At 38.2% G+C, this 72,089-nt stretch overlaps 3 protein-coding genes across 9 annotated transcripts in view; all 3 read left to right on the plus strand.

The window, feature by feature from the left end:
- Positions 1–26,951: 26,951 nt before the first annotated feature.
- Positions 26,952–44,791, plus strand: EEF1E1 (eukaryotic translation elongation factor 1 epsilon 1). 5 transcript variants are annotated; one of them, XR_003254737.1, is made up of 4 exons: positions 26,952–27,239; positions 28,702–28,902; positions 29,539–29,713; positions 36,826–36,922. XR_003254737.1 is itself a non-coding variant. In XM_026072890.1 (4 exons), the coding sequence occupies exons 1-4, from the start codon at positions 27,027–27,029 to the stop codon at positions 44,251–44,253; spliced, it is 651 nt and encodes a 216-aa protein (XP_025928675.1). In that variant the 5' UTR covers positions 27,012–27,026; the 3' UTR covers positions 44,254–44,791. The 5 variants fall into 5 exon arrangements, 3 of the variants coding, with proteins under 3 accessions (XP_025928675.1, XP_025928676.1, XP_025928677.1); XR_003254736.1 differs by having other exon boundaries at positions 26,954–27,239; positions 29,536–29,713; XM_026072890.1 differs by lacking the exon at positions 29,539–29,713 and adding an exon at positions 44,113–44,791 and having other exon boundaries at positions 27,012–27,239; positions 36,826–36,921.
- Positions 44,792–52,967: 8,176 nt separating this feature from the next.
- Positions 52,968–72,089, plus strand: part of TXNDC5 (thioredoxin domain containing 5) — an 80,400-nt gene continuing 61,278 nt past the window's right edge. For 2 of the 3 annotated variants that reach the window (XM_026072846.1, XM_026072850.1), the window contains exons 1-4: positions 53,087–53,171; positions 60,660–60,789; positions 62,256–62,348; positions 62,489–62,547. The gene's annotated coding sequence lies outside the window, so the exon portion shown is untranslated. Of the gene's footprint in view, positions 53,010–53,086; positions 53,172–58,079; positions 58,163–60,659; positions 60,790–62,255; positions 62,349–62,488; positions 62,548–72,089 lie in introns of those variants that run through there. The other variant, XM_026072847.1, reaches the window with a different exon arrangement.
- The window catches only part of BLOC1S5 (biogenesis of lysosomal organelles complex 1 subunit 5), a 20,703-nt gene continuing 1,640 nt past the window's right edge, over positions 53,027–72,089 (plus strand). Inside the window, exons 1-5 of the mRNA XM_026072851.1 lie at positions 53,027–53,171; positions 58,080–58,162; positions 60,660–60,789; positions 62,489–62,547; positions 71,633–72,089. The exon at positions 71,633–72,089 is cut by the window's right edge and continues 1,640 nt beyond it. Coding sequence (XP_025928636.1) covers positions 53,060–53,171; positions 58,080–58,162; positions 60,660–60,789; positions 62,489–62,547; positions 71,633–71,812 — 564 coding nt within the window. The 5' untranslated portion in view covers positions 53,027–53,059 and the 3' untranslated portion in view covers positions 71,813–72,089. The remainder of the gene's footprint in view (positions 53,172–58,079; positions 58,163–60,659; positions 60,790–62,488; positions 62,548–71,632) is intronic.

Below are 72,089 nucleotides of genomic sequence, written 5' to 3' on the forward strand. Positions count from 1 at the left end.
AAAATCAATCCTGTTTCTGTAATGAAGAAAAACAAGTCATTTTCAAAAGGAAATATAATTATACATTCACAGTTTAGGTTGAAGAAACAGAAGGCAGCTTAATACAGTGCAGGCTTGCTCAGAGGGAATATCCACTAGCTGAGGCCAGCATAACGAGATTGGATTCCAGTTTAATGTGGTTGTGACTCAAATCCCTTTGGAGAGTTTGTTTGACAATCTGACAAAGTTATCTCAAGAAAAATAGGTTAAAAAACATAAACTTGACTTCAGTAACTGCATTTCCTCTTCAGCATGTAGAGTATTTTGCCTGGAGGCCCCTGCAGCCCGAAGTCCCATAGGTAATACCACTTTGTGCCTTTACATAAACCAAAATGTTTTAGCAGGCATTTTGCTCCAAGAAAAGCCTTGCCATATGATCTTAATATGGGAAAATAAGGTCTTTCTGATATCTCTGTATGAAAAAGAGAATATGAAAGAGATGAAGTGTAACTGTTGTTATTGCAAGGACATGGGTGCAACTCCAGTAATTTCTAACTACTGTTTTAGTTATGTTTCAGTAGGTGCTTAGTTTCCTCTTGATGCCTCTGAGAAATTCCTGTTTAATGTTGAATCCTTATCCTTAGTGTCAATGCAGAATGTACTAAGGGAAAGTGAATGTGCAGCACTATTCTCCTTCTGCAGATGGGAAACGGAGGCACAGAGAAATGTGCCATGTTGCCTTTGGGGCTAATTGCTTAGTCACTGGCAAAGTCAAGTCACTCCTACACTGTATCTTCAGGCATAGTCGCAGAGTGGCTATGGTAGTAGTCTGAGCCTTCAAGATATTACAACCTCTAACTATTCATTACATCCTTAGTTGTCATTTACCATCTTTCAGCTGGTGGTTACCAACCCACAGTTGAGCCACAGGAACAGATTATGTAAATCCTAATAGATTCAATGCTTAGTCAGCCAGGTTTTCTCAAATCACCTTCATCTCTGGTTTAGGTTAAGCTGGATGACTGAAACAGGATCATGCTGGCAGCTGTCATAAAATTAAGTGGTCATGAAGAGCTGGGAGAGGTAGCTTCTTAAATTTTTCCAGGTACCTTTGCAGTAGGAGATCTGACTACACCCTTATTTCCTGAACACCACTGCCTCTCATGTGATGGCAGGCTCATTCTGGGAGACCATACTCTTCTACAGCACTGGTAGCAATGTAATTTTTATGTTTCAGCCACAACAGCATCCTAGAAATTAACTATATGTACTCATTAACATAGGTACACAGAAACGTTATCTGACTAATGTTTTGCTGAGTAAAGAATGCTTTTATAGATTGAGATAGGTAACTTAAACTTTGCCCATCTACTCAACCACTCAGGTTATGATGAGGAAGGTTATACAGTACAATCACATCATGCCATCTGTGAATGTGTTACAATGATCTCAGTTTGGCTGAGTTTGGGAGAGTGTGTATGACCTAGTTATGTAGAGAAGCCAAAAGAGATGGTTAGACACTGTGGTTACTTCAGTTTTAGAGCAGCTAAACCCAGATCAGAAACTAGATGACCAGAAGTGCAAATCACTGACATTTATTTAAAAAATATTGTGGAACTTTAACTTATCAGAATACATGGCTTAACTGAGTATTAGTGACTATTCCACTCTATTAGCAGATCCCTGCTATATGCTTTAGAGATTTTCACCAGTCCCTTTTTGCACACTTACTGCTCCCTGAGCTCTGAAGTGACAGTTTTTTGATGTGATTATCAGACTGAACCCCTATCCTCTCCCACCTGTTGGGAAGTTAACTGAGCTTGATCCTTTCCTTACCAGTGTCATTTTTTTCCACCACCAGACCAGCCATCACCATGACCTCACCCCCAATCTGTGACCTCACATATGCTGTTAGGACATTCCACAGATGAAACTCTTCTTTTCTATAAGCCTCATCATCTTGCTTGTGCCTCAGGGTCAAACAGTTGGACTCATTAATGCCGATGACTGTATCTTGCTGTCTCTCCCATGAACTGTCTCCAAGGCAGAGCCTGGCCCAGTAGATCATATAGCAGCGGACAGATCCTGGAAAGACAACCCAAACTTGATGCGAGCAGTGCACTAAGATTCTGGGGAGAAGCATGTGTAGCATGGGATATTTTTGGAAACACCAAATGACAGGAGTGATTGACCACAACAGGCCCAGTAGACTGTCCTGTCTGCAGGGCATCTATCAATTGAGAGTTATGGAGAACACAAGTTTCATAAAGTCTACAAGACCACCTGAAGATGACCCCAGCACACTGTTACAGTGACCCAAGATGTTGCTAAACAATCAGGAGAGGCCACAGGACAGATGGAGGCAAAACATATTCTGTGGAGGGCCTTAACTTGGTTAGGAAAACTCATGCTACCAATGCTTGCTTTGACTTCCTGCATGTCACACTCACATCATGAGCTTTTCCTTCCAAACAGCATTTTGAACTTCAGCACTGTCTTTCTGACTTTTCAGCCCTGAACTGATTGGGATCTGAATGTTAAGAGTCAAGAGCTGCCACCCCCCAAATAAGTAAAGCCCCTTTCTCCTCGGTGTTCAGTGAGCATTACGGGTTAGGTGGGCGCCTTCCTGAGAAACAGCTGCAAGCAGGTTTTGGGGAACATCTGTCTTCCCAAGTTCTCCCCATACTGCTGATCTTGCCATATGTGTAGTAGATCCTTCTGCTTGTACTCAAAGCTCTTCTCACAGACCCAGATGCATCATGGAATGGGAGCCAGCAACTCCTTGGTATTACTGTACCTGGTGTCATCGGCATTCAAAAAAAGGCTTGGCAAAACAATCAGTTCTGCCTCCTGTTTCTCCTTCCCTGCTCATGCAGCCCAGGATGGCTGAGAAACACCATTCCCTGGCCATGACATCTGCATGTCTCTGCCACCAGCCTCTAGCAGGAAACAGGCCACCTTCAGTAGCATTGCCAGCAACGGGTCCATGTTGCCATCCTCTGTATCCTGGAAATTGCGATGCCCTGGCACTTGTTAACATGCAAACGGCATCTTACTGGTGACATGGTGCATTTTCTGCAGCTTTCCCTGTGGTAACAAGAGCCTTAGAAGCAGGAGCGAACCTTCCCCTGGGAGCTACCACAGTGCAAGAGGCCATCATCCCAAGCAGCACTGGAGAGATGAGAGTGATTGGCAGATGGGATTCATTGTACTCTGGGTTATTTCATGGCACCAGCTGATATAAGCACTATCTTTTGTGCTGTGAATAATTCAACAGGAATGCATGCCTGTCTGCACCAAATTTGTATTGCCAGGTGATCCAGTAATGCATAAACCCAGTCTTAGTGATCATCTGACCACAGCCTAAATGTTCAATGCTTGGATCTACCATTAATCTCACTGTGTGATTTTAGACAAGTCATTTCCCCTTCCCTGAGAATCAGTTTCCTGCAGCTGGAAAATGGGACGTAACAGGTTCTTGTAAACCCATATCTCTTGGAGGCTTACTGTCCCACTGCAGGATATAAGCAAATCCTTCTAGGAGAGAATGAATGTTTGCAAAGAAAAAAATAATAATAAAAAAGAAATGAGAGATGCAAGAGGGGAGAACTGCTAGGTTTTAAAGGTTGGTTGGAGGCAAACTGTCTCCAAAAAACAGGGAGCTTTATTTTTATTCAGAAAACAACTTCTAGAGAAATAAACTGCTAATCTAGCCACCCTCCAGGGGTATCTAGTCCAAGGGAACCCATTCTGTACTGTATTCTGGGGCATGCAGCTCATCAGTAGCATTTGTAAATACCAGTACTCAGAGAATCTTCTGCCTCTGGAATTAATTAGCCAAAAATTGAAATAACATTTGCAGTTTGGTTCATCTGCTAAATTTTCTGGGTTTTTTAATGGGTACTTTTTTCTCTTTATTACTGGATTGAAATACTTCTGTAAACAGCATTAGCTGATTTCACATGTTGTCAGCCTGTGAAATGCCACACTTTTAAAAAATAGATGTGCAGGAATAGTATGATGACATTTATTTTTGGCCAGCCAAATTATCTTTAAAAAATCTGAGAGATAATGGCATGATATGGATCAGAAGTCATTCTATAACCTACTTATTAGCTGTTCTAAAGATACAACTTTATATATAGTCATATAACGGTCATATAGTACCACTATCACTGCTGCCTTCAATGATTAATGTTTTTGCCCATGTTTTAGAAGAAAAGCAGTTTTAACTCAAAGCTGTAGAAGAAGCAATGAAGAAACATTATGGGCTGGATTCAACTGTGGACTTGAATGCTTCAAATTTGCCTAATGCCTGTTTTAAGCTCATACTCTTTCTTTTTTTTGCTCTGTTTCTTTTTCTCTTTTTTACTTTAATGTCTGTCTGTATTGCCCAAGACTGAGGCTTGCCACAAGTGAGTTAGGCCCCAGTTTAACAAACTGTTAAAATTAAGCATGTGATTATGTATGTGAGTAATCAATAAGCACAACTGCGGGGAGCATGCAATCAGGATGTGAATATACAGCTCCCTGAGTACATGCTTTGGCAGGGTGGAGAAGGGTGAGCTCTTCCGCATGCTGCTCATCCCAGAGCTGCTGTGAGCGGGCAAATATAAATTAAAGCAGCCATCCTTGTGCTGAACAGTGTTCTCTCTAATCCGACCTCYCCAGTTTGGATGTCATGCTTCGCCTATCATCATAGTGTCTGAGCACTTTTGAAAAGTTAAGTTGATCATTTTACACTAGATATTAAGACTTAAGATATTTAAACTTATGTTAACATCCATGGAATTCATTTATATTATTTTGGGCCATAAAAGGAGTGTATATTATTTTATAAACACAACTCAAGGTTACTGATGATTTCAAAAGAACCCAACCGTAAAATATGTGAAGAGAAAAATATTGTTCAAATAAATTAAGGTTAATTTATAATGTGTTTTAATCTTCTACTAAAAAATAAATAAATTAAGAACATTATCTTATGCCTACCACAGATTTAAAAATATTAAAAATGGAGAAACTCTTTTTACTCATAAAGATCTAACATCTTTTATTATTGTGTTGGATTATTTCTTAACTAGTATCACATTTGCTAGCATTTTATCCAGGAAGGGTTTAAATGTTTCAAAGAATAAAATTTAGAGTTTATAGTTATTCTCTGAGTGCTGAGATAATAGTGTTACTGGTGTTCCATAAAAATCACCAAATAAGTATTAAAAGGAAGAGGAAAGTTTTTTGCCATTTCCAATGAGAGACAGCCTGCCATGGTGCTATGTATGTGTCTGCATTTGAGTTACCATGTCAAGTTGTGAATTTTAGTATGAGCTTTAAGGTAAAATGAAAGGCCAAGTCTCTATCAAATTACTGAGCCAAAAAACACTCCCCCCCCCAAAAAAAATTTGGCTTTTATTTCTAAGTTATATTTAAAGCAGATATTTCTAGATAATAATTCTGACCCAATGTCCTGTTAAAGACTGATCTGCCAAAGATTTTTTTAAAAGCAGAGCTGGTGCTCTTTTTATTTCTTTATTATGATGAAAAATGTGAATCCTTTTCTTTTGTTTGTTTTCTTTTTCCCATACTTGTTTGCTTTGAAAAATAATGGGTAAAATCCTGCCCCACTTAAGCCCCTGGGAGATCTGCCAAGATATCACTCATCTAGTGCAGCTTTCACACCATAATAAAAGAAATATGTATATTGAACCTTAAATAAAAACATCCTCTTTCCAAATGCTGTTTAGTCACTGAAATTAAACAAACTCAAAAAATTCAAACCAGTTTGACTAAAAACCCTTTCTCTCCCAAACACTTAACATTTCTGCTCTTGACTCTCTTGATGTTATAATTTAAATAGTTTTTTCAGTTCTCATAGATAGGCAAGATAGAACTTGAACAGTGAACATAAAACCCTTGCTTTCCTCTTACCTCCTTTTAAAAATGCCTGTCAGACACTCTTTATACACCATAAAAAATGAAAAAGCAAACAATCCTATTAGTTTTACGGGTCATGATTAAGACTTCAATTAGTTGGCTTACCCAGTTAATTCAACTTTTAGCTAACGTTTCATTTTTGAGCAAGGGATATTGACTCATTCATTAAAGTTTCTAACAAATAGTGCTACTCAATTTTGGGGGGTAGAGGTTTTTCACTTTTTTTAAATTGTATTTTTAGGGGCTTTAAGGTTTTTTAATGTTTGCATATGCAAATAAATTATAGACTCTGCTTATTTAAATAATATCTACATGCAAGCACCAAATCATATTTTCTTTATCATCTGGTGGTTGGGCATTGGGTCAAGGCAAATTTAAGTTGTGACATTGTAATGGGAATTGTTGTGAAGTACAAAGTGCTCAATAAATGACAAAGACTTCTCTTCAGGAACAGCTGAAAAGCATTTATACTCAGGCATTTCTACAGCATAAAAAAGCAGACTGAGACAAATTTATTGCTGATATTTTTATTGATTAAACTTCATGTTAAATTTGAAGTAAGTGTATTCTATGGCATTGTAGACTCTGGAATCCCATGTCTAAACCAACTAACATGAGGATAAACTCACAGTGTGCATTAATCAGTTATTAGCTGTGGCACGTGCACAGTGACACAGCATAAGAAAATTTGGGAGAGGGAGGATTCTTTGCACTGGAAACAGGCTTGTAACATTGTATTACAAGACAAGCAAAATATCCTCCTATTAAATAAAATGAGTGATATGTAAGAACTAGTTAAGGAATAGCTGAAATATGAGCAAATGGGATGTAAATCTTTCTCCATCCCTTACATGCAAGGCTTTAAGAATGCAGATTCATGTCAGAACATAGCTAAATATTGTGCTATCATGTATGAGTTAAAAAAGAGATGTAGATAAAAGGAAGATGGCAAAACATAGCATTACCTACATTCAGCCAAATGAGACTGGATTTCAAAAGTTTTGGTCGCTTCTTTTATTAGCAGACATACATAAGTCTCCTACTGACACCTCCTTTTTTATTATATGAGTATGTGCACCCTTGCTCACAATGAGATAATACATTACTTACAATGCATCTATAGTCTAATCGTATTGCAGCTATAATGTATTTCGTTCCATGAGATCAGCTAGAGGAGGCCCACACTTCAGCCTAGTGCCTTCTATTAAAATGTGGCTCTGTACCACCTACGCTTGCCTTTCTCCTGTTCTGTTGGTGTCCTAAAAGCCTCATCTGTAGACAGCTAAAATACAACAATGGCAAAAGCAATTCCTCGGGCATTTCCACCTGCTCTTTCCCTTGGAGGAGGTGAGGCATGTCTGTTCTTTTGCATCAGAAAAGCAGATCTCCAAAGCTTGTCTCCATGCTGTGTAATTCTTATCCCACTCTTGCTCCTTTCTTTTACCCTCACTCGTAGCATTCACAAGTGACTTTCCAGCTCCCCCTTAAAAGGTATGTTGTATTGTCTCATGCTGTAACACTTCTTTACAACATTATTTATAACTATACACTGTGGTGTCATTTTTGTTTTCCTGCTTGTGTGTGGCCCCAGGGGAAAGGCAAATAACTCTCTGTGCTTTCCCTCCCCTCTGCATGGATGGCAACTCTGACTACTGGTGTCAAGCTCTGGCAAGAAGGAAGAATACACAAGCCCCTTTCAAAAGTTGAATGTAAACTTTTCCTGGTACATCTGAAAAGATCATTTAGAGTGGCTTCTCCTGGAAGGGCTGTCTGACCTCGGTAGGGCCCTTCTGAATTTGATTTGGCCATGGACTAAGCTTTGAATTAGGCTTTTCTGACTCTCCAGTAATTTAGTTCTCACCTTCTAGTGTCTCAGTTCTTTCTCTCTGAATCAGCCTGACTGATGAGGACAATGAAAGCCTTTTCCTACAGGTCCTCAGGATTCCCATCGGGCAGGAAATCTCCTGCAGATCAGGTGCTGGGCTTTGCAATGTTAGTGTAGCAGGCTTACCAAGCAGTCTGTGTCCTACAGTTCTGACCCACTCTTCATTTCAGAGGCATTCTGAATGTTTTCTCCCAAACCCTTCTCTCTCCCAATCTCCCAGAAGAAATTATTGTTATTTTGCAGCATCAATCCCCAGTGGCCATATACAACACTCCCTGTACTCTGTCTCATCCATCAGACTGGAAATCAGTTAAGTTAAGGATGTGTCATTTCCAATGAGTAAAAGACCTGAGTTTGGACCACCTGTACTATAAGGACAAAAGCTAGTGTTACCTACTAGTTCAGTTGCCTAGCCTAAATTTACTGCTTTTAATTGAACAGTGATAAATTAAGTTACACTGTATATCAAACACCCTCTTCTTTCCCAAGCATTCATCAGTCCTCCCTCAAACAACTTTGTATTTATAGGGATTTTAGCTATTCACCTACAGTCACCATGCAGGAAGGTATAAATGGGGAAAAACTGCAAGAAGAAAGACAAACTGATAGATTATTAGACAGACTGAATCAGTTTGTAGAGTTGACAATTATATTCATTAACTCAGTCAGCCTTCCGTTAATAGTGTGGGTTTGATTGCCGTCTTGCCTACAGGTAAATCTCCATCAAAATTACAACCATCAGTTAGTCCCCATTTTTATAAACTATGCATGCTGGAAAAAAATATGTTGCCATTTCCTTTCTTCCAGCAGTAACGTGCTGCTTTTCCAAAGCAATCGCTGGCAGAAGTTTCAGGCAGCGCAGAGCCACAGTGACCTCAGCCGGCCACCGGTGAGACAGCATCAGGCCAGGAAAGGATGAAACCCTTCACCAGAGTGTGCCAAGGACCACATCCACATTTCTGCCTTGAAGAGATTTGGATAAAGTGAGTAAGAGTGCTTGTTCTGATTTTCAGGGTGCATGCGGATGGTGGCTGGCCACCCACGTTAGACTTCTGCGAGCATTTTCTGGGCACTCCTGACAGGTTGAAGGCATTAACTATCCCCAGCTCCCAGCATGAGGGTGCTCAGCATGCAACCCACTGCACTGAGCCATGGTACTGCTTCCCCGCAGACTAGATGCCATAACCCATAACGGACCAAGATCTTCTCCAATCCCCTACTTCTGACCCATCTGAGAAATGGGGTTTAGGATGGCCGCATTGCCATTGCCACTGGGTAAGGATGTATCAGAGTAATTGGGCAGATATTAGCTGGTATGGATGAGAAGGATTTATTCCAGATTAATGTTAAAGTTAGGTGTTTTTACAGGCACTTGTAGAAGACTGTTTGAAATGGTGTTCCCAACATTTAGCAATAAAAGCAATATACATGTTATGCTGTTGACGCCCACATATTGGAAAGGGGTGTGATGGCTTGAAATAAATAATTTTCAGTAAATTCCCATATGAAATAAATTAATTTTATAAAAATTATCAAAAACATTGTGCATCATTTTCTTATGTTGTGGATTCTCAAGTTACAGTTTGGAGTAAGTATAGCCTCATGACAAAACAATGCTGTGATAAGTGTAAATATATGTATGTATTCCAAAGTGAAAAGCTATAATCACTGTCAACAAGCTCATTTTCATACTTCTGCCCACATTTTCTGCTAGTTTGTCAACTGGAGGAGGAGATCTTTACATTCACAAATAACAGAATTGTCATTTTCACCAGAAAACAGCATCTTAAGCTTCCCTCATTTTAAAAGGACATCAGCTGTTAATAAAGCCATGTAAACATGAGTGGATGAGTGAGTCTCAGTTTCATAGATAACAGACACCTATTTTTTCAGCTGATGAGCAATAAAAACAAGATCTCTTATTCCCCACCACAGCAAATAAATCCTGTATAACCCCAAAAGCTGTGGATTGTACACTCAGCTGACAAAAATGAGTTTTGTTCCATTCACATCCATGAAATGATGTAGATTTACACCTAACTGTAAGTCCAACTTTCTGTATGTTCAAGGGGAATGTCTCAGTAATCAGCAATCCTCATAAAATGTAACCCATCTCATGCTGGCCCATGTTCAGTGCCCTGAAACAGAAATCCTGTTGTTGGCAGCTGGAGGAGCGACGCTGTAAGAGAAGGTCCCTGAGCGGGCTGGTGACCAAGAGCAGTTCAGGTTAACAAGTGGGAAGAGCTGGCTGGGAACAGGGCACAGCCGGTGTCCACAGCACATTGATTGGGGTCTGCTCTGTGACAGAGGAGCTTCTATGGAGCCCTAACATCAGCTTCGAGCTGCTTCTCATTGCAGGAGGTTTTGAGGAGTGATGCTGTGTTCCTTTTTCAGAGGAAATGCTCTTAAACCTTAGGGTGACAGGCTGGTGTAGAGAGGGATCACTTTTGCTTTTTGTCTGATGCCGTGTATCTGACCATTTGTGTCTACACTACAAGCTCTAAACCTGAACCACATTTATTTTACACAACTGTAAGCAAATAGTACATGTTTTCTTCTTCCGCTTTGAAGTTAATGTGGAATCTATATAGACCCTCAGTGCGTTGGGGTTTTTTTTCTACTAACATCATCTGGAGAACTGGAAAGAAACCAGAGGTTGCTGATGTGTCAGAAAAATGTCATTTTTTAGTCAAATCCTACCCACTGCTATTGGGAGAATAGACATTTCCATTCTGGCTGCAGCCCGGAGTCAGTTTTATTTTGTGCGCTCTAATGTGTTTCAGACTAGCCAAGTTTTCTTTGTTGTTGTTTTCAGGGGCTGGATGTTGGGTTATTGGTTATGAGAGCCTGTACAATCATTGCAGTGGAAATAAAAAGCCCTGACACTAGAGCAGTGGAAATAACAATGTTGGTTTCCTTCCCACTAAGTGGAAATAACATGCTTTGTTCCACCAATTTGAGGTACAGAATACCTGACATGAGATGGTGTATAACATTTTGTATTTTTCTGGGAAAATGTCTCAGCTTCACTACCCTGTGCCGGAGCAGACCTGCACCAAAAATGGTCAGGTACAGGGTCTCTGATAATAGGCCAGATTTTCAGAGCTGAGGTAAATCAGAAAAGCACCAGGCTACATGATTTACATCAACTGAGAACAGGGCCTGAAAGGTTCATTTCACTGGCCAGCTGAAAGGCAGCTCTCGGGCATTGTGCCCACATGTGAAAGTTTTCTAAAAGAGTGACTCTAACCTCCGATAAATAAATACATAACAAGTGATAGGCACTTACAGTAACTGATCACATATAATAGCTGACAGGAGGAAATGGTCACTCTTGGTTTAATAAATCGCACAGCTTGCTAAACTAGAGAGCATTGTATATTTTTGATTTCAAGCTAAGCCGTCATACATTTGAATAGGAAAGGAATCACTCAGAAGTGGGCATGCTGTTCCATTCTTTATCTTACTATATTAAGGTAATAAGAAGCCAGTAAGTGGCCAGATTCACCTGTTTCTTCCCCTGGCCTCTTTACAATGCTGCACAGTCATAGGAGCATTGAAAAGGAACTGGATCTTTCCAGTAACCACTTGTAACATTGTTAGTATAGACTAGATTTTAAGGGACTGCAACCAGGTGTGTAGTTAAAACATAATCTGAGTTTTGGAGGGATCCTAGATGTGTATTTCTGTTATTGTTTCAAAATCTCCAGGTTAAACTTGAGACCAACGCAAGCAAGTACAACTGTTTACTTCAGTGGAGCAGAATCAGGACCGACTCTGTCTGGGAGAGACTGAACAGGCAGGCAGTGTATTTTTCAAAAATGCATATCAGAAGCATTTCTATGAGGAAATTTTTTTTTAAATGAGGAAAAAAAGACACATAACTGCTCTTCTCTTACTGAGATATTTCCTTTCCCTTTTCTCCACAAATATTTTTAAATTCTCATTTGGGAGGATTTCTACAAAGTCTTTATGCAAGACCTTAGCACTAACTTGTCTAATTTTCCTCCACCTTTTTTTGGCCATTTATAAGGAAGGAGAGTGTTATTCAGCATAGATGAACATCCGCAGAGGTCAAGAGGAACAGGAGCCTTCATTCAGACTCTGCAACTTGGTCCCGGCTTTGTGGCCAGACGCAGCTGTACGACGGACAGGGAGCAGCACTACTACTTGACTGCCGCTGTCTCACCAACTCTAAATATGAGCAGGGCACAGGGCAGTGCTGGCTGAGCAGGTGGGAGCGTCTCTGAGCCATCCTGCTCATTGGACTGGCCTCCTTTTAACAGCCCAGCAACAAATAATCTATTTAAAATCAATAAACATTGCCTTTATATAGCACCCTTCATTTCTCATGTTCTGATCACCTTACACCCTCCCTCGAAATAAACTGTTTTTCAGCCACAGTGTAGTTTTATCCAGTCTTCACTAAAAGCTGACTGTGATATTTGTTTGATATCTTCCCAGTGTTGATCTGAAAGAAGAGAGAAAGATGTACAAAGGGAAGATGAAACTGTACATGCACATATTTTTAACTGACTGTTACAGCTCCTGGATTAGATTCTCAACTGATGGAGTTACAGGGTAATTGCACTACTGTTAATGTAAATCTTCTGATTGACACCAGCTGAGAATCTAGTCACATCTCCTAAAATCAGACACTTCTTAAAGTGCTTTTTTAAAAGGCTATGACATCTGTAATATTTTATCTGTCAGATCATTCCAAGATGAAATACGAAAATAGCATCAGCTTTAACTCTGAACTTCCTAGCTTTTCTGAATTTAAGTTTATTCTTATTGTAATATCTTTTTTATGTCACAACTAGACTGCAGATCCGAAGGCTGACTGTGTCAAGGGAATTTGGTGTTTTACATTTAGAAGGAACATTTAATGAATTATGCTGCCCCCAGATAACCCCTATTTCATTTGTATATAATGCTCAGGGCTAAGGATTGTCTTCCTGATCCTTCTCAGATGTTATACAGCATGTTTCAAGAGTTGTCACATTAGACTGCTCCCATCCTTACTTCAGACCCAATCCTGCAAGTGCTGAGTACCTTAACTCCCACTAAGGACATAAAAATGGCACTAATACAACAATAATCTTAAATTTATCAAAGGCAGAAAGTTCAGAATGAAATCAAAGGCTTAACTTTTTTCTTTGTGTGGCTGGTGGGCTAAACATATTATGTAAACATGGCCTACTAGAAATTTAGTATTTAATGCTTTTTACATTAGTACCAAATTGCCAGATTTTAAATGAAAAGTACTCTAAACATTAGACTGCCTATAAATACCCTGTCCCCTCAATCCCTGGAGTTATTACTGATTCAAGCCTCTTTAGTTCCCACTAACTGGGCCTGTCAGTTTACAATTCCCCATCTTCAGGAGGTACAGATTCAAATTTAAGTTGATGTTGGACAGGCCTAAGAACAACTCACCAAATAATAGGTTGGTAAACGAAATACTATTAGTCTTAGGAGGAAACCACTTTATTACTTTACAGACACCCAAACTAAAACAATCATAGGACTAATGAGACATCAAGCTTCAGAGTTCAAGTTTGCTGGCTGTCAGGATCAGCAGTAAGATTTCTCCCCCCTCCCCTCTATCAAGACACTGGTATAATTGGCTCCGTGCATTACGGAAAGTGGCGCCTCTCCCTACGGCATGAGGCAAACGTTAGAAGCCTCTGGATACCAGACTTTATCTCTGACATGCTTGCATGCTTCACATCATACATCCTAATATTATGGTTGCATTTATTTTGTTTGGTTTTAAATGTGTAAATGATTTGCAGTCTATAAAAGCAAGTGCGTATTTGTATTTATGTGAGGTATCAGATCAGATGAAAAGTTTCTACTGTCAACAGTGAGGTTAAGTAGGCGGATGAAAGCCAGCATGTCGTAAGTCTAGCCTCAGAGACCTTTCTCTTGCCTTGTCACCCAAGCTCGCAAGCCCTTCAAGGGACTGGTCCCTCACCATGGCTGTCCATGGCAGCTAGTACAGTGAGTTCTCAACTGCAGTTACTCATCTCTGTAAAATGAAGTGATGAAAAATGAACTAAATTCCCTCTCAAAGCCATTTACCTTTTTAAGACAAAATGCAACATAATCATCTGTAACACTCAAAGTCACCCCAGGACTGTATTTGGCCTCTGATTTCTGTTTCACACAGACAAACAGATAAAGCAGCAGCCGGTGGAACGGTGATGGGCTTAAACACTGTTAGCCTGAGCTTTGGCTAGAATAAGTTGGCATAGCTTCAATGGTTACAGTATATATCATTGCTTACCGTGGAACTATGCTGATTTAATTATGCAAGGACCTGCCCTGTGTTTCCTCAAACAGTTCGAAGTACTTACTCTCTTCTGTTTTAGCATGATTTTGTTATCACATAAGTCCTAAAAGAAGAAAAGAAACAGCGATTTCAAAAGGCTCTGAATAATGCCACAAGAGTTCTCATTTGAATTAGTGGCAAAATTCTCTATGTCTAGAACAGAAGTAGGCTTGAGCCTGTAATGGTGCATTTTCTTAGGCTATCTTGTTCTGTGCAGTTCTGTGTGAGTCATTAAATACTTCCAGTTGATGTGGTAATTTTAAGAAGAAAACTCAATTCCAAGTATTAAAATAGGAAAGGAGTGTTTCCCTACAGAATTGGTGATTTTCTTCCACATGTTTTCCACTTATAGTCCTTCTTTGGTAGGCCTACAAAATAAGATTCTTTTGGCCAGCAGCACCTGTTGTTGCTCCAGGGCAGAAAGCATAGGACAGGACCAACATACACTCTGTTGCCCATACAGAGCCCAGATGTTACCCAATTCAGCAGAAGCAGGGCAATCTGTGGAATAAAAGTAGGCAAAATATTCTGAAGATTCACAGTTACTTTCTTCTATAAGCACTTTTTCATGTAGTTGCACATCAGACAAACCTAGTGCAACCTAGTGCATTGGAACCAAATGTTTGGCATCGGCATGAGCAGAGGGTGTAAAACAGCTCTGCCCAAAAAAGCCAGAAGAGCTGAGTGCCTCCACTGCAGTGTGGTGCTGCATGTGCTGAATGCCAAGCAGCAGCTCTTCAACACCAGCAATGAGCTGTGAGAGAACATGAAAGAAGCTGCAGAAGTTGAGCATGGAGGACATGAACCCTGAACATGAAGGAATTTACCCTGAATTGAATTGCGTGATCTAAACTGTCTGTATGTGTCCATTTCTGTCACAGTCAACAATGGGCATGTTTCTTCCATGTGATAAAGCATTTTCTTTGAACAAATTCATATGAGAAGGTTGTAGTTGATTCTCTTCGACTCCCATCTCCCCCCTCTCTCTGGCTTCCTCTTCGGCTGTGTGCTTCACCCCAAAAGCTGCCATAGCTTCAAAACTGACTGGTCTTTAGGTTTCTCCTTTTTGTTATTAATACTTACCTGAGCAGTGCTAAGGGGAGAAATTCATGGTGTTCATAAAACAATTTGTATTAGAGAAAGGTATTTTTTTGACACAAGCAAACTGGTTGCAAAAGATCTGCCTGGAGTTCTGAAATCCACCTTGACTAGGTCTAATCAAGTGCAGATGAAACATTGTCAGGAGAGTTTCAATACCAGTGAGGTTACTACAGCGCAGAACCTCAGTATTTGTTGTACAGTATGTTATCTTGAATTCAGCCTCCTGAATTGTTCCTACTGTTGTGTATATTCTCTTATACGTAGTCCAAGATTTGTATTCACAGAAGAGAGATGAACTTGTAACAGTCAGACACATAGCAACCTTGTCTGAGTACGCCCAATTTATTCCAAAACTGGTTTTGCCAATGACCAGAACATGAGCTCAGTTTGGAAGTATGAAGTGGTATTCACATTATTGTTAATTATTTTTTATCTGGAAAGAGTCCTGATAAATAGTAAAAATTAGTCATTTTGAGCATGTGAGCTATGATGATGAGAAGGCTGTTAGCCCAGCCTACACAAGCTTGAAACTTAACTATGTCTTCTGGATACTCTTAAGATGCCTGATTTTCTTCGATGATGCAAAGCATTTGAAGATACTCTGTTAGTTCTCTGTTGAATGTTCAATGAATTATTACACATTTTATACACTGACAACATGGTCTCRGAGTCACATAAATAATCTTTGAGATGTCTAAGCCTCTTTGTTCTCTTTACCTAAGCACTACATCTTTGTGGAAAGATGGTGCAGCACACTCCTAAGGCCTCAAAGGGCTATGCATTAAAACAGCTAGACCCACATGAAAATCTCAAGAAAAAAAGAGGTTCTTGCATTGTATGTGCTAGGCATTTAAGAAAATGCTCAGTAGGATCTGAAATGGTTTTTGCAATACCATTTATGGAGATAAGTCAACAACAACTATGTTGTAGCAGCCCACCTTTATTCAGACTAAGTCATGCTCTCTTTAATGCCATCAAGAATATGAGCACTGTGGAGTTCTCACTAACTAATACTGTTGCTCTGTCCAAAAGGAAGTTTTACTATGTTTTTGAATAATTGATCCTTGCAAAGTTTTTTCTGCTGAAGTACCCAAGAAGTTAGTGCAAGACTGTATGTATGCAAATATGTAAACTGTAAATATGCAAGCCACTAGCTATTCTGCCCTGATTCTCCATATGAATGTTTTTAATCATTAAGCATATGATAGCTTTTTCCACTCCACTCACAAAGATGCATTATTAAGACTTTAACACATTTTGAGAAGTTACCCCATCTGTGACACCTGCCCCTTCTCGTAGCTGGGGCAGCAAACCAGCACGTGGTTCTGCTCCTCAGCCTCCATTGATAGCAGCTCACCTTGTTAGCACAAATCAGCCCTCATTAGTATTTTCAGTGAATATGCCAGACTGTAAAGGGGGACAGCTGAGGTGTGGGCATGTGATCCTTTCTGTCACCTTTGTAAGAGGGGCTGTAATCTCTAGCAAAAGGGCAATACAGATATCGGGGGACAGTGACCCCTTAAACTGCCTCCACAAGCCCTAGCAGAGGCCACCTGAGAAAGCCCTGAGTGCTTACCACTGTCCCCAGGAAGAATAAGTGCAGACAGCTACTGTACCATCAGTTTTACCTTACCATACCTTACCACACACTAATATCCACATATAAACAGGCATTTGGCTGTCCTTTAGAGTCTGCTCACTTCACAGGTAGTTGCTAGTCAACTTTGAAACTGTGAGGAGTAAGGAGGAAGAATTTGCATCAGATGCCCCTGTTATTTACAAAAACTACACCTGGACCCTGACCATATTAAAAAGATAAACAGAAAATCTCACTGACATTAGGAAACCAAGACTTTTTGGATCAGGCTGAGCTGTGTTTGCTGCAACCTATTATGATATATTTAATTAGTCCATACTTTCAGGCTGCTGTCAGTCGGTTTCCCATGAAGATTGGCCACACATGGAGCTGCGAGGTTGGGTGGGGCATGTGGAAGGTCCTGGCATTATCAAGAAAGCTGAGGTGTTTGGTTAGTGCTTCTTTTTCACACTCTCAAGGTTAAACCTACGACTAGAATTGATGGTAACAAACTGGTGATTTGATGACAGCACATTTCAGGAAGGAATTTTACTTCAGGAAATTAGCTGGGAATCTCCTTCCTCCTCTGGAGCTTGGGGCATGGTCCACTTGCTAGGATGTTCTGGGAATGTCACGTAAGAAATTCTTGCTTCATCCAAAATATTGGCGATGCCATTTATATCATCTGTTCCTTACCTGTGACACAGTTTTTGAGGTTTAGAGTCTTTGTAGCAATCGTAACATCTTTCGTGGAAAGGTGTTAGGAGGTGTTTTATAACTTGTGGTTAGTCTGTATTACAAGACTGCCTGCAGTTGTAAGCCACCAAATGTCATGAYGCACAGTTGGTCCCTCACATTCCTACATTCTTAAATGCGCATGAGCTCAAAGAAGAACCTGGGAGGCATTTCATCTTTCCCAAACTAAAAGGAGCTTAAGTTCTAGGTGTAGAGTATGTCAGACAAACAACGCATGTAATTTTATTTACCGTGGCAAATGGACGGTTGATGTTTTTCTTCACCAAGTCTTTTCCACTAAAAGATCTCAAAGAAACAACCTGCATTATAAATAGTAGAGAAAAATGATAATTGCAATGTTGTCTCCTGCTTCCAAATGATGAAGCGCAAGGAACATACATAACTTCTTGGCCAGGATTCATTTGTCAAAATAAAAGAAGGCAACTGCATAAGGGAAAAAGACAACAGATCTTGACAAACTTGTAGATGCTAGCAAAAATGTAAACAAAAAGTTGCAGTGACTGATGTATTAATGTAACACTGCCAGAGTGCTAGCATCAGAAATTAACAACTGTTGCTGCTTTTGCAACTAGTCAAAAGAGCAGGTGTCATGATTTCTGCTATGTTTGACATTTTGTATAGYTTCTACTCAATTTTAATCTCTGTGTAGTACTCAATACTCAGCTTTCTATGAGAAGGACAGAATAAGTAAGATTCCCACAAATGGGATAATACATTTGAAGACAGCTGACCTAAGAAAAGAGATAGCAGAGATGAAAATTCCTTGACATTTTTATGAACTCATCATTTTTGCCATTTAATATATAAAAAGAAAAACCTATTTCCACTGATTGATTACTTCAGTGAATAAATGTACTCAATGATTTGGTGGCTTGAGTGGATTAAATTTCCCTTGCTGGCAGGAACTGGCCTTAAATGAAAGTGTTTTGAGGGTTTATTCATTTTTCCCACACTGAAAAAAAGATAGAAAATCAGTCTGAATATCAAACCACTTTGATCTCCGTGTATATTTTATAAACTATTGCCTGATCCTCTGCGAGCTCCTGTGGACTAAAACCCAATTACAATCCCTCAGATTGTGTGCTCAATAATTCTAAACCAGATTTTTCACAATGTCACTGATGTGTTAAACAACACCCAGCAGCTTATAATCATAACCTTCTTCTTATGCATTATAGTTCCTTGCTGTAATCAATTCAAATACTCATCATCACTTAAGCCTCACTCCTCACCTCCACAGAATGCTTGCAGAAGCACAGCAGCAAATAAACAGTTGATAAAAAAAGCTGCATTGCCGGGTACCATTTTGACAAGTTTTGGAGGCAGACAGGAAGCAAGACTGAAGATCACTGCAGGGAGCAACAGGGGAAATGAGAAGGGGAGTGCATTCCTTTTAAAAACCTAAACCAAAAAAAAAAAAGTGAAAAAGGAGGAGCTATGGTGTTTAGTGGAGGTGCTGGGGAAGAGGATAATTTTTCGTTTGGGGCTTTGTTTTCTTCTGGTGGATCCGTTATCAAACTCATGGGTTGTGGTAAAACATAGCCTGAAGTTCTTAAACTCATAAGCCTGGTATGTCATTCTTCCTGCAGTCCTGAGTGAAGCATGGTGTGTCTTTGTAATGCTGCATCATGTGACATCTTGATGCTAATAGATTTTCTTTTGGGTGAGGTAAGTGCTAATGTTAAACAAACACACTTGCCCAAAGCTAAATGTAAATTTGTTCTCACAGAGACAGCCTCACATAGGTACAGTCTGAAGCTGCATAGGTCTATAACATACATTCTGAACAGATTTCCACTTTAAGGAAGTTGCTTTAATGGAAGAATGAGTAAAAATAGCAGTACAATGCACTGCTTTAAGCACAATTTTATATTCTGAATATGCTTGCTTACTTTATTGCTTAATGTCTCTAGCTATTTAAAGTTGAAAGAGATCCAGAGAAACAAAGAACAAACGCAGGAACATAACGCTTCAATTTTCACTAGAAATACTGGCTTCAAGGGGCTTTGTTGCAGACAAACCTTGTGATTACATGTATAAAAAAGAGAACTCAAACTGTGATGAGTCATTTGCTCCATATTTTCATTTGTCTGGTTTTGTGTCCTCCTATTTGCTCCAGTTGTCCTTATACAATATGTCTCAAAAACAGTTTGTGCGAGAAAAGGTTTTGAAAGCTTTCATTCAAGGTTGGTTGCCTCACAGTGAAGAGGTCTCTGCACTTTTCCCTTCTTCACCTCCCAGTGTTCATGTCTATATAGATACACCTGCTTATTTACAGTCTCAAGTCTGTATTACTTTTTTCTCATTTTTCTGTTCTGCAACATTTCCTAGTTTGATTGAGTGGTTCCTCATTGATGTACAGAGATCAAAAGAAAAAATTGCTGGTGTGCAGTATTTGATCATTTCTGTCATATTAGAAAAAATGTACAGATACTCTAGAAAGTGTCAGATGATTAGATGAGCAACAACTGATGTCTGATTACTCTTTTTTGTTACTGATTTAACTAGTGGGTTCTCTAAGCTCCGGAAGATGCAATACAGGAGGCCTTTTCATCTGGGAGAGAAGCATAAAGGGAGAAACAGAAACATTTCACAACAACAATTAATAATCGTAATGCATCTGATTCACAGCAGCATAAGCAATACCTGCCTTGAGGAGCCTTCATGGATGCTGCTTCATGAGGTATGCCTCCAAAACAAGATGCTTCTCAGAGCAACTTCACATAACTGTGTAGTCAGTGCAAACTGACAGAATAAATAACTAGGAGGTGGGGGAGTTGCTGGGATTGGCAATTAGTTGTTCAAAGTCGTGTGCAGTGTAATAGTAACACAGCATCCAGATGTGGTTTTAACCCCCCTCAATATGAATCAGTCTGGAAGGCAAAAGCACATTGTATTCAGAGGCACTTATAATTTGAATATGAAGTTTAAATTTCCTGCTTTCTAATTATGTCTGTTCGTTCAAAGTGAGATTTTCCCCCTCTCACGAGTCCCACCTATCTTTTCTGGCTGACTCAGGCAATCAAAGCTACACAAGTGTTCATTTCTCTGTAATTCTCTACTGATACGGTTCCACAAGCAGTAGCAGTTTCCTCTAAAGACAGGCCTCTAGCAGTTTTCCCACCATTTGTTGTCTAGAGATGTGCTGAGTAGGTTTAGATGAACTGGCAACAGAAACTATCTTCCTTCTGTGAAGGTGCACCAACCCTGCAACAGATAAGGAACACTCCCTAAAAATCTCAGTATAGACTTGTTTTATTTGTGCCAATAACTACATTAACACGTCTTACTGTAGAGTAGTTGCGTCCTGAAAATCTGGAAGTGAATTTGTAAAACTCAGAGAAGGTGCACCAATTCAGGAATTTGCATACCATAGAAGTAATCCTAAATCCATCTGATTGCAACTCAACACTGAGACACTTTTTGTTTGGAAAAAAAAGCAATAGATGGCCACTCATTGTATTCCTAGGAATATTCCTGAAGGAAAGAAAATATTGGAAAGACTGTTTTAAAAATGTGGTTTACTCTTAGAGTCCTTTGAGACTCACCTATGACATTAGCATAGTCTGATAGTAATGTGACATCTCCTTTCAAATCCATCCCTTTCTCAAGGACATCAAGAGAGGTGAAAGCTGACAGCCGTTCTGTTTCACTGACAGAGTTTTGGGTCAGGTGGGCATCACACCAGTTTACATGAGGACTGAATTTGACCCTGTGTCACTGAAGCTCCCAAGGGATGCTACAACAAGCACTGATGTATTCAAGGCTGTGCATGTTGGCATTGCAACTAGATCTCTGCTTTAAGGGCAACATTGAGGGCATTTTTCATCCTGGGGCAAACAGAGAGCATTGGAAAGATGTTGTGCTACAAAAATTTTGCGACAAGCTGCTATCACCTCCTGCAGGGCAAATACAGGAGTCTACTGTTGAAGACAAGCCATCAGAGCCTGCCTCAGGTGCTGACAGTGCTTCTTTAACACATTCACTTCTCTAACACAAGCCTTATTCTCAACAACAGCTGCTACTGATCCAGCTCTTACTGAGTGGGCATCTTCTCCTTGTCAGCTAAAAGGCAAAAGCAAATCTGTCAGAAACAACATGGCCTAGCATCTTGTGGTCAGAGGGCTAGATCGTCTTCTAGTCTGTTGACTGCATACTCATATCCAGTACAGTGATCCAAATGTGCTTTTGTGTAGGCCTGAGGAAGACCAATTGATCTTTTGGAAGCACAAGAGAAGGCTGTGTGATGAATTGGCAAGCCTTGTTTTCAGACACCTGACCTGCCTGCCATCTAGTGTATGTTCACAACTTATTTCCAGCTCAACATAGCTATAGTCAAGAACAAAGAGCAGTATTAATCTGAACTAACATGGCACATTACTGATAATGTGTGCTGAAAATAGCTGAGCGTTTTCATCACCGGATGCTGCATTATGCAAATAGGGCATACCCCAAAGAACAGTCACCAGCAGTGATTTGGTTACAATAATCATGTTTGTTTTCTAAAACATAGAAGACAAAACCAAGCACTTACTTAGTTGTAAAAGAACAAATGGGTTACATTTTCCACAACCAAATGTACCATATTTACACACAATAAACTACATTAAAGACCTGTGTTCTAGGTATACTACTTTTTAAATTAGTCATTTATTTATATTTTATCTATTTAGCTTTCTAGCAGAGACATCCAAATTTAAGCGAACAGGTCTGTTCACAAAAATCAGAGGTTTCTATATCAAGCAATTTCTCATGATGTAGCAAGAACAAAGTCAAGTCAAATCAAATCACCTCAGTCATTTGTAAGATGTAAATTCCATGGAATCGTTGGAACTTATATTTACAACATTGAATTAAAAATATATACATATACTTGAAGTTTTATTTGCAAAAATACAAATACCCTTAAATACTTAATCAAAATGGTTGGATTTTACTTCAATTGAAGTTTATTGCCAATGTTTCATTGGCATATATCCTTTACTTATTTATATGTATCATGATCACAAGTAAGAGCCTTAATTATGGGACAGAACTCTTTGTGCTAGATATGCACAAACATTGCACAGAACAATCGTCCTCTGCCACCCATAAAGCTAGTTTTCAAATTAGTATATCACACATCAGTTTGTTCCATTCTATGCTAAAGAATCAACAATTTTCCATAATTCTTCATTTCTGTACACCCATCAATTTCAAGACTGTTTTTCTTTAATGAAATCCTGTATTTTAGAAGACAACTGAGTAGTAAAGGATAGTAAATTTGACTTCAGAAGCATGGCCTGAACTGACAGTAGAATATACCTCTCCAGATTTCACAGTGAATTTTCCACATCAGTTCAGACTTTCTCATCTCAAGAAAAGTAAATTTGTGACAATCAGTGCCTAACAGTTGACTCTCTCCTTATTGAACAGCAAAGTTGCCTGGGTTTTCTGACAAAAATGCTTCATAAGAACAATGAGAAATTTTACACACACACACACACACACACACACACACACACACTCGGCTGATTTGTCTCCAAATCCATGGAAAATAGTAAAAATGATTTTGGCATTATCAAACCCAAACTCACACCCATATTCAACAGTTGTTTACTCTCAAAACCAAGTCACAATGCTTTTGAGATCCAAACACAGATACATCTAAAACAGACAAAGTTCAGGGATCCCTAAGCTATGAACAACTGAGTCAACTGTGAGAACACAGAAAAACAGGCACATTGGTATGGAGCTAATTGCATCCTACCTAGGCTAATTAGCTTTTGTGCAGCACTGCAGCAATGCAGCTGCTCTGTCTCTGGATCTGACACTGCTCTGCAGCTAAGATGATGACCTTAAACACTATAGTGCTTTGCACTGCCTGAGCACCACCATGACCTCCAGCCATCTTCTGTGAAACAGTGTCGCCGAAGACAAAAAAAATTAAGTCACTTGTGTTATGGGTCAGTGACGAATCCTGTTGTCACTCCATCTTCAGAGAATATAAACATATACGTGCTTTGCAAAATTAAGACATACATGTGTGTRAGATCAGTATTCTCAGGAGTATGACAGATCTCCCTCGTTCTACTTTTGGTGTTGCATTCTCACAGCCATAATATCATGGTAACTTTCTCTTCTTTGTTTCCTCCAATATATACTTAAGCTAAAATCAACTGCTGGCTGCTGGAACAGTAGCATCTCTGAGTCATTGCCTGCAAAAGGCTTCTAACTAGAAATCTTTTTGTTTGTGTAATCTGGTAGAAATGAGACAAAAAGACAAGGGTATTGTGCGTCCTAGGTTTAAAATATTACTGTTAAGTTGCTTTCTGTCTGAAACATGCAACAATGGCTAAATTTTAACATGGATTTGGGGCTCAAGGTTCTGTTGTACAGCACAGGGTTGAGAAAAAGAGGACCTGAAGGAGAGGCTGTTAGAGGAATCATTCTTTTTGTTTGATTTTCCAAGAGAACTTAAAAAAAATCAAATTTCATCTGCCTCTTTTTCTGCACTTAAGCTAAAAGAATAGCTCTGCAACTGGCAATGCTCATATAGTCTGTAGGTTAGGCAGTATGAAGGGTAGCAGTCACAAACATTTAGCCAGCTAGTTACATGTATTTAAAAATTAATAGTGAAACTACAGCAATGAAACCTTATGCAGCACTCTGCTATTAAATCTTTGCTTGGGGAATTTTTATGATGTTTGGATTAGGAAAGTCCAACTGGTCTTATTAGTGGGAAATAATGTGGTTTATTGATATTTTTATTTCAACAGCTGTATAAAAGCGTCTATTGGGCAAAGCTGACTTCTCCACTTCCCCATGGGTACATGTGAACATATAAGCATTAAGACTAGTGTAGTTCCACCCTGCAAAGCAGGGACACAAAACGCAAGAAGTGAAAGGAAAAGGGTGTGAAAAAGAGAATCTCCCTGTGTGGGGCAATAGGCTAGGGAAGGAGTGCAACCCACTGATACCCATTGAATTTAAGGTGCAAGGAAAACTGTATTCCAACTGCAACTGCCATGGATCCAAGGCACAGGGAAGAGAACATTCTCCACTTATATAAAACATAGATTACATGACATAGAATACGTAAAACATATATGTAAATATTCTACAATATCTTCTCTAGCAAGGAATAAGGAATAAATTGCTTATTTGATGTATGATAAGACCAGTATTTTGCACAGATGAGGCAGATGATACTTGATTTATATTGTCTTGCAATAGCTTCAGACAATTAAGAGGAGAACTATTCAGAGACTTACTACATTGACAAAATTCTGGTACAGCCAACAGCAATATGATTCACGCTATGATTGTCTGGCATGTAAAGCTCATTTTAACAGATACCAATGTGACATACATAAAGCTGTCAGGCTTTCTCTAAAGGACAGTCATCCACTTCATATTTCAAGTGCCAAATTAATTATATTTGGCATTTAATTTATAACCTAAGGTATTTTAGATTTAAAACTTGACTATGATAACAGCAGATTAGAGCAGTGTTCCATTTGACAGAATCGATTTTTCAAGTTATTTTCATTGTGTGTGAGGGTCTGGATACAGATTTTTATGTATCAAGCTTGCACACAGGACACTGATACCTCTAAGCAAAGTACACTTCTTTCTCCTCCTCCCCCACCCATGCTGTGGTGAATTATTTTGCACTTTGAAGCAAGTTTCCTTTGCAGTCTTAATCACAAAGCTCCACCTAATGGAATGATGAGTGAACTGTGCATAGAAAAAGAAAGGAACAGAGGGAGACACACACACTCACTCTCTCTCTCTCTCTCTCTCTCTCTCTGCTAAACAGTATTACCAAAGGGGAACTGCTTTAAAAACGTAAGCAGTTAATCTACTTCAAGTAATTTATAAAGTCCCCTCTTCCAAGGACTTAAAAACTTTGATTTGCAAGGAAAGCCAAAAAAATAGCTATTACATTATCTTTGCATTGACTGAAACTGGAACCTTCCTTTTACTGTTACTGATATTTCAATCCTAATATTTCAAACTGAYATAATGTCTCACCTTCTAGGTACCAAGGCATTTAAAAAATAGAAATATGCAAAATAACATGTAAATGTAGGTACATATTTACTGTTTGATTTGTCAGATTACTGAAAGTGAAATCTTTTCTCTTTTATGGATTTCAAGAATCTCAATCAACTAGCTTTTAAAAAATGGAAAAATATTTAAATCACTTTACCCACTGAAAATTAAGGCATTCTGTACAACTTTGAATATAACAGAGCATTCACTGATATCACATTGAAACACAATTGGAACAGTGGCATCTCAAAAATATTGCTGCAGGAAAGGAGTTGGAGAATTAAACCAAGTTTGCAAAGGACAATGCCATTTTTAAGACAGAGCAATTTTTTAAATTGAAGCACTTTGCAGATTTCAATATAAAAGAAATGACAGATTTCTGCAAAAGCTGAAAAAATGAGTCCTGATTTCAGAATTGCTCCCTGCTCAAAGGAAGCCTGTGTGGCCACTGTTAAACTTTATCCTGAAACAGAAGGTACAGGTCTAAACATTGCCTTGTATCAAGCTATGCATTTCAATAAAGAACCAGGACATTTGTCAGGATCATCTTATTTAAGAAGACTAACATCTTAAGTGATAGCTGAGTCTGTATTTTGTAAGACTCATTAGTGGGTCAAGACTGGCTCACTGTTTTTAGTAAAAACATAGCACTAGTTTGGTACTTAATAGTCTTGTATTGAGAATTGCACTTTGGTATTCTAGATAAACAGACCTGCCAATCTAAAAATGTTTTCATTTCTAACATTTATGGTCACATATAGAGGTCTTGTACTAGAAAGGTGATTAAAGCATGCCTTTAACAAATCTCAAATATAGTAATTGTGCAGCTAAATCAGGCTGTTCYGTGACCAGCTCAGGTTTTGCAATCCTCACTATTAGCATTAACACGCCATTATTAACCATAATTCTGCCCTTCCCCTTCCTTTGATGCCCTTGGTCAGCAGGTATATTGGATGAATTCTCCATAAGCTTCCTTCATTCATTTCTTATTTAATTCCTTAATTTCTGAGAATTAATTTCTCAGAAATCTGCAGAAGTGTCACTCTTCCCGAAATTTCAGCTCCTCCGCTAAATCCGGCGATAGCCGGACAGCAGATTCAAAAGCTTTGGGGTGAAAAGCCCCACTGAGGCGCTGGAAGCTCAGAAACATATAACGCGGCCTCAACGGCTCCCCGAACTCGACTAACGGCGCGCCCCGCCCCGCCGAGCACGTCGCAGCCTAGGGGCGTGGCTCAGGCCTCGCCCCGCCCCCGCGCGCCCATGCGCAAACCGGCGAGTGGGGGCGGGGGGGGCTGCCTCACGTCGGCCTCTCTGGCGCACGCGCTCTTAGTGACCCTCGGCTCTTCGTCACCCTCCTCTCGGGTCTCGCAGCCGAGCCTGAATCAGCGCATGCGTCCACTGCGCCGTGGGGGGCTGATTGGATGGCCCAGTCCTTCGGGCCAATAGCAGTGAAGGTTCTTTCGGAGGCGTGGCAGCGCTGCCTTCCAATCGGGCTGGCAGTCCTTGCGAGGTGCTGGGTTCTTCTCCTTTCCCAGGTGGCCTGCTGCGAGAATGGCAGCTGCGGCGCAGCCCGGGCTGGGGGCGGAGGAGCTGGCGCTGCTGGAGAAGTCGCTGGGCCTGCAGAAAGGGAACAAGTACGGCGTCCAGGGGGAGCGGAAGGTGAAGGGAGCGAGGAGGGGCTGGGAGCGGGCAGCGGCGCGCGCGTGGCCACCAGCCCCCTTCCCTAACGGCTGTTTACCTCGCCCCTTCTCCCCTTCCATTCCCTTCCCTTCCCTTCCCCGTTCCCCGCGCGACGCCGCTCCCCACCCCCACCGCTGCGGTGTGGCGCGGTTGAGGGGGAGGGGCGGGGCGCCCTCTTCCCGCCGCGGCGGGCGAGTCCCGGGTCAGCCTGAATTGCGCGTCCCCCAGGGCGGCACCGTCAGCGCTTCTCCTTGAGCGGCCTCTTCTCGGTGGGGGTTTGCTCTTTCATCTCTTCCCCCCGCYCCCTTCCCTCTTTCCCCTCCGCTAACTGCGGCTGTAGGACCTCACTGTCCGCTTGCAGGTCCTGGAAGCCTGTTCTATCTGCCTGTCTAGCTAAAGATTACCATGGCTCACTGCGGGGATGCTGGTTTAAAACGTACATGTTTTCACGGTGCTTTTCTTCCTGAGTCGTTTTGGTGTCAGTTCAGTTGTATTTGTGCTGCTGTAGTCACGTTATGTTAAAAAGATGCATTTCTGATAGTAAAGCTGCGTCTGTAGTAAAGAATTTCTGCTCTTAAATTTTCTGCCTTCTTCATGTCTTGACATTATTTCCTGACAGTTGAAGCATGAAGAAAGTAATGCAGAACTGAGGGTATCGCAAATGTGTGGAAGCCTTTGTGTGGTTCTGTATGAAACAGACAATAAGGAAACTGTAGTTCTGCACTGGGCTTATGCCTTTGTGTGTTTTCTTTTTCTTGACTTTATTTACTGTTTATGACTAGAGTTCTGAATATCAATATATGCATTCTTTGGCCACAAGTAAGTAAGCAAGCTTCTTTAAGTGTTTAACAGTCCAAATGGTATTTTAATGCTATGACTGTAAAGCATAACTTTAGGAAAAAATCAATTCGCTAGACTTGTCTGTCCATAGTTTATCTGACTGTGTGGTCAGTGGAAAAATCGAATGGCAATCACTCTGATCTTAGAGTAGAAGAACTGCAAAATAAATATTGTGCTTTAAACCTGCATCTTATGTTAATTAACTTTGAACATAGACAAGTGCCTCTGCATGGTCAGACACTTAAAAAAGAAGGGAGGGAATGAAGAGGGAGCAAAAGGTTTTACATTTCAGTAAGTTACTTTTCTATCACTTGATGTCATAAAAGACTGCTTTTAGTCTGTTGCAGCACGTTTCAAGTCATTCTTTTTTTTTTTTTTCTGTCTCTGGTGATTTACTTTTTTCATACTCTGAAGACTGATTGTGCTTGTCTGAAGTAGCTTCTTAAAGCAAACTGATATTATATGACATCATATATTGTTTCAGAGATCCTTTTGGGGTGGGGAGTTAGGAAGTAACTATTCTCTATGAGAATAACTAAAATAGGTAGTTACACTTTCTTTTTCTCTCTCTTCTAGATCCCTGTTCTTCAAACAAACAATGGTCCCAGTCTAATAGGATTAATTACYGTAGCTGCCCATCTTGTTAAACAGGCTAAGAAAGAGCAACTGCTTGGAAGCACTGCAGAAGAGAAAGCTGTTGTTCAGCAATGGCTGGAATACAGAGTGACTCGAGTAGATGGATGCTCTAGTGAAGAAGATACTAGAATAATTCTGAAGGTAAAGATTACTTAATTACCTTGACACTGAATTTTGGACTGACATTAGCATCTTAATCTCCTTCAGGGCCTAGTATGTGTGAACAACTGATTAATAAAACCGAGAGGGTGCTGAAGACTTGTCTGTATTTTTAAGTATTGGCTTTTATAGTGCTTGCTGAGTTTTTACTTTTATTGACAATCATATAATTTAAGTTGTCTTCTCTCAGAAGCTGAACTCTTACCCTCTTTTATGGATGTAATGCTGTAAACTACCTAGCACATTCCAAATAATTTAACGATTGTTCAATTTTCTAGTCTCCTATGAACCTTGTAAGACACAGTTTTCTTCCTGTCTTTATAAAATTTCAGTTATAAACAAATTGTTCTGTGTTGTATTTAAAGATAGCTGTGCTCTTAACTTTAAGAGCCAGTCTTCTTGATTTGATAATATGGAATATAAGCCAGTATTTGACACATTGGTATGGATAACAAAATGAGTTATTGGACAGAATTGTATGTGAAATGCTAAAAAGTGAAATCATAGGGGAACCCTTGTAAAATTGTCCTTCCCATTGAGCTACATATGTATGGAGACTTTAGTCAACTGTATTAAATTCTTCCTGTAGCTTAACACTCAGTCTTTTTTCAAAAGAAGCAGGTGGAAGCAGAAAAGAAAACCTCAAGGGTCATCCGGTTATTTGAGCAGCCAGATGGCAGGGAGTAGATTGAAAAAACTTACTCTMTTTTCCTTCTTACTCCTTGTGACTGGTAATTAGTATTTTTGCAACCTTGTGGGAACAAAGCTTGAAGAGAAAAATTGTTTTACACTGGTAAGTGCTAAGGGCTCTGTTTAGTAAATGGGTACAATACAAGAGTGAAATTTGGTCCGTTCTTGACCCAAGTGCTGGGTTTTCTTGTTTGTTCTCTTTTTTTTTAATTTCGAAGGTCTCTATTTTATATAGAAAGTGCAAAATTATTGGTGCTACTAACTGGCTTGGGTTTAGAAAAGCTTTGTGAGCTGCAATGTTGGCCATACCTGAGGTTAGCACAGTCTTAAATAAGAAGTCTTCTGACTTCTGCTAGGTGTGGCTAGTCTGAGTCAACTGAAATTATTACAGAAAACCCTTAAGGTTTACTGGAGCAGTAGTCAAGAGGAAGAGTTAACATCCTGTATAACTTAAAGTGAAGCAAAATCTGGCATCTTAAAATCCTGTGAAACAAAGCCTTATTAGTAATTGATTGCGCTTTTCAAATTGACAGCCTCCTTGATGTGGAGGACAGGGAACAACATGCCTGACCAATGTTAGAGGCGCACTTTGGGCAAGCTCTAAAGAACCATTTTTCACTTATATCTCAGATGATATGAACTATCCTGATCTCATTGTATATACAGGATATCTTCCACCACTTAAGCGTGTGTGTGTTTACATTTCATCTTATTTGTAATATCACTGGTTTTACTCTCTACATGTGAATGCTTTGAAAATATTTACAGTCATGGTTACTCAACAGATACTCATCACAATTCCTTATAATCTCCATCCTTAAAGATCTTCTAAATTCAACTAATAAGACATTGACTGTGTTAAACTTCAAGGTTAGCTCTGCTTTAAACAGAGGATAGAACTTCCTGTTTAGGAGGCCTTCAGAGGTTCCTTCCGACCTAAATTTTTCTGAATTTATAGAAGACAGTCCAATGTTATAGAACTATTCATCATGTTAGTAGCAAATTATTAATTCATAATTTATTAGATCATTATTAAATTCATAATCTACTAAGTACATTACAAACAAATGAATTAACACTTAGCAAAGGTTTGCCTTGTGTCTAAATAACAAAAATAAATGAAAGCCAGAGGAACCCCAACCCAGCACTACTTTATTAAAGAGAATCATGTTGACTTTCAGTTATTCTACCTGGTAGAGTTCCAAGTCAGCTAGATACCTGTCCTGAAGGACAGACCCATCTGATTCGTTTCAGTGCAGTTTACTTAAACAAATCCCTTTATGCAAGTCTTATCTTGGCTTCTAACTGACTTCTAATGTCTTTTGTGCTATTACAAACTATGAAAAGACGGTGCAAGAATAAATAACTGCCTTTTACTTACCTTTCTTTACCCTTCTATGTTATAAATGCAAAAAACAAGTTTTTTGTCTTGTTATAACAAAATGTATCCACTCTGACTGGCTTAAGTGATCATACCTTCTTTGTCAGCACACACATCTGAGTAGGTGCAAAACTGCAATTGGGTATTAAAACCAGACTTAGAAATATGATGGTTTAATGGTAAAGCTAATTGTCTTTTCTAACTGCCAGTGTTACTAAGGCTAAAAATAGAAAAGGAGTGTGCTGAAATACAAATGTGTAGATAAATGAAGTGTTTCCAAATAAAACAAAACTTCCTTRCTAGGAATATTCAGTGTCACTCATGGGAGAACCTCAGCCTTTAAACCTATTCTAATAAATATTAACAATTTAAAAATTTCCTGCTTTTTTTTTCTCCTTAGCAGATGTTGAATGACCAGAATTCATCTTAACGCAGGACTGCTGTGGAGTTGTTCTAGCATTAATAATTCCATAGTATAGCAATTAAGATTTTTTTTTTAATTTGTTCTCTTGTCACCATGATTAATCAGAACAAGAGGCAGTCTACCATTAAAATATACTATGCCAAAAGGGAGTATGGGGAAAAAAAAAWAAAATAGGCAAGTCTGAGACTGTAGTTTTACAATGTGTCTGGAATACACAGTGGCAGTCTTGGGACGATTGCAGCCTAGAGCCACAACTTATAATAAGCTGTGCCAAAAACAGTTCAGTTGCTTCTGCTGTAAACCCTAGGCTGCCTCTATTTAACTCTTAAATGAAGTGATGTCTTGAAAAACCTCAGTAACAAACTAGTTTGTTACTTTAAACAGGAAAGGCTTTCTTTTTCTGAGGTCTTAAGAAAAAAAAAAGTTCTTAAATTGGTCTTACTGACACATTGACTGAAATATTACTTGACCTGATAACAATCATAAAGTAGTCGGTCTGTCCCAGTCAGGATTTTTGTATTTATTCATAGCAAATGCTGTACTGTTCAGAACCCGTCAATGACAGTGTAGTTTTGTCTAAGTTTTGATTTGAGCTCCTATACTGGACAAAATAGCAGGATCAATATCTCTGGACTGTTCTGCAGCACACACATAGGAATGATGATTGTCAATAATGCATGATTGCTTAATTTCTGATGCATTATATTACTCATTCTCTCTGCCACCCCCCACCCCGGATGCAACAGTATTTTCCTTTGTCTCTGGTCAACTGTGTGACTTTTGGTTAACAGGAAATTTAAGTTGCACCAAAAAAAATCTGCAAAATTGTTGCGCTTGATATCTAATAGAGTTGCTATGCTTCTAGAGAGAAATTGAGAACCTTTTTTTAAAAAAAAAAAAAAGCACTTTTTCTGTGGCACCAAATGACTACACAGATGTTAATGAGTTGTATCCAGGGGATTTGAACGTCTCTGCTTCATCAATTTTAGATCTTCAGAACTTGTTTGGGAGGTGAGGGGGCAAAAAAGTCTATTCTAAATAATCATATGTTCTATTCAAAATATAACTCTGAGTATGTGCTGGAATTCACTGGAAAGCTTCCAAAGAAATGCAGAAAGTTCTAATCTAAATTCTAGTCTCTGAAGGACAGTTAGAACCAAAAATGTGTATTACTTCAAATGTGTCTCATAGAAAGAAAATGTTCGATTATTTCAGACACTTCTCATTTCCTGTTCTCTATGACTGTAATCATGAAATACAATTAGAAATCTAAACGAGAGCTTCAATTACTGTTTACAGTGCTTGTTTTGGAAACAGCCATTCTTCAAACCTGTGAAGCAAGCTAACCTATATTCCATCCATATAATTAATCCAGAGTTTGGGTATGCTGTTAGTCGACAAACTTTCAGATGGGATGTGTATTCACATTGGTGGGCTTGTCTAGCAAGCATTTTTTAAACTTTGAGTTCACTCATCTCCATTCTCTAGCAGCAGTAGGATATTGTGCAATTACAGGCGTAGGAGGCTGCATTGTGATTATTTGAGCAACATTTGTTGATTATTTTTCCTCCCTGTCCTTTGGAGAAGAAACAGCAGACTGAATATAGTAGTCCTCCGGACCAAGTTTAGGTCATAGTTTGCCTGTTATGCAGCAAAGTCTTGAATTAGACTTCTTCAAAGTATTGTTGCAGAAGAAACATCCGTGCCCCAAAAGTGAAGTTCTGCTGTTCTTGTATCCTGTGTTGTCAGAGAGCCTTGAGTATTTGAGCATGGTCTGCTGTTTGTCACTGCCTGGTGCAGTGTAAAGGCACCTAGGGCATGAGTGTGATCTTGAGAATATTACTGACTGAAAGAATGTGGATTTGTTTGTTTGTGAAGGAAGTATGTACAACAACAGTGGTGTTTTTGTGGACAAAATGTCCCTAAAACAATTAGCATGTGGTTAGATCATTGCAAGCTGATGAATCATTTTTAAGAAGCAGTGGTGACTTATCTGAGCTGTAGTGATAGCCTTGTCCCAGCTTGTGACTGGAAAGGAATTCAGTCATTTTAATGGATTAGTTGGATTACAGGCAATTGGACTATATCCTCAAAAGATAGTAAGCAACAGCGTGGGGCAGCCAGAAGTGTGCTGTGGGTGGGATGTACTGAGCTGTCAGCTTAGATATGGGCCATAAATAGGACATCTGTTCCACAGAACAAGCAAATGGTAATCCATCAGTCAGTTCATAGATAATGCAGCATCTTCTCAGCTTTCCTTTGCTTTTTCCTCTTCATACTCAAGAATGAAATTAGAATTGTTACAATTGTTAAATGCATATTATTATAATAAACTGCAATTATACCTTACATGTTTGCCTGAAATTTGGGGAAGACATTCCTGAGAGATTACAACAATAAGTTAATATAGCTACATACATACATTCCAGCATTTAGATGATTTATTTAATCTTGGAAGTTGCATGTAATCAGTTTAAGTAGTGCCATTCAGTACTTGAAAGACAATGCCATGAATGGCAACTAATAGATCTGAATTTCCCTGATGTAGCAGTAGTTCAGATACAGTTTTGTATCCATGTTTCCGTTAATGTCTTCAGGACATGAAGACTATTTCAGTTCAATGTCACGGTCACTTAAAATTCCCAGAAGTGAAGCTTTCCTAACGTGGAAACTGTCACAGTTTGCTGTTAGGCAGTAACGTAACCATTTTTATGGGACTCCTAACCCGTTAGAGAAGATTAACTAAATGCTTCTATTGCACATGGAAAAAAAAAGTGTTGTAGTGTTTCTAAATTAACTTGACTTTTACAGTATGTATTCAGAACAGTTTACTAAATCTTATGAGAGGAATGTGCATGTTCAGAACCAGAATTAAAATTAACGCTAATTTCTCCAAGACTAAACCCCATCAGTCAAATTCCGTTGGCTCAGTTAACTGACTTCATAAAACTTGGTAAGCCAGAGTAAATAATAGTTCACGCTGTAGTAGCTTACTTTGTCTTTAAATTTTCAGGATATTCTTTACTGGTGAATATTTTGAGTATGTACAATAATAAATATGCCTGTGCAATGTATTCAAAGAGCAAATTTATTCTTTTTATGGTATTAACCCATCCTGAACAACTCTGCAAACTGGTGTTTCTGCACAGGAGTTAGTTTACTTCTTAAAGTTGTGTAGAACCAAAATTTAACATGATGTAACTTCTTTAATGCAGGAATTCAGAATTTTGACAAGTGAAATAACTGTGTTGATTGTACTTTCTTAAGTAGTTAATACAACTTTTTTAGTAAACTGAGCTATAGATTTTCTTCATGCAAGGGTTTTTTGTTTTGTTTTTAAACCCTGCATTTGCCTTTGTGTTGTGTCTGAATGAAATTCTACAGAACTGTAGTTTGATATTTGAAGTAATCTGAGAGCTAAGTAATATGAACAAATTAATAAACAGTCTAAAGGGAGAGAGGGGGAGATACATAGCCAGAGGCAGATGACCTTACAGAGTTTTAACTGTGCAGGGCTTAATATCCTCCCTGATTTGCTCTAATAAAAGAAATCAAAGCAGACATTAGGATGTTTAACTATTATAAATGTGTAGAAGACTTGTCAAGAAGAGGTCATCAAAGAAATGATAAAGTGGTATAATGGTGTCAGATTTGCCAAATTCAAATGCAAGGTCAGATGTCTAATAAAAAAAAAGTACTAAAATGCTGTGACTTCATGTATGCACTGTAAGATATCTCCATCTATTTGAGGCATTAAGATGATGGAACAACAAAAACTGCAATACACTAAAGGTTAAATCTAGTTTTTATTTGTTCACTAATGATTAACCCCTTTTCCCTGTAATAGACTTCTTTTTAAAACAAAAAGTTCTCTTAAAACGGAGCATGCTGTAATTGAGACTGATAATTTATTTTAGAGACATTTTGAAAAATATTAAAGTAGCTAGTCTTGAAGCTGATTACTTCTGTTTCCAGAAATAAAAAGATGGCACAAGAAAACTGTCAGGAATACTCTGAGAAAAGAGGAAAAAGGAGTGCACTTACTATAGCAATTTTAACCAGTAGAAGAATATTAACTGCAAGCTTCCAAATAAAAGGAAAAGCTAGGCAACTGTTCTCCTACATTGCTTAAAGGATTATAATAAAACTAAGGATTGTTTATGTTGGGATTGGAGTTAAAGTAGATTTTGTTAACTCTTGTATTTTCTCCTTTAGAGGGAGAGAGGGGGGTAGTTAGGTACATGAATTGGGTGGTAAATAGGTAAGATGTGGAGGATAGGAAGAGACTGCTTATGGACAGCTAAAGAGGTAGAGCTAAGTGATACCTGTGTGTGTGTGTGTGCTTATTCTTTAAGAAYTGAGATGCTTAATAGCACTGATGAGTCTGTCAGCCTGTTTTCCTGCAGAGAATGTTTGTATACAAAGTGACATAAAAAAGGGTGTAGAAAGACAGGGTCCTTCAGCACTACAGATTTGAAATGTTTTGTATATGACTTTATTCAGTGAATCCAGTAAAAGTCTCCAGCTGCTCGCTCATTTAGCATCTTAAATGGAAGTGTTAAAGTTTTTCAGAGAAGTGCTCTTAAAATGCTGAAGCAGTGCTCTTTTCACGTGGACTTGGTGTAAAAACCGAACAGATGGTATAGTTATTAAGATTTGCTAGCAGTGATTTCAGCACTAATGAAAACAGATACTGAGTGATAGCAGTTCATAGATGTCAAGTTTCAGGCATTAAGCTTGAAACGCATTTCTTTTGGCCCCCACCTTGTTCTCCCTTTGTTTCTCTGACATCTTGCATGTTTGCAGTTCCAGAACTTTGACCAGCTGCGTTGAGTGTGTGGAGTCCTGGAGCGCAGGATAAGCTGCTGCTGGGAGAGCAGTGCGCTCCCCTTTGAGTCTAAGGCTGTGCTTACCATTTACCAAATACTGTACATACAACACAGGTGCTTGTATGAGTCATACATGCTCATTAAAAATCCACAGCTTAGCATTTTGGAATTGCAGTAATTTGAGGCCTGCAAAAGACAGGTTTGAAAGTATTTCTGTGGAGTCACTACCAATGTAAAATAAATCACACTGCTGTATTTACAAAAAATTGGGTGAAGTGAGGGAATTATGAAAGATTGTGCCAGCAGAGAACTGACTACCTCTTTATTTAAAGACTAACACTTAAATTCTGTTGAATTCTCACTTTCAAAGAAGAATGATATTTTAGGTTATTAGCTTGACTCTTCTCAGTAAAGGAGGAAAAAAAAAATCTCAGTTCAGAGAAATTAAAGTTGCCATTTATTTCACATGCATGGTCTTCAGAGGATGTTCTCAATTTTTATTTATTTATTTTTAACAACTGCCTTAATGTTTTTCTTATGAAATCAATATTATACCCGTGTAATGACTTTTTCTTTTTTAGGATCTTAACGCTTATCTTGAAGATAAAGTTTACCTTGCAGGAAACAGTTTTACCTTAGCAGATATTTTGATGTACTATGGACTGCATCCTGTCATGGTAAGTGGTATTTGCATTACTTCTGTGCTTACAACTATTCTAATTGTGGATTTATCTAAAATCACTTTGTTGCTGTAAAAATTGACATACTATATTGATCAGTGACAATTGCAGAATAAAAAATGGAGAAGTTTCTTCTAAGAACTTCAAATATAACTTGCTCTTAAGTGCTTGTTTTTAACTTGTGTTAAGAGCTGGCTATGGGTCTGTCTACTATTATCTGTAGTATTCAGAGTGCTTTAGTTTTCTGTATATAGTGTAACATAAAGTTAACACCTGTCCCTGTGTTTTTTTAGCTATCAGAACTCTATTTGTTCAAGTCTGAAACATTACTGCTTATGAACTACAGGAGGAGATAGATAAATGAAACTGAAAGAATGTGTTAGAAGTGAAAGATAAGTCTCAGACTTTGTTAATATTGGAATAGTGCTACTGGTGCTGAGATGCACTTGCATTCATCGTTCAGGAATTTAATTTTTTTTAAAAGTGTCAGGCATCCTGAAATGGTTGTTTGTGTTTAGAGACTTGATAATAAGAGCTGATAACATAGAATATGAAAATAAAATGGGGAACCGGTGCTTAGAAAAAACAAAAATAAAAGTTTGTACTGAGTGGTGAAGATGTTGAGATTCTTCAGTTCATGTTTGCCTCAGGGTGTACTATGGAGCACTTATAAAGCATTGCACCTTGGTTTTGAACCCAAAGAGATAATTTAAAAGAAAATCAATAGGAGTTATTGGTATTTTGGTAGCTGGCATGTGATTGTAAATGAGTGGGCCTTCCCTGAAGCTGGTAATACTAAACAAAACAAAGGCATTGTACAAAAAGGTCTGCTAAATTCTTTGAAGAAAATAGAATCAGTCAGTTTTACATTAGAAAACAGGAAGGGTGATTTTTGGAAAAGATACCTCATTGAAATGCTGGTGTGGCTGAACTGGGTCGTTACTTTATACAGTTAAAAGCAGAGTGCTGGTAGAGGAGTCCAAGAATACTATGTTTCAAAAGGGAAGCTAAGGAGGGTGTCTTTTAAAGAAAAACAGGGTAGTGAGATATTACTAAAATGTAAGAGAGAACTTATATGTCTCTTGGTTGTCCAGGAATAAAAGTTCAAAAGAGACAGTGTTAAGCAGAGGAGTGGGAAAAGCAGCTTGATTTCAGAAGCTTCTTGAAAACATGTTAGAGTAAGTCACTTGTAATTAATTATGTTAATATTTTTTTTAAAAGAAAATGATTTAAGTAGTAAGGTAGATATGTTGACTAGAATGTCAGAATTGGTAATCTTTCACATATAGTGGCACAGAAGGGTGTATAGATACTTTTAAAAATGACTATATGCTGTAAGGGAGTACGAGTACAAATGAGACATTTAAAAAATACTAGGCAGGGGAAAATCAAGCATATTTTAAATTTAGAGTTTGCTCTAGAGTAGACCACCTAATCAAGGAAAAAAAGATACAAGTTATTGCTTTGGGAAATAGAACAGATGGTAAAAACAAATGACTTGGTGCTCCTGGGTGCCTGCAACCATCCAGACACTACTCAGGACAAGTTTATAGTACAACAGCTGTTTCTGAAATGTTTGGTTTCATGGAAGATAATTTTTGGACTCAAAGGTGTAAAGGGCAAATAATGGGGTTGCTATCCTAAATAGAGGGAAAATGTAGAAGGTACTAGCCAGGAATTGGTATATTTTGAAGGTTACAGAATTGATTAATACTAATTATTGATTAGAGAGGTAAGATGTTGAACTAGGAAAAAAATCCTGTGGATTCTTTGTGTGTGTGGAAGGGGAGGGAAGTATGTCTAGAGCTGCTGCTCTGTCCCAAACTTTAGGCAGAAAAGCTACTATATCTTTCAATGTGATGCAGTCCTGGGAACTAGTTTGTCAGATCCACCACTGTTTCAGCTAAACAATGTGCACATCTTCGATAAATCTTTTCTATAATTGTGGTTTCAGGAGCAGAGGCAGAAATTAAAAAAAAAAAAGGGGGGGGGGGGGGGGGGGAGTAGTTCTTATTCTCCAACAAGGTCTCTAGAAAATTAATCTAAGTGTTACTGGCAATGACTTTTAGGATTAGTCCATCAAAAGCAGAGAGATTAAAAACTTAACACTGACATTAATAATAGGATACTGTCTATCAGTAACATACCATCATCTTCCTGAATGGATCATGTATTAATAAAAGAAACTTTAAATATCTTCTGATGCACACTTCATTAGAAAGTTTAATACCACCCAATATTATTGCTTACACTTTTTCACCTGCTGTTGCATCTTCCTTTCTGAATACAAATTGTATATATTTCTTCCTGCCCTCCTCCCCCCTTTTCCACTTCCCATTATCTAGAGGGGGGTTCCCAGGATCTGCTTTTTCAGTGACCAGACTGGACCATTTGAGCTTACTATTTAGTTTGTCTACTGAACACCAGCAACTCCTCATTCTGTAGTTGTATGCCTTGTATTCATTCTTCCTCTCCTTTCTGCTTATCTTAATAAGCACAATAGTAATAAGTGGTTAAAAATTCATACTGTGAGGAAGGAATTAGTACTTTAGTGAATGAGAGTCAGGTTCACAAGTAGCATTTCAGGCTTCTTGCAGAGTATAATAGAGACATTTTCAGTCTATGAATTAGAAATACACAGTTGTAGTGATGAGGCAGGAACTAAATCATATATGTGGTTCTGCATCTTAATATAGGTCACGTAAATACCCCAAAAGTGTAATGTTTCATGCTAGTTGTCTAAAAGAGCTTTTTCAAGATGATGTGATTTACATTGTCATGTGAAATTCCATGTTTCCTTGTATATAAATATGATTGTCTTCAGACACTTTGAGTATTTAAATACATAGGTAGATGAATATGGTAAGCAATGAAGTGCTGCTAGGTTAAAGCATGGATAACCGAAAAGGTGAATTTGGCAGCATTGCTGGGAGATAGCTCAGGCAATCAGTAAGTGTTAAATCCCTCCTATGGTAATGAATTAGTTTTCATATCAGAGCTAATATTTCTTTTTACAAAAAAGCTTCCCTATATTCTCATTCTTAAATAGAACTAGACTTGTAATATGCTGTTTGAAAATACATAAGAGGAATAATACAAAGGTTGATCTGTGGCTTTTTATACTTCCTAAATTTTCCCAGAAACAAACTAGTCTCAAATTTATATGTTAAACTTCTTGAATAAACTCTAGAAAACATCTTGTGTGTGGAATTTATGTCTGCAAATAGAAGAAGCCTCAGTCAAAGTCTGGGGGTTAATCAAATATAGTCTAGTACAAAAAGAGCTATGTTCTTTTTCCTCAGGTCAAAACTACTAATACTTGAACTGTAGTGGGACTGGACTAGCAGTTTAGTATCCAGTTATTTTTTTTCCCCATAATGAACACTTTTCCTGTAATAAACAGATTAACATTAATTCTTTGTTAATATTCATCAATACACTGCTTGTCTTAGTACTGGGTTAATATGCTTTTATCCTAATAAATGACACTGGAAGTAGCTCTTAAATGAAACCATTTTTGTAATTTTAAAGAAAAGATTTTTTTTAGCATGTTCCTTTAACAGCAGAAAATGAGTTAAAACTGTGTGAAAGTACATGCATTTTATGAAATACAGGATTCAACTGTTTCTTCCATGTCTGTAAGGCTAACTTCAGAAATCAGATACTTAGTATTTCATCTTTCTCTTGCTGCAGAAGAACGTCAGACGTAAGCAGGTATTTTTAGACTTCCCACACATATGCAGAATGTGGGCATGGGAATTTATGCCTGCATCCCCAATGCTACTGAAAGCAAATATAATTAAAACTTGTGTATTTATAGCCCTTTTAGAAACTGTGTTCTATATGCATTCTGTGATGACCACCTTGGTTACCCTTCATGAGTTTTGTGATGGAAGGCTAAGGTTTTTTTCATCATTTAAAAAAAAAAAATCTTCAAATTGAGTGTCTGCTTCTTTGCTATTAAAATAATTGCTTTAATAGCAAATAATTATTTTAATAGCAGAACAGCAGCCTTTCTTAACTTGGGGGAATTATCTAATTTAATGAGGAAGAACAGAAAATACCCATCTAACAAAATGTTGTAAAAATGCCATGGAAGTGATCTCTAAACAATTAACCTAAGAGTTATGTTCTGAGTAAAAAGTAGAGCATGCCACAAAGTGCTTTTTAATATATTTCATTGACAGGGTACATTATGTAAATAAGTAACTATCTTCTTGTTGTGCCCAGAGTACAAAAGGGCTGCTTTTTTATTATCATTTTTTATTAGAGTAGCTGTCTGTTCTGCCCTTCAGATGTTTTTTCACCAAACAGGATGAAGGAGGACTAATTTTCTAGACTTTATTTTTGATTTACATGAGAGAAACTTGATGTTTGAGAATTATCTTTGTAAAATTACAGAGGGGAAATACTGTATCTGCTGCAAAACCTAAAGTGTAACTTAACATTTTCATAATCAAGTGGTTATCCATTAAAAAAAAATTGTGAAAAAGCATATTTTAATTATAGTTCTGTCACTGTACAACAATCATTAACTTAATTTTACAGTATTCCTAGTACCTGCTCATACTTAAATATCTTTTCTCACTTTCAGTAATTTCAGATGGCCTTAGGGTGTATATATGCTGCTCTTTGCATGTTCTCTGTTGCTTTTTAAATGGCTCTAAAGCTTCATACCAAGCATCAGCTTACAGTTTATTATAATCAATGATAATTTTGTGTGATGAAAAGCATCTTCCCCTAAATGGTGCTGCACTATTTTGTGTCCTGAATATATGATACATGAGGAACCTCAGGCAGTTTATGAAGTATCTTAATTTAAAAAAGCACTTAGTGTTACATTTTAATAGCTTGTACTTTTCTGTTTGTAACGCCTCTAAAAATTACTGAGTTTCTCCTTTTATAAGTATTGTTCTTTTCTACTTGTGTAATATAGATTAACCTTCCTATGTTTCTAGCTCAGCAAAAATAAAATGTAGCTGTGCTTTAATTGATTTGCCTGTGAACTTCTATCAGACTATATTACAGCTGTAGGAGTAGTGTTTACATTTCCATGCCAGTAGCAAGAAAGTGTGCAACAGCTTTTTTCATACTGCTCAAACTGCTTGACAGTTGAAAGTTGCAAAAGGTTTTGTGCAAATTCACGTGCAGTAGTATGCTTGTATTCTGGCAGGTGAGTTCCCTAGGAAGAAGAGCTACTTGTTTTCAGAAGCAGCTTCCAGATCCCTGCTTCTCAGTCGTTGCTGCTGTTATGATGCTGTTAACTCTGTCATTAATACAGCTTTAATGTTATGTGGCAGTGGTTCAGAATACCCTCCTGCAGTTCTTGGCAATTAATTCTTTTTTCCCTCAGTGTAGTTCCAGCTTCCAGTATTATATCCTTATTTTCTATTTATTTCTACATGATTAATGCTTTCCAGTTCTAATTCAAGTGAGAGAACAGTAAAGGGAAGCAGTGAGTGTTAGAGCCAACCCTTGAAATCCAAAAGGCTGGATTGTCACAAGTGAAATTCAACMTGAGACTTAATTTTGAACACTAACTTTTCACTCTTACAGCTGAATAAATGAGTTTGTATATCTCTTTTTGCTTTTGATTTCAAGTTTGTTGGAGCATGTTTGTTTCCAGCTGTCCTGTGCCCAGAATCAAATTTGTAGTGAACCTGCATTTGCCATGAAGTATGGCATTTGTAAAACAAGGCATAAGGAATATGACATCTGTTTAGCTTCTGAGTGAGTGATAGGTGTGCCCACTTCTTTCCATTGACTGCAGGAGATGTCAAGATGATTAACTTAGGCTCAATGGCTAGTTTAGTTAACTGAAAATGAAATGAGATGAATCCTATGCTGAATGAGTTAAGTATTTCTGTGATAAGATAAGGTAGTTCATAAGAAGATTGTTTGGTTTCTGATACAATTTTTATAGTCTGTATTTTGAGGCTTATCCCATTTTCAAGTCAATTGTAGCAGGTTAACATGAGGAAGCATATTACTGTCTAGACTAACAAATTAGCTTGGTTGCAGGGGACTGAGAAGACCTAGAAATTGATAATAAGGAAAAGTAATACAGGTGATATGGTAAGGGAGAGTTATTACTATTATTGTTCCCATTAAAAGAAGATCAAAGCAATGGAGAAACAAGCAGTGTAGTTGGTAGTTCTACTACTTCTGGCTTGAAAGACTGAAGTAATAAAAGATTTTATAGAGAATCTTTAAGGATGTTTAAGGACATTAATTTAGAAGACTTTGAAGGGTATGCTTAAGCTCCTTGCTGTAATCATAATCCTAGATTACTTTTGTCAGAAGACTGGATCAGACAAACTAAAGGTAGACTTAAGTTCTTCGTTAATCTCACCCAGAACTCCTGTAGCAGGGAGCTGTTGTGATAGCTATGTAACAGCTGGCAGCTTCTTCCTCACTGTTCCTCTTGTGGCTGTTCAGATCTGGGTTAAACTAAACAAATTACTATGATCCTGACTTGAAATCTCTGTTGAACAACAGGACCTCAAACTATGGGACTAAATGATACTATTTTAATATATTTGTATATTACGTATGGACAGATTTTTAGTTTGCTGCCTTACCATAGTAATTTAAATCGTGCCATTACCGCCTTAATTGCTAATAATGTGAGTTAGCAGATCCGAACAGTTAAACAACATAACACAGAACTTTCTTATAACTGTTAATCAAAATAGATGACAACTTTTTTTTTTTCTTCCTCTCCAGTTTGAATGTGCCTGGGGGAAAAAACCCTATCCATACACTTTTAATGCCCACCTTGAAATACAAAATAGTCACTTGGCCTGTGAGGCAAGAGCACCTGCTAGGTTAGAGGAATTTAAGACTGCATTGTGTATTTTGTGAAATTTCCCCCATATGCATACTGTATGTTAACCCCTTGATTAGTTGTGTTAAACTTGCATTTTATCCCTCTAAATGTATCTTACAAATGTATATTCCACTCTCCTGTTCTGTTCATTTGAATTAATGCAAATTGTACTGGAAAATAATAAATTTTAAAATAAAGAAGTCAATTTTAAGGTATGAAATTAACACAGAACACTTGGGCAGTCACAACTTCTTCTGTTAGCTGAAATCAACTTTAAAAGCTATCAACTTTTATTTTACCTTACCACATGTTATAACACTGATGTAATTTGTGGTACTTTCTATTTCTTCACCATACAGGCTGACCTTACAGTGCAAGAAAAGGAGAAATACCTTAATGTGTCTCGCTGGTTCAACCACATTCAACATTATCCAGGTGTCCGACAACATCTGTCTAATGTCATCTTTATCAAGAATAGATTATATACTAATGCTCATTAAGGAAAATTTTAATGTCATACTGAAAGAGTGATTGGAAATTTAGATGTTATACTGTCCAAAACCACTAACTTACAAGTACTGGTTTGTAACCTTCTGTATGTGAAACAAAACTGTTGATGCCTCAAATAATAAAATTGCATTGAATAGCTGTTGTTTGTYAAGAATTTGAACTAGTAGAATTATATCATGTATCTGATTAAATTCAACAATGATGGAAAGATGGAAACTGAGCACCAGTTTTTAATTTACTATTTTTTTTAAATGAAATGTTCTTTTAGTTAATCAGATTCAATTGTAATGACATGATCTTTGATGTCGGAAAGAGCTATTTCTCTTCCTTTGATATTCACTCCTTTTACTATTTATTGAATTTTTACATCTGTCCTTCATTGTTTTCATTTTATTTTCCATGGATGTTTACACTAGTTTTATAAAAGTTAAGAGCTATATTGTGTGCCAAGGATGTGAAAAAGGGAACGTGCAAATGTTACAAAGTATTTATGTGACCTAATAAATTATTTTAAAGCTCTAGTCTTAATTGGCTGTGATACTTTTGAGTTTTTCTTTTAGTATAAAAATTCAGAGTTTAAAAGCATAGTTAATTTGCTACTTCATTTTATGATATATGGACTCTTATTTTGACACTAGAAGCACTTTGAACAAGGTAACAATAGGTTTATTCAAAATTCTGTGTATATCTCATTTCATATGATAGTTCTATGCAAATAGAAATGCAGGTTCCAAGATCTTGGGGGAAAAATGAGTACTTGCCTTAAGGTAATAATGAACTAGTCTGCCAAGTTCACTTTCAATTTTTAAAAGCTCATTTCAAAAATAAGGACAAAATATTATTGTATCAAACATCTTGACAGGTTCTTTCATTGTAGAATGTGGTCCCTCAGACTTTTTTTTTTTTTTTTTTCCCCCAAAATGCTAACATAATGGCCCAAGGTGGTCCTCTGAATTGGGTAACTACCTTCTGCACAATTTTAGTTAGTTTCTTTCAATATACTGAAAGAAATACAAAAATGTTTAGCTAGTTTAACTGATAAACTTATATATTGGTTTCTGTGACAGTGCTCAGCAAACTACTTCTGCGGCCCTTGTGCTCAGTGACTGTAGAAGCGTATGCTTTTGTCTTAATTTGGTGCTACTTGGAGAGCCTCCCACTGAGTGAAGTAGATGCAAAGATATTGTGGACAGCTGTTTAGGAAACACTCCTTCCTATATTTTGAATGATGCAGGGTTTTGAGGAAAAAGTAGGTTAGGTAGGTAGGAAATGAGATGAGGTAATTTAAACTGTATCCTAACACATACTAAGAGGACAGAAGAAAATAGCACAGGTAACCTTACTCTGGGCAATTCCAGACTCATAGGTGTGTCATATATATATACACACAATTTTTTTTTAAGAGGACTTTCAGGCACACAATACTACTTTTAAGAATGTCTCATTTTGTTTAAAAATCTTGTTTGCTTTAAAAATTTTTCATTGCTTTCCAGGAGATTCTCGGCTTCTACACTTTGTTTTTGTTAGTTGCTTTTGTTCCTCACCATTTAGAAGCAGGCCGTATGTGCTTAATTATAAACTTCTCATTGAAGTCTTAGGATCTGTTCAAGAGCTGCAGAATGGACTTGGTCTTCAGTGCAAACATGTACAATAGAATAAGGTACAGTTTTTAGCTAGTTATTAGAAACCTCATACTCCAAATTCTTATATTTCACTGCCCGTGTGCTTCAGATTTTACTGTCATTACTTGCACTCTTAATTACCAATTCATTCAAACAATCATTACCTAGTATGTATATAAGTGAGTTTTGGGGTGGTTTGGGGGATTTTTTTTGTTCTGGTTGGGGGCAAACAGTAATGAGATTTAAAAAAAAAAAAAAAAAAAACCTAAAGTTCTTGTACAAAGTCATTTTCTGTTTCTTAAGGGAGAGTGAGTCAGAATCATCAGTGCCTTAGGTTAGGGTTTGGGGAAGTTTCACATTCATCTTAGTCTTTGGGGGTTTTGTTGTTGTTTTGGGGTATTTTTTTTATGCTCCTATCACAAATAAGAATAGTCAAAGTTTTGTAAAAGGTACGTTTAAGCCTTCATCCATAGAAACCAGGACATCTTTTAAAAAAGCTGACAGCTGTCGTGTGCCCCACTGTATTTTGTATCTAAGAACACTGAAAAGGAAGTAAAGCTAAAATATTGCTGAAAACAATGTTCTCATCTTTTCAGACCTCAATTTTTTTTAGAGGCGATGCTGTAGAGAATGGTTTCTTGTCCCAACCAGCTGCTGTTTCCAGGTATCTGTGGATTTCTCAAGGTGGCTATATGCCATGGCTCCAGTATCCCCTAGCCTCTTGCGCCAGTTTTTTCTCTGGTGTGGAACACAAAAGTATTGCTTGCTGCTGAATTTAAGAAAAAAGATGTTTCAGATAACTGCAAGATGAAATGTTTGGAATTGAATTAGTACAATTTAACTCTTTATACTCTGGAAATGCATTTTCTCAGTTGTTGTAATGCTAACCTGAACATTTCAATTTTCCTTTCTGAGTGGAGAAATTGAGAGGAGTAGAGGGTTAAGACCAAAGAAGGGTGAATTGAAACTGTCTTTAGAGAGAAGACTTGGAAAACTAGGTATTAATTATACCTCCACCCTGCCCCTTTAATACTTTTAGAACACTAAGGACAACTAAATATGCAACTTTTGAAAAATCATGATAAAAACAGATTGGCCTACTTGAGCTTGCATGAGGTGCAGTTCTAAAGATTAAACTTCATATTCTTTATGGATGACTGTACTTGAGCGCTCTGAAACTGACAGTGATGGTCTGTATAAAGAGTATGAGTGGGTAAATGTGCTGCTGTTTTTAAAATTGCTGCTCCTTGTCTTTCTGTTTCTGTAATAGTTTATTATATTTTCATTAAACATTAGTAAAAGTGACTTTCCTCCCTTGCAACCCACTTCTTAAAATTTTAGTTGCTGCAGGGCGCAGTAAATAGTGTGATGTTATTTTACTTTTGTTGCTTCAAAATTTGATGATGATGGTGACCACAGTGATGTGTGGAATTTATTTCCACAGCATTTCATGAACAGTGACACTCTCATTTGTTAATGTATCTCATCATTGCAGTATTAGTATTTTGCATAATTGTTCTATCTAATTTATTCAAAGGGTCTGACATGTTATGGTCTTTTAAGTATGTGCCTCTAGGACTTAGGGTTGTTGCCATATGGTGAGATAGTACTGCATGACAACCTTTCAGCAGCTGAAGAATTCAACAGCGGAATAAATATTATTTTAAGTGTTCAGTGAAATCTTGCACTTAACCACTTTGACTTGTCTTTTTCACCTTGATTCCAAAATGATCCCTGCTTGCAGACAAGCTGGGCTGAAACAGATGTTCAAGTATTGCATTGGATATACTAGAAATGTAGTATGATGATGTAGCTGATGATTTTTAATGCTTTTGGTTTTTGTACATGTAACTTCATTTTCAGGTGAGTTGTCAGAGTTTAGTTTGACTTTGAAAGTCTTTAGGGACAGTTCTTGCATAGACACAGTTGGGTAACAGTGACTTATAGAAAAATCCAGATTTAATATGGAAGCATTAGAGAAGAGGCTGAGTAGGAATTAGAAACTCGAGAAGGAAATCTGTGTTACACTTAACAAAATAAAATACTTCCTATTTTAGAACAAGGTACTAAGAAAACCTGACCATTCTGATGGAACCAAAATGCAGGCTTTCCATCATCAAAACTGTGAAGAATTTTCTGATATTAAGTTAAATGTATAACACGCTTTTTTGTCAAGTTCCTTTTGTGTCATCAATTATTTACGTACCAGGTAAGCATCCCAGTTTTCTACACAGAAACCAGGTTATGTACGTATCACTTCTGGTTAACAGTTAAAACAGTCTAATCAAGCAAGTTATGTTACCTTTTTTCACTCCCCATTCTTAGTAAATACTTGCTTTCAAGAGGTTTCCACCTACTAAATTGCCAGAGATTCTTTGGGTAGATTGCATAACATCTGGAGGATTAAGAATCCTAGCTAGCATCTCAGCTGTTGGCCTGTAAAAGGTGATGTTTTCATATCATTTTAATTTTTTCTTGTATTCCTTCTCTGTCATCTACCCCACCCTCTTCAGAATATTTTTAAACAGAAGTAGCCCTTCTTGCTGGAGTGAATTTCTTAATACTATTTGATACTTTGCAAGAACATAGGCCTCGAAATGGGGAACATATCTTTGTAAAGGTAGATCTTAAATTTTCCAGTAAATGTCATGGCTTATCTTGATACAATGTGTCTTCAATCTTGACGCGTACTCGCTCGCTCTCTCTCTCTTGCATGCACACGCACACTTGCAGAGAGAGAAGACAGTTTATTTTAGATTATAATTACAGCTGATGGAAGTCATCAGATGGCAACTGGGAGTCTTCAGCATGAGTGTGGATCCTGAGTATAAGCAGGCAGTTGAGGCTCTAACTAAAGATTTAAGATGAACATGAGTTTTCTGCATTCAAAGATCTCTCGTGTATTTGCTATTTTCTGCAAAAATATGGTTTAGAAATGTTAACATGTTTTTGTCCCTAAAACAAAATACATTCAAGTAATATCACAGAGAGAGCTCTAGAACCTGAGCATCCTCACCCTCCTCTTGATTAAAAAGCAATAGATGGTCAAAAGCCTGCTCCTCCATGCTTTGACTTTGGAAAAGACTTGAGTAAGTTACTTACAAAGGGATTAGCTGAGAGAGATGAAAATAGAGTAATAGATAAACCTATAGAATCATTGTCAAGGAATTCAGTGTAAGCTCTTCCATTCAGAGGTCTAGTTCACATTCCTTCTGATCTGCTAGCATCCTCTATCTCTGCAGCTGATTTGTGGTTGTCTGATTCATGAATGCTGAAGCTGGGAACTGAGAGATTATCATGATTTTTTTCCAAGTAAATTTGTCTTGGTGTGGCCATAAATTGGTTTTATAGATGTATGTTTATACAGATCCTAGTAGTTAAAATTGTTAGTTTTTTGCTATAGTTGAAATTAGGAGGAATCTGTAGGCCTATTTGACTTTTTTCTTTCTGGTTTTCAATTTTATCACTTCCTTTAATCTTTGGTGTGTTTCATGGTCTTTAACTTCAAAGTATAATTGCAATGATGCAGCTGTTTAATGGATTAATACATGTAATGTTTTCTCCCTAAGAGCAATATTTCTTCTTTGCATTTATAATTAGATCATGCTGCTGCTGTCCCTAACCATAATACCAATGTTTCATATTCTCCATACACCTGGGCACATGCTTACACATTCAGTAATCTTGATTTTGTTCTCAGTTTATTGACACTGAGTTTTTCTCCTCACATTCTTGTGTTTGGGTGTGAATGCTACTGCAAAAGAAATGTGAGGGGAGTTGCCATCATGTCTTTGCTGCACTGAGCTTTTGGATTCACACTGGATCTTTGTATCCCACTGCTGCATGTCTTGTATATTGGATTTATCGTACTTTAGACCCCAGCTTCAGGGTGACACATAAAGATATCAGAGATTGGGGAGAGAATTTGATTTTGTAGTAATGGTTACTTGTTGCTGCTCTGCGCACATTCCTGCAGGCATCGCCTTTATTTTCTGTGCTGGTAGTGACTACAATAATTCCAGTTGCTGCAGAACAGAGCCAATCTCATCTTTCACTGTGCAGGCAGGAGGGAGGTTAGTAATTTTTCATTGTTGTTGCATCTTAAGGATTCCCCTCCCACATTACCTTGGCCCCTTCAGGAAGATTTTCATCTATTAAACTTTCCCTTCTCTGTTGGAAGATCTAAATCTCTTTCAGCGTTTCCAGGCTGGTGATCTAATTTGACAGCTCGTCCATGATGTCTATTCCACTTCAAAGAGGCAGGTAGCCTAGGGCTAGCCAGCTGTATTGTGGATTCTGCAGACTTGGCTTGCTGTTCCTGCTGGGTGTCATCTGTCTTCTTAGTCTTGCGGTGGATAATTTTTGTCCTCCCTAGCATCATCTGCCTGAGCAGTTTCTGCCTGGCAGGCCTGTCTGTCCAGGTTGAGCATCAAATACAGTAGCCATACAACTAATCCGACAAGGCACTACTCCAAACAGCGCTGCCCCAGGCCTGCTTTGACCAGGATCAACATCATGGCCCACAAACTTCCAACTATCATGACTGTAGTCTGTCTTCCATCACAGATGCAGACCATGGACTTATTCTGCTCACGCAAAGTATGTCCCCCRCCTCTCTCTCTTAAGGGCTGTCACTCCAATTCCTTGTATCTCAGCAGAAGTCTGCCTCAACAGGTTTGGGTTTCCCTGCCTGTTGCCAGCATTTGACTTGGACACTGCCACTTGGATGAAACAATTCTTTAGTGGATTATCATTGCTAGACAGCCTGTGGGAAAAATGACAGGATTGGGCACATTAATCTGAAGATTTTGCAATTCGGAATGCTGCTAACACTAATAGTAAATGGCACAGTGATCCCTAAAAGAGAAAGCAGGTTCCTTTGTAAGGCAGAAGTGACATAGTTTGTTTAGTATATCTTCCAAAAAAATACAGGATGGCTACATATGTTGATTTTCATGCTCCAAGCCATAGATGTTTCCATATTTTTACAACTTGATGACTACTTCCTACAAATTGACAGGTTAGGCGCTCTACAAGTATTGTCTTTTTATAGTCATCACCTCTTTAAGTCCTCCTTAATTTTTTAAATATGTTTTGAGAATAAGCTTGACAGGGCAGTGAGAGTAAGCGAGGCCAAAAAAAAAAAAAAAAGCATAAATGTGCCAATAAAGCATGTTCTTTTTAAAATATGTATATATTCATACAAAGAGGAGAGATGATTTCAGGACAGTAGTCCTGGAAACCAGTGCACTTATCTGTCACAGTATTTGCCCTTGTTTCAGTCCTGGAATTCAGAACCTGACACTGTTCATGATGTAAAAAGTCTTTCCTAGAAATGTGGTATTTATAAATCCCCTAACTACAGGATTTCCTCCCTAGCAAATAAAAAGATAACTGGAGCATATGGCTTAGAGGGTAAAGTAACTTGTTTGAGAGAGAGACTAATGCTTGGAAAGGACTGTAGCTAGAGTGGGGAAGAAAAAAATTAACATTTGAACAATTCTATTCCTCATAATTAGTGATCATCAAGCCAACTGGAATATCCTACAGGATATTGTAGGAGCACTAAACCTGATTAATGGGTGGTTGTCCAGTACTTAAGAACTCTGGATGCAAGTGAAAAATATAAATACCAATGTATAGGTTGCAAGCGATGGTTATTTCAGGGAAAAAAGTTATGTGAAAGGGAACAAATTTTTATTTCAATGATTTTTATCCCTGTTAATTGTTGTCCATTTAACATGCAGTATTTACAGACTATATAACAGTGAAAGAGTGAACAACAATTATTTGAAAATTTCAACAAAATTAGTTCACTTATTTTGGAGACTGACTTTAGAGAATTATATGTATTGTCAACTTAAAAATATTGATTTCAGTGAGCAGCTCTTATGCTTCTGAGTTTTGTGCTCCGTCACACAATTTAATGACAGGATCATTTTTTTGTGTCTATTTTAATAGCTTAACACTGGGGGGAGGGGAGTCGTAATCTTTTCCTCTTCCAGGCAGTGGCTGCTACTTACAAAAACCACACAAAGTAGAATGTGGGCAGAACTAGTTTCAAAGAAGAAATACCACTACTCATGTTTTCTACTAATAAAGTAGTAATAGAAAAAGGAGGGGGGAGAGCCCCCCCCCAGTCTACAGATACAGAGACCTAAACAAGGATCAAGTTATTTAAGTAAGTACCCTATACATAGAAAGCAAAAAAACAGCCTTCCCCCCCCCCCAAAAAAAAAAAAAAAAAGCCAGAAGAAAGTTACTGGTTAATATATTGTTTCATAAGGGAGAAAAGTGATTTTTTTTTTTTTTTGAAAATATCCTGATACTCTCACATGGTTTAAAATAATAAAAGCATAGGGGCTTTTAGTTGTTCCTGCTGTCATCCACCCTTTCTTTATATTTACCAAGTAGACTACTACTCCTGATTTTCTTAAACCATAGGTCCAATGACTGGACCAAAATTCATATTTGCATGCCTAGAAGCAAGCAGATTTATCTGAATTCATGCCTGTTCTCCTCCACCAACCCAAACAAACAAACCCCTTCTTCCCTCCACCCCCATTTTCTGTGTGATTCCAGAAATATGCAGAGGGCCAGAAGAAGGATGCACTTGATTTTTGTATTCAAAGCATTCCTGATGCAATTGCTAGGATTTCTCAGCTACTGCCAGCCTGGACAGTATTGGTCTTCCCAGGCTACAGTAGCTTTGTTCCATGAAAACACACAGAAATCTTTAGGCTTCCTATGAACAAAATTTCCAAGCAGAAATTTCTGGGAGAGGCCAATTTTTATGGCAACCCTGGGTACCGAAGGTCTTGGTTCTCTTCCTGGCTTTTATTCATCTGCACAATAACCACTTTCCTGTACGTGCCCCTGTCTTTTTCCTCATCTCACATCAAGAGCCATTAGCAAAATGTGCTGGAAGAATTAGGTTTTATGAATTATCTTGGAAAAGGGGGCGCGGGACGGGAGCAGAGGCGGGGGGCCCATACGCCTCCACCCCTCCGTGGCCACTGTGGTTGCCGCAGCGACGGCCGCCGCCGCTTTTGAGGCACGGCGGCCGGCGCGGAGAGATAACGTCATACCGAGGCATGCGGAACGAGGCGGAAGTCCCCCAGGCGGTACGAGGAATGGCTGCGCGAGGGCGGTGGCGCGCGGGGCGCAAAGCGCGATGAGCGGGGGCGGCCCCGCGTCCCCCGGCCGGAGCGGGGCGGCCCCGCTGCCCGGAGACAGGAAGCGGGAGTCGCCGGCGGCCGGGGCCCCGCTCCACCCCATTATCAAGGGTAAGGAGCGACGTCGGCCTGCCTCTCCCGGGAGTCGGGGCGAAGGGGCGGCGGGGCTCGTCACAGCCCGCGTCGCCGATCTCTGTTTTGGGCGCCGCGCACCGGGGTGGGTGCCGGCCGTTGGAGGGGCGCGCGGCGGCAGGGCGGCGGTTGGCGCCGCAGGAGCCGCCCGGGCGGGGCTGCGGCGGAGGGACGGGCCTGTTGTTCCCAGTCCGCTCTGGCCTAAGGCAAGACATAGGCATGAAAGTTCAGGAGAGAGAATTTTGGTTTAGTTCTGAAACGCTTTGGCTGTGTTCGTAGTGAAATACTGGATTTGGCTGTTTGGGGATTTCCTCTCTTGCAGGTTAACAATGTTAGACGCTTGTCAGATGAATGTAGTGGAGTATCAGTGCAGAGAATTGGACTAACAATCCCTTAGTAGCTTTCCAGCCCTCTGTGATTCTATTAAATAAGTTGAGGCTTAAAGTTAGACACTTAAGAAAATGGTTTGATTTTCAGAAAAGCTGTTACGAACGTATCTTTTGACGTTTGAAACTCGGTGTCCTGGATAGCTATGTGGCTTTATTTTAGGAGGCTGTATTTACAGGTGTTCTGGGGTCCTTGCCACTGTCCTTAAGTTTCTCCATAGACACTCTACTAAGAAGAGCTTCTAAGCTTCCCCTAAGCACCTGGGTTTTGTGCTAGTTAATCTGTACTTAGAAGTATTTGAACTTTAACTATTTTATCCTAAGCTTTATTTATTGTAATATGTCATTCCCCAAATCTGAAATAATCTTTCTGTACTTTTTTGGATGGGGTGGGGTTCAGGTTATTGATTCAGATACATGTGGCTACAGTAGAGAGAGAGAGCTGCAAGGCAGAAACAAACAGGAGGATAAAAAGTAGGATAGTTCCTTTGGATGGCGGTGCTGGCTTAGTGTCAGTTTAAAGTGTTTATGGAACCACACTGTATTTTTATTGGGCTAGTCTTTGTTTGATGTGCTACCAGAGTTCTTGTAAATTAAACATGATTTTTCTTTATAACAGCTAAGTCTATTTCTTATGTTTATATATATATATAAATATATGTATGTGTGTATGCATGTGTATATATACATGTTTTTATATATACATAATGTCATAAATATTTTTTTAAGATTAAGCTCCAATTCTTGAGCCCTGGGAGACAGGSAGCAAGAGTTCACTAACTAAGAGTTCACTAAGAGTTCCTTTGTAGTGAACTTTGCTCATTTCTCACTGCAGAAAACTCCCACATCTTAAGCTGTGAATTTGTATAGAACTACAGCCTTCAGTTCAGCACTGCCTCAAATTTTTACCACCATTAATAGTCAGATATGAAAGCTGTATACTGAGGAGGAGGATTGAAACAGAGGGTGCTGAGACACAGAGGAGAACTGGGGTGATGGTCAAGGGGTGGGAGGCCCAGGTGGTGTTCTCCTTGATCCTACTGGTGAGGGGGGAAGAGRACTGGATGGATCCTGTGGGTCAATGATCTTTTGCACAGCTGGTGTCAGCAGCATGGTTTCTATGACCATGCGACACTGAGGATCAAAAACTGCTTGGAAGAGACAGGATCCACCTGACTAGGTGGGGCAAAAGTATCTTTGCCAACAGGCTGGCCAACCTGGTAAGGAGAGCTTTAAACTAGGAATGATGGAGAGAGAGAATGACCAACAGTCAAGCGAGGAAGTGATGGACCACGATGGCAGGCAAAGAGTCTGGGGTGGAAGGAACAGAAAGGACCTCATAATCAACAAAAGGGCTGAAGTGGAGTCAGCCCAAATTTATGCACATAAATAAGGAAGTGCCTATGGGACAACAGTATGGGGAAAGCTCTCATACCCCTTCTGGGAAATCAGGATGCTTCGGTGCCTCTCTGAAGTGCCTGTATTCTAATGAACGCAGCATGGGGAACAAACAGGAGGAATCGGAGGTCTTTGTGCAGTTACAGGGCTATGATCCCACTGGGATGATGGAGACATGGTGGGATAGCTCACGTCACTGGAGTACTGCGATGGATGGATACAGGCACTTTAGGAAGGACAGGCCAGGACAGGAAGGAGGGGGAGTTACCCTTTATGTGAGAGAGAGCAGCAGGATTGTGTGGAGCTCTGCCTAGGGATGGGTGAGGGGCCAGCTGAGATCTTATGGGTCAGGATTAGTAGGCAGACAAATACAGATGATGTTGTAGTGGATATCTGCTATAGATTGCCTGATTAGGAAAAAGAAGTAGGTGAGGCCTTCTTCAGATAGCTGGAAGAAGCCTCATGTTTGCAGGCCCTGATCCTCATGGAGGACTTTAACCACTCTGGTATCTGCTGGAGGGACAGCACAGCAGGACATAAGCAATCCACAAGGTTTCTGGAGCGCATTGATGACAACTTCTTAACACAGGTGATCGAGGAGCCGACGAGGAGAGGCACTGTGCTGTACATAATACTTACAAATAAGGGATGTGTAGGTCTGGGGTAGCCTTGGCTGCAGTAACCATGAGATGGTGGAGTTCAGGATTCTGCAAGGAGGAAGCAGGGCAGAAAGCAGATCACAATCCTGGACTTCAGGAGAGCAGACTCTGGCATCTTCAGGGACCTGCTTGGAAGAGTCCCATGGGATACAGCCCTGGAGAGAAGAGGAGTCCAAGAGAGCTGGTTTATATTCAAGGATCACCTCCTCCAAGCTCAAAAACAGTCTGTCCCAACCAGCAGGAAATCGAGCAAAGGTGGCAAGAGGCCTGCAGGGATGAATAAGGAGCTCCAGACAAAATTCAGACATAAAAAGGAAGCACACAAGAGGTGGAAGTAGGGACAGGTGACCTAAGTAGAACATAGAGGCACCGTCTGAGAATGCAGGGATGGGGTTAGAAAAGCTGAAGCCCACCTGGAGTTGAATCTGGCAAGGGATGTGAAGGGCAACAAGAAAGGCTTCTACAAGTACCTCAGCAGCAAAAGGAAGGCTAGGGAAAATGCAGGCCTGCTGCTGAATGTGGCAGGGGATGTGCTGACAAAGGTCATGAAAAGGCCAAAGTCCTCAACGCCTTCTTTTCCTCAGTCCTCACTGGCAAGTCCAGCCTTCAGCAATCCCAGGCCCCTGAGACCAGAGGGAAAGTCCGTAGCAATGCAAAMTCGTTGTTAGTGGAGCAGGATCAGGCTGGGAATGTTTAAACAAACTGGATGCACACAAGTCMATGGGACCAGAGGAGATGCACCCACTAATGCTGAGAGAGCTGGCTGACGTCATTGTGAGGCCATTCTCAAATCTCTCTGAAATGTCATGGTGATCAGGGGAGCTTCCTGAGGACTGGAAGAAAGCAAATGTCACTCCAGTCTTCAAGAAAGGCAAGGAAGAGGATCCAGGGAACTACGGGCCGGTCAGCCTCACCTTGATTCCTGGGAACATGATGGAGCAACTAATCCTGGAAACCATTTCCAAACACGTGGAGGACAAGAAGCATGAATTTATGACTGGGAAATCAGGCTTAAGTAACCTGATAACTTTCTATGATGAGATGACTGGCTTGGTGGATGAGGGGAGAGCAGTGGGTGTTGTTTATCTTGGCTTTAGTAAGGCTTTCGACACTATCTACCATAACATATTCATATTAAAAAAAGATGAAGTATGGGCTAGATAAGTGGACAGTGATGTGGACTGAAAGCTGGCTGAACTGCCAGGCTAGGAGCATTGTGATCAGCAGCACAAAGTCCAGCTGGAGGTCAGTCACTGGTGGTGTACCCCAGGGATCAGTACTGGGGCCAATACTGTTTAACATCTTTGYTCATGACCTGGATGATGGGACAGAGAGCACCCTCAGCAAGTTTGCAGATGATGGAAAACTGTGAGGAGTGTCTGATACACCAGAGGGTTGTGCTGCCATTCAGAGGGACCTTGAGAAGCTGGAGAAATGGACAGGGAGGAACCTCATGAAGGTCAACAAAGGGAAGTGTCAAGTCCTGCCCCTGGGGAGGAATAACCCCCTGCACCAGGACAGATTGGGGGCCAACCAGCTGGAGAGCAGTTTTGCAGAGAAGGAGCTGGGGGTCCTGGTGGACAGCAAGTTGACCATGAGCCAGCAGTGTTCTCTTGTGGCAAAGAAGGCCAGCCGCCTTGTGGGAAGGACATTGCCAGCAAGTGGAGGGAGGTGATCCTTCCCCTCTGCTCAGCCCTGGTGAGCCCAGATCTGGAGTGCTGTGTCCAGTTCTGGGCTCCCCAGTACCAGAGAGGCATGGACTTACCAAAGCGAGTCTAGCGAAGGGCCACAAAGATGACTAAGGGATTGGAGCATCTGTCATTTGAGGAGAGACTGAGAGAGCTGGGACTGTTCAACCTGGAGAAGAGAAGATTCAGGGGGTTCTTRTCCATGTGTATAAATAACTGATGGGAGAGAGTGAAGAAGATGGAGCCAAATTCTTTTCTTTCTCGCGTGCTCGCTCTTTCTCGCTCTCTTTTTTTTTTTCCTTTACTTTGAGGGTGGTTGAACACTAGAACAGGTTGTCTAGAGAGGTTCTGTAGTATCCGTCCTTGGAGATGTTCAAAATCTGACTTGGCAGGGTCCTGGGCAACCTGCTYTAGGTAACCCTGCTTGATTGCGGGGTTGCCTGGATCCCTGTCCAGGGACTGGAGAGGATGATCTCCCGAGGTCCCTCCCAACCTCAACTGTTCTATAATTCTGTGAATACTCACTTTCACAGAGAAGTGTGGTGTGCAGAATATTAATTTGTTGCATTTTACTAAGTTGGTGGTTTGCTGAATAGATAGAATAGCCAACCGATATTATCCTGCTTTTCTTTTAAATTCATGTATTTTTTCAGCAGTAGTGCCTCTTGCTTTTAAGTGTGGTGTGCTACGTTGTGTTGTGTAGCCTACTACGGAGTGAGATGAAAACTAAAATTCTGACTTTCATTAATCTTCTAGATATTGGGGAAATTCATTCAAGACTACTGGATCACAGACCAGTAATTCAGGGAGAAATACGTTACTTTGTTAAAGAGTTTGAAGTAAGTATTTTTATCTTATCAGGAGCTATAGCCTGTCATAGTTTGAGACCTGAACGATTTTAGCATCTTTTTAGAGAATATAGTATGTATGTAAATTACTTCAGAAAGATTTGACACTTCTTGCCCATAGATTAAATATCTGTATTAAATATATTAATAAGTACAGATTAAAACATCTACTGTACATGTCTGCATCTTGAGTTTTAGTAAACAAGGTAGTAATTTTGGTCTTTTTATTTAAAAAGAATAGAAAAGCACATAAATATTTTTTCCTGCGAAAGACTGAGAGCAATACTGATGTAGGAGAATGCTGTAGTCCTAACAACTTAGAGAGTTCTGAATTGCTCAAGGAAAATATTGTTAGCAGGTATAAGATTGCATCTGAGTGAGAAACCAGCTTTATGCTCTAACTGGATTCATCTAGCACAGCTGTCCTTTAATTTTGCTTTAATTTTTGTTCTGTGGAAGAATGCAATATTACTGGAAGAGAAGAGCAACAGTTTATACAAAGTAAGAAAACCGTTCAAAACAGAATGAATGTTATCTGATTGGCTGCAAATAAGGTTGGAGTACTAACAGTGTCAAAGGTGTTTTATGTACAGCTTTGCTTTTGGAACTGTAATAGTTTCCACAAGATGGCAGCAGAAGTTTAGAAAAATAGAATTTTGTGCCAATTAAAGGCTCTTAGTAGAGCCTTTATTAAAGAATATGCACTTATTAAAGAATATGGGAATCAAAATCTTAAAATTAGTCCTGAAAATATATCATGTAGTACTGGTAGTAATGTAGTGTGCAGAGATGATTTAAAAAAGTCATTTTAATGTCATTCTTGTTTCCAGTTATAGCTACACTTCAAGCAGATCTAATTTGTCGCCACAGTAGTTTAGCAAAATAAGGATGTGAACTAAACTGTCATCGGATTGGTATTGTATGGGTTTGAGAGTCATAAGGAATGATGTATCTTCTTTGATTTTTTCCTAAATAAATTATAGGATACAATACATAGTCTTACGTGGCTTTTCATAGGAAGGAAAATTCAAACTTAGATTACAAAAATGTAAAAGCTTTTCTCTAGCCTCAGAGCTTGGTTAAATTCATGTAGTTTTCTCATTGTGTCCAAAATCTCATTCTCTTTCTTACAGAGATTTCATATTTTCTTAGATCAGTGCTTGAAATTTAATATCTGGTTTATACTTTTGGGGAAAAAATAGGAAAGCAAAGGATTATTTATGTTTTTGCAGGTTAGAATTTCTTACAAAAATTATGCTTGTCTCTAACTTCGCGATATCAGATATTTTTGCTTGTAGTAGGCCCGTGCTTTTTCTTTCGATGATTAGCATCTAGTATGTAAAGGTTTTTTGAGTGGGAGAAAATAGATTTGTATTTAGGATGTTTGGAGTCTACTTAATGAAGCTACTTTACTTCTCTGTGCCTCTCTTTCTGAAGTTTTAAAATGGATATGGTGATCCACTTGCCTGCTTTAAGTGATGCACTGTGTTTGATTGCTTAGTATTGCTTTATGATTAGCAACTTGCAGTACAGGAATGCTTGTCTGCAAGTCTACCTACTAACTTAAAAAAAAAAAATGTTTAGAACAGGTCCCAGAATCCTTTTTATTATATTAAGGAAAGTGCCAGTGAAATTCAGAGTAGAATTAGTGCTGTGGCTTCAAAAAACTAGATTTTTTTTTTTTTTTTGGTGTAAGCAATAAAGCATGGGCTGCTTCTTCTAATAAATCATGATCAGTGGTGAGCCAGAAGGGCCACCTCTTTAATCAGCTAAATTATGTTATCTTTTAGTCTTCATTGATCTGTTTCAATGAAAACAGTCTTATTTGCCTTATTTTTAACTCTGAATGAATATGAAATCTGGAAGGTCAGACATCGAGAAAGTAGCATCACTGCTATACTATTTCTCTATAATAAGTCAGTTACAAAAATGCTTCAAGTTATAAAGGTGCTTTTAAACTCTGTTTCTCTCTTGTTTTTGATATATAGGCCTGTATTAGAAATTATCTATATAAAACATTTTTTTCACACCACCTCTTCTATTAAGAAATACTAATATATCTCACCAGGACCAGGAACATTGTTGAAAGTATTCCTGTATCTTAGTGGCAAGAATGGAGCATTACTCTCTTTTTTCATAAAACTTATTTTATCTATTGTACTGAAGAAGTAGAGCAACACCTTAATAGACAACGGTGCAGTCTGTTGAGATAAAGCTGCTGGTTTATCAACTGGGAAAACATCTTATTTTGGAAAGTGGAATACCTTGTTTGACACTCACTTATCAAGTCACTTCCACTTTATTTTGTATATCTTGTATTAAAACCAGACAGATTATATGTTTAAGGCAGGCCATTGAGAATGGTGTCTTGTTGCAAAGGTTGAAAAGTCTCACTACAAATAAATATTTCTAAGTAGGGCCACAGATAGCAACAGCAAATAAAAACTGCAAGATATAAAGATCCTTTCTCTTTCAACTCCTCTGGCAGGAAAAACGTGGCCTCCGAGAGCTACGAGTGCTTGAAAATCTGAAGAACACAATCTTTGAGACAAATGAACACATTCTTCCGAAGTGTGAGCAGGCGATGCATGACAATCTAAATGAAGCATTCAAAAGATGTAAGCAAGTAGCTACTTATTTTCCTTGTTGCACCATTTTAAGGAATAATGTAGTTTGGATTTTGGATTCAAAATATGATTTGTGGAAGAATTACTATCTTTAGATACATTTTCTGCYATTGACGTGCTTTGTTCTCGTCTCAGTGAAATTTCAAAAGGGGAACAACGGGGACATATTTTGCTATTTATTGGTCCAGCCAGCACAACTCTTGCTAAGGTTACATTGAAGTTTCACGTTGACTTCACTAGAAGCTATTTCAGGTCAGTTTTCTACTGTGCACTTACAAACAGGAGGTAGTGCTGCATGTTGGGTCATGCCATGGACTAAATTTCAGTTTTCTGGATTGTTGCAATCATGCTGCACTGTGAGCTTCAAGTTTTTTAATTTACCTGTGGGAAAGCATAATACTGATTCCCTTTATTTAAAGTAAAGCTTTGCAGGTGTATAGATATGAAGTGTGATAATAGAGTTAGGTATTATTATCTTTAGTCACAAACAGGGTAGTAGTAATGATACTTATATGCTAATCCTAGTTACATAATTATAGCCATCTGCTATTTCTTTTATTCCTCAGATTTTAAAAGAAAGAGTTTATAATCTGTTGTTCTAATCTTGTCAGTATCTTTGTATTTTTTTCTTATCCTTTTATCAGGACAGCTTCTCAAAAAGGTATTTCAAGGGGGTGTGACTGTAAAGCTTTATCTGGAGCTAAGTTTATGCAGTTAAAACAAGTCAATATAGGGGTTTGGGGGTTTTGTAATATTTTATATATAGTATATTGTATAAACATTTAAATTCATATAACTTATTTATATGGCTTCTTGCATATGCAGAATAATACAGGTAGGTGATGCTGCACATATAATAAAGGTTACAGGAAAATACTTGAAACTTAAAATTTAGCTGTGCAAATAAGGCATATGTTCTAATACCTTCTAAATGGCAGTGCAGCTGTGATATTGCTCCCTGACTTTCTAATGTTCAACTGTGAGATCCATCATGATTAGTACTGCTTTAATATGATGACAGATGAGTATGGTATTTCATAAAACTAGGCTGTATTAGTGAGAGGGAGATGACTGCTTTGGAGAAATTGGTTGATTTCATTCTACGTGACGTTCATACAATAAGTGCTAAATAAGTTTGGAAAAAGCATCTGGATAGGAATATAGCTCCTATTTCTACTGATAAGTTTTCCTAGATGTAGTCTCAGGATAGAAGAGACTTCAGCATAAAGATGTTCTCCACGTAGATTGTTTTTACTAAATCACTTTTTGTATTTGGTGGGAGAAAATAAGAAATGAAAGCAACTAAACCATAGTGCTTGACCATCTGTTTTTACTTATTGACTTGCAAGATTTTTAGATCTCTTCTAAGGTGCTGAGTAGTGCACTCTAGCTTGTCAGCAACTTGAAGGAATGTGGGCACAAGAGGACTTAGGGGCCTTTCATTTTTTGACTTCTAGAAAGCACAACAGTTCAATTTGGTGATGAACCTCCAAACAATTATGAATGTAAAGCACATCCTGCAAATATTGGCAAATTTTTTTCTTGCAGAGGTAAGTGCTCCAATGGGTAAAAAGCATAGTGTCTGCATAGAATATTTGGCTTGCAAAAGCCTTGTCTGTAAGTGCCTTTCAGGTGAGTTTCTCTTTGATTTAGAACAGCAGATTGATATATTGAAATTTGTTCATTTTAGTGCAAGCTGCCAACGATATGATCCATAGACTCCAAGAGAAGGAGCGTGAAGAAAGGAAGGTAAAGGATGGATGGATAGATTTTTATAGTGTAACTAAATAAGGCTGTTAAATGCTTGTACAGTAAATCTACTTCCCTTCAGTAAAGTAAAACTTGGAAATACATTTTTCTGTATGTTATATACTTCTAGTAAAACATCTTATGGAGTGATTTCTGTACTTATAAAACACATACTGCAGTACACTACTGTATATTTTAGGAGCAGGAGTGTAATGGATCCCTAGCTCTTCCTGCAATCTCCTGTTGTGTGGAAACTTTTTATTTCCTTTGCTTTACTTTCCCCTCCTTGCTCAGAGCATAGTAATTGTTGCATACAGGGAAAGTTCAAATAAAAAAAATTATTTTTTGTGGAACAAAAAACACCTACTAACTTACCAGAATGGAAATGTAAATCTTTCCTAGTTAGCTGAAAACATTGAGCATATTATATATATTGCTTGTTGAAAAGGAAGTGTTTTTTCGCTTGTAGATGGGTTATTTAATGAAGGGCTATATTATAGGAACATGTGAATCATTGGAATCCTTTCAGTTGGCTGCCCTTTGCTCATTTGAAGTACATGTGCTCTGAATCTAGAATTTGGAAAATTATATGAGAAATTAGTTTCACATTTTCCCATTACTCTTTCATGATTGTATTCCAGTGTTATCTTTTTACTTGCAAAATTGTAGTTATAATCACGGAGTGGTTTAGAAAAACTGAAGACATTTCTTTGGCTGTCATGCAAAATAGGCTGTGCATTGATTTATGCTAACTGATAGTCATATTTTTCTTTCCTTTTTGTAATCAATGAAGGTGGCCGGTTCAGTTGCAGTTGAATACTGGTACTGTGTGACTAGCACAGTACTGAACCTGAAGCTTGTTTGTGGTGTCTTAACACCGTAGTGTACACATTGATAGAGAACTTAAGTAGGAAATTCTTCTTATAGTTCTGCTGCTGATATTTTTAAAGTAAAATTTTAATAAGTTTTATAACTTATTAAATGACTGTTCATTTTACAAGAACTGTAACTATTCTTTTTTAGAATATTAGCTGTATGTTTCTGCTTTTTTTTTTATATATATATGAACTGGAGCAATACTGATAGCTATTATTCAGGATTTTTAGTGTTTCTTTAAGTTTGTATAGTAAGACTTTTTGGCTTGAAACTTTCCAAATGTGATGAGTAACAGGTAGGTAACTTTTTGGAATTCTACATAAAAGTTGTCACTGTAGTTCAGCAGCTTGAGGAGAAATATTTTTTCCTCATTTTTCTTTCTCTGATTGAGTGTTGTAAAGAATAGCATTTTTGTAAGATCTAGTATCAAGTGATCAGTGTTTGCAGCCCTCCATGAAATTATTGCCATTAGTTTTTGCAGTTAAATTAATTATATTGCTGCTGAGTTAAATGAATTTGAAAATTATTTGTTTTACTAATTATCTCTGCAGTTCCTTTCAGCTACTGGCATCAGCCAAGTAGTAAAAGAAAAGCTGTATTGTCTCTACCTGCAGTCTTACTTTAGGTGTAAGATAATTTGTGATTACAGGAGTGTCAATTGAAAGAAGTATTCATGGAATCCCTGCCTTGTTGATTACTTTCCCCATTTAGATCAGTAATATTTAGGTAGCAGTTCAAGCTGTGTATCACTTGAAGTAGGGGAAACTAGAGAAGACTTCATCAAGAAATTCTGTAAACATGTATTTGTGTATTTTATATATTTTTCTCTTTTTAGTTTAATACTTTTTTTTATACAGAGGATCCAGGCTTATACTGGAATTTGCCCAGCATTTCTCATGATAAGCCTCGCCTCTTAGTTGTTTGTAACATGAACTACCACGGTAACAATTCCCAAAACTTGTCTCTACTTTAAATGGTTTTTGTTGCTGTTGTTTAATTTCAGCAAAAATAGTCCAAGTAATATTAAGAGCAAGGTTTACTGAAATATGGATATTTTCACAAATGTTAATTTTTGGCATAGCCATTGACTGTAAAACAAAAATAGAAATAAGTACAATCAAACTGTTGTATGATTCAGTACAATATACAAGAAAGTTTTACTGATACTGTATCTTTGAAGTTCAAGCAATGTGCACTATTGGGTGAAAAAATTATTTCATAATCAGATTAAGTTTTTTTTCCAAATAGCTAATGTCCCAACTTAGTTGTTGGGAAGCAATCAAAGACAGGATGAAGCTATATTTGTGTGGTCTAGAGCAGGAAGCTTTATAGAGGAATAGAGCTGGAGTTCTAAAAGTGTTTGGGAATAAGGAGTTGTTTCTCGAGGGGAAAAAAAAAAAAAAATTCCAAATTTTGCCAAATTTACAGCCATGGAAAATTACCATTTGTACTACCTAGTAAACTTTTTCAGATGAGGCAAAACAAGTTTCTCCTATGCAGTAGGTGATAGTAAGTGCCAGTCGTCTTCCCGTAGCTTGTCAGTATCACTTTCTTCTCTAGTAGATAGCAAAAGCCTAAAGTATAATTTACTATTACTGACAGATAAACAGCCTTTTGATTCAAGTAATAGAAATCTACAGCATGGCAGGAAATGTTGGATTATCTAACACATAAGACATTGCAGTTTAGAGCTAATTATTGAGACACTTTTCTGGTTCCTGGCTAAATACTTTGCCAGTGCCGTACAATATCATAAATTGACTAAGGCTTTGGTTTGGCTCAAGCATACATTTATACTTCAACTTTGCCRTATTACAAAAGCCATGAGATTTTACCTAACAGCATAATCTGTTCTTCTGAAGCCTGAGTATGTTGTCATAGTATCAGCTTCTGTCTTATTATCCAGCATAGGTATTGTTTTGATATCTAATTGTATAAATATTTCTTAGACACTTCTTGGCTGGATGAGCAGAAGAGTAAAACCTTATACAGTTTCTGAGGTGGCTGTGTTGTGCTTATTAGGTGGTGTTTTCTAATTATGTCTGACTTAAAGGGCCTGTGCTCTTTATTTGTTTTTACACATGAATTTAGATTATACTTATTTTACAGCATTACTCAGTTTTAGTATTTACTTGAGATGACAAAAGGTAGGATTTAAAATTAGGTTATACTCTGAAAAGTTGTTCCATGAAAATACTCTATTTTCATGTTTGTATGTGCTGTTCTTTGTGAAATGTTATTAGTTTACAAGTTAGAGTTCTCCAATTTGCAGCCCTGAACCCTAAAAATCAAAGTACCCGTTTGTTTTRTGAATCCTCACAAGTAATCCAAAATTTGCAATTAAAAGTTTTCAGCAGTTCAGGAGTTTCATACATCTTCTTTTCAAGTATTTTCCTGACTCTCTATGGGTCACAATTTATTTCAGTTCTCTCTTACATAGTTGTATTGGTTTTGCAAAGTTAAAGTTTAAAACTAATAAAAATTAACACTGAATCACTGTTCCTCATATATATATATATATATATATATATATATATATATATATATATGATATTACAGGCAAGGTAACTTGCCTGTAATATTAACATCTCAGAACATGGACTAATATATACATATACGAGGAAAAGGGACTATGTTCACATCCAATTGTATCTGTGCTTTCAAACATGTACAGGCATTTTTTCCTTCTTCATGACTGTGAAAATCATTCATTTTAACAAACCAGAAGATGGCTACACTGCAAGTGCTTTCTGAAAAACTAGAAAAATTCATTCTTCTACCTCCCCAAAATATGAATACATATTTATTCAGAATGCTTGCTATATTCTTGTGTTGTCTGATAAAACAAAGTGCCTTCCAACTGAACATCAGTATGCAAAGGGAATTTCAAATGTTCAGTCTCTTACTGTCTTATGTCACTTAATGGGGCCCAGCTACTGAAATTCTTTGGGTTATTGTGTGACTTGGAAATTAAGATGTTTGACATGATTCTCTGACTTGATGAATTCAGATAAAAAAAATACACACACACACACACACACACACACACACACACACAAACCCACCTCCGCTGTGTTATTTTCTTCAACCTGCACAATAACCAAGCAGGTAAAGGGTATAGTTCTGTATTCCTGTAGCAACTGACTAAAAAAAGCATATAAGAATACTAAAGTGCTTTAATGTTCAGGCTAGTTACCAGCATAAATTGTCTAGAACTTAATTATTCAGTGTAGCAGGGACTGGAAATAGATCTCCACCATTAATGTAAATGCCATAAGCAAAAGCGGGGGTTTTTTGTTTGTTGTTTTTTTTTCCCCCACTTGCCCAGTGAACACATCTGGTTAAGGAAACTGAGATCTATATCCTGGAATACTCTGTAGCTTTGTAATATCAGGACTTTATTGTGAGGTGAGATTTGTGAATTAGATTCTTTAAGTAAAAAGATAACTTGCCTGTAATATTAACATCTCAAAACATGGACTACTCTGCATACGGCCAGCATGAAGCATTTGGGAAACTGGTGTTGGGACTAAGATGTCTGGAGACATAAAACATTTCCATGTTTAGATGGTAGCTACCAGAAGACAGAGAATCTGTTTTGGACTCAAGAGCCTAAAATGCCAGTTACAGAGCTAAACCCTTTTGTAGGTCTGTGCTCTCTGGATAGGTTCTCTGTCCGCTGTTCTCTTAATTACTGCAAGGAACTGGGAGTTGTCTGACACCATGGTAGTACATTACCACTTTGGAAAAAATTAGGACAGCAACTACAGCTGACAGCATGAAGCAACAACATTTTTTTCTGGGAAGACTCAGGCTTGCGTGTTTGGGTGTGCAGATGACATACCTCATGGAACTTTTCAGAAAAGAAGAGCCATTCAGATAATGTATTGTATCTTAATTGGCTGTTTTTTTTCTCTTCCTACATGTGGTTTGTAAAGGTGGTATGTTTATCTCATGCATATAGGTTGCATTTTGGGGGAAGCAATAATTCACTAATTTGTCCTCTAAGGAGTGATTTTATTTTTTTAATCTGAAGTACTGAGACACAGTAACTGATTGCTCAAAATGCTGTTAAAAATTTCTTGAATGCAAAGTTTCTGAGAACATGCAGAAGCTGGAATGTGAATTATTAACAATTACTTTATTCATGATAACTTTTGTTTTAACTCATGAAAGAATTATTGGAACTTTGTATGTATCAGCATCACCTAAGTGATTCAAATCTCTAGAGATTGATCATTCTTACTGTTGTCATACTTGTATCAGCGAACTGTAGGAGATACTTAGAGCCTGAACTTGTTTTAATTTTCAGTTCATATTTAGCAAGAGGAGGAAGTATGTATTTCAAAGACTACACCTCTTAAATGCTGTACAATGAAGTTTTCATGGTGTTTTCTACTTGTCATGAGTTAAATGTGCAGTGAATTAGTGTGTCTTAGCTAGGGATCCTGCAGCTTAAGAAGATAGCACCTATTTGTATTAAATACTAAATTTAGTAATTACTAAATTTTAAATTGGTTGAGGTTATTTCTTAGTTTTTGATTCGCCAGACTTTGAGGAGTGAGAAATATAACACAAGGACATTGGCAAAATGAAAAATAACCTGCAATTCTGTTTCCTTAAAAAGAAAATATTATTTTCCTTACCTTTATGAAATCGATTAGAAATTGAATTGCCAGGTGAATTATCAGGTTCTACACACATTAATTTTGATCTGTGCATCAGTGATGTGACTTTCATATTAATTTCCACAAATCTATAAATAAGAAAATTACAATTTGCTAGTATGAAACACCTCAGTATGTATCTACAGGTCATTAGTTTACCTCATAATGTTGACTTTTGGAAACTGTTTACTTTTTGAGACTGACTTTCACTTAACCAATACATATCCATGCTATGATGCATATGCATCTTGAAAAGCTTTGTATTTTGTGGATTTTTCATGTATGCCAACAGTAAATTTAACAAGAGAGACTATTTCATCTTCCAAACACCTTTGTGCATTCTAGCTCTGTTATGCCTACAGTTACAGTTAAGGCAGTATACGTTTTGCATAGTGTCCTGCTTTCATTAGTTTTTCCTCTTAGGTATTAGGGTCAATTAAATAAAACGCAGAAGTTAATAGCACTGAATATAAAGAGGACATGGGAGAAGTGGAAACCATTGTAGTAAGAAAGCAGAAAACATGGCAAACCTAAGGATATTTGCTGAAGTACAGTGTGGAACTTGTACTGATAAACTGAATCTTTTGGTGGCCCATTTTTGTGCTGGAGTTGGGTATCAGTGTCCTGCATGGGAACTTGTGTCCTCAAGAGACTCTATCAGTGTCCTGCTGAGGGCAAGGCTATACCACTAGAGCAGCTTGTTACAGGACAGCAAGATGTTACAGGACRTGCTTGGATGAAGGAAGCCATTTGAGTACCTTAGCTTCAGGGATAGTGTCTGGTGCAGTCTGGGTCTTGCAGTTGGACTTGGACATAGGAGGAGTCTGTCTTTGGTCAGGATTTCTCTCTCATATTGTTCTCTGATATCTAAGAATATTCAAGTGCCAACTGGAGCTTTTCCTGCACTGATAGTATTCATGTGTCTCTTGTGTGGACTCTCTAATTTCTAATTAGAAGCAGACTTACACTGCAAAGTATGCTTTGGTTGAAAGGTGTGTACCTGAAAGCAGAAATCCTTTAGCAATTGTTATTTCTGCTCCTCACACAGCTACTAATCTGGTAGGAACAGGAATATTGCGTGTGTGATGGGGTCATCTTGAAACCACGAACATACTCACTCAGCACTATGTAAATGGTTTAGAGGTGCTGCTGCTAACAGTTGGATTTGGATTTGTGATCTAGGAAGGAGAGCCTTGGTGCATGAGATGTACACTGAACTTCTACACTGAAGTTTTCTGGACTGTTATTAGATTGTGAGAGTGAAAACAGTATTCAAAGTCTCTGCTGTCTTTTAATTGGTGTTTGTCATTCTTGCTTGTTTGCTCTAGCATATGTTAATTTTATTTTTCTGATTTATAAAGTGTTTATTATTCATACTTACAACTTTCCACTGTGTTAAAGGCTCAAACTGCAATCCTATAGAGTTGCCTTATTTCCAGTATAAACCTTACTCTATAAAACTTAGTTGTTATTTCAGCAGAGTGCTGCTTACATTTATATATTTAAAGAATAAGCAGTTACAGCAATTGCTCCTCAGTTCTCAAATTTTTTTAATTTATACCTAAGCATATATATTAGGCAACCTACATAGCCTGGCTGTATCACTGGCTGTAGCATCACTTTATTTCTCAGTGTCACTTCTCTTGTGCCAGAAAAAGCTAAAGACATTGAGAAGGGGAAGGGAAGAGATTTTTTTTGGAGGAGAAAGGAGTTAGTCCAGTATTTTTGATAACTTAAACTTAGCTGTCTCATGCTCCCTAAATGTCTACAATGGTTTTACCAGCTAAATCATTTTATATCCTTGAATAGAAATGGTGCTGTGGAAGATGCAAATCGCAAGTAGCAACATGAGTTTCATGTTTATTTTAAGCCATTCAGGTGCCGTTCAGGAACATGGGTTAGTCTAGAACTGAGTGGTTCAGGTAGACACTTTGTCATCCTGGCAAAAGCAGTGTGTGTGATTCACTGACAGTTATATCATGTGGTGCAGTAAAGACTACATAAATAGGTTTCCATTGCATTTAATTTGCTAAAATACCAGAGGTCTAAAAGAATGAAGCTGTATAATAGTATTTATTCGTGCTCTGCAGTTCTGTACATAGAAAATAGTCATCATTGATCAAAAAATGAGTCCTCCCTTTTGCTGGAAGATGGAGCAAACATAAGAACAACTGCCTTATGATTGATATATGACTTTATTAGACATAAATTGCAGTGAGAGCTAGCTGGCTAAAACATAAGTACTAACTGCCACATTCAAAATATTGAATATCTATGTTATTTTTGTATTTCAGTTTTTCCTCTTTGTGTTAGAGGCTTTTTCATCAAGACTTGTATCTGACTATGCTGAACTTCCACGTCACAGTATAGTGGAAGTGTTCTACTTGTAAAAATTTATTCTAGTATGTAAAAACACGTTTCAATGAATGAGACATTCAAGGGGAAAGTAGCAAATGTCGAGAAAAGAGGAGCAATACATTGAAGTGTTGGCTGACATATATGATTTATACATGCTTTTATTAACCATCTTCATTTGTTGTGAAATGTAGAAGTATTCTTTTATTTGACATTGCAAGCAGTAAGAAAAAAAATGTTGTGTCTTGACTGTTGAAGTGGATCCTTTAATTTCTGGTGATGCACTTATACATAAGTAATGGACATACATAACTTGCTTAAATATTGTTTTGTCTACCAGTCACAAATATGAAATATAGTGGGCCTAATATTTTCCTCATAAATCAGCCTATGGTAATGCTTCCAATGTGTTTTTAATCTATTTCATACATAATGTGGAACTGCACTCACTTGCCATGCTAGGTGCAGTTTCCCAGTTCTTTGACATTTCTAAGTTGGAGAAGTTGAAAACCCTTTGAAACAAAATAGCTACATTTTATTTAAATTATTTCTATTTTGGTTACTAAGAAGCTATCCCAAAATAGATAATGCTTCTCAAATGATGGACTCTCTGAGCCTCCATGTGTCAGTGCGCAGCTTCTTTCAATGCTAACCAACCCCAAAATAAAAAAATCTGTTTGTTTGTAGTGATTTTTTTTGTAACTAGAACAAGGGCTAAAAGCACTTAATACCATGTTCCTGAGATCAGAAGTTCATTTTAAAAGAGAATATGATTTTGCGAGATAATCCATATTTATATCAGCTGCAGTGTTGGAGTGTTTCTAACATTGCCAGTAATCAGAGGAGCAAATAATGAACAAGTATATTCTTCAGATGCTAACAGAAGTTGACTAGTAACTTTAAAATGACTTTCCATTTATATAGCTAATTTTCTGTGGTTACCAGAGTGCGGCATAGAATGCTATTTCTGCTAACATTACAATGTAAAAGGCATTGTAAACATTACCATTTCTTCTGCATTTACTATACCATATAACTATAATTACCTATCTTCTTACTTTCACCTTCCACTGAAGTAAAAGTCCATTTTCTCTGATACGTTAACATTATGTAATTTCATGGCCTCATTAAACCCACTGTTTTAATCTGGAAATGGTTGCTAAAACTTGCCATTTTCCTCATCTCAGCTTCAGACTGACAAGCTAATTGCTGGTGAAGAGAACCGCATAGCCCACTGGGAGACATTCATGAAAGAACAACAGAACAAACGAGCAGAGGTGGACGAAGAGCACAGAAAAGCTATGCAGCGCCTCAAAGAGCAGTATGCTGACATGGAGAAGGAACTAGCCAAATACGTTTCTTTTTAAGACTTTTCTTTTTTAGTAATTATGTTTATGTGCCAATACCCAGTTGCTTCAGACTTATCAAATTGAGATTCTTTTGGAAAGCTGAAACAAGTAAGAAAAAAAAGAGAATTTCCTCCATAAGTTTGGTATGGGAAGAAAAGTTTTGCATGCTTTCAACTTAAGTGCCTCTCCATGCTTGTTCTGTTCAGGGTCAGTGGAGTGCCAGTACTTCTTAGTTGTTGGAAGGTGGAACTGGAAACTACATTGTGCGGCTACATCAGCTCACAGAGTTGCAAAA

This window comes from Apteryx rowi, unplaced genomic scaffold, assembly GCF_003343035.1.
Source record: "Apteryx rowi isolate R43461 unplaced genomic scaffold, aptRow1 scaffold_353, whole genome shotgun sequence".
Taxonomy (NCBI): domain Eukaryota; kingdom Metazoa; phylum Chordata; class Aves; order Apterygiformes; family Apterygidae; genus Apteryx; species Apteryx rowi.